The sequence below is a fragment of the Cornus florida genome, unplaced genomic scaffold, assembly GCF_030987335.1.
Source record: "Cornus florida cultivar Cherokee Brave unplaced genomic scaffold, ASM3098733v1 CherokeeBrave_3.0.0_Hap2_Chr09, whole genome shotgun sequence".
Taxonomy (NCBI): Eukaryota; Viridiplantae; Streptophyta; class Magnoliopsida; order Cornales; family Cornaceae; genus Cornus; species Cornus florida.
The window spans coordinates 91,569,350-91,641,438 of NW_026775579.1; the positions used below are offsets into that span (position 1 = coordinate 91,569,350).

General features: G+C 35.2%; 6 protein-coding genes and 2 pseudogenes across 8 annotated transcripts in view; 5 read left to right on the forward strand and 3 right to left on the reverse strand.

The window, feature by feature from the left end:
* LOC132275168 (dual specificity protein phosphatase 1) overlaps window positions 1–2,342 on the reverse strand; it is a 4,933-nt gene extending 2,591 nt beyond the window's left edge. For 2 of the 3 annotated variants that reach the window (XM_059776583.1, XM_059776582.1), the window contains exons 1-2: window positions 2,188–2,341; window positions 1–35 (exon numbers count right to left, since the gene is read on the reverse strand). The exon at window positions 1–35 is cut by the window's left edge and continues 228 nt beyond it. The gene's annotated coding sequence lies outside the window, so the exon portion shown is untranslated. Of the gene's footprint in view, window positions 36–2,187 lie in introns of all 3 variants that reach the window. The other variant, XM_059776581.1, reaches the window with a different exon arrangement.
* A 23,573-nt stretch (window positions 2,343–25,915) lies between these two features.
* Window positions 25,916–26,823, forward strand: LOC132273140 (probable aspartic proteinase GIP2). Its single transcript, XM_059774165.1, has one exon. The coding sequence runs from the start codon at window positions 25,916–25,918 to the stop codon at window positions 26,702–26,704; it is 789 nt and encodes a 262-aa protein (XP_059630148.1). The 3' UTR covers window positions 26,705–26,823.
* A 10,293-nt stretch (window positions 26,824–37,116) lies between these two features.
* Window positions 37,117–38,626, forward strand: LOC132273141 (probable aspartic proteinase GIP2; annotated as a pseudogene).
* A 2,225-nt stretch (window positions 38,627–40,851) lies between these two features.
* Window positions 40,852–42,434, forward strand: LOC132275169 (probable aspartic proteinase GIP2). Its single transcript, XM_059776584.1, has one exon. The coding sequence runs from the start codon at window positions 40,923–40,925 to the stop codon at window positions 42,237–42,239; it is 1,317 nt and encodes a 438-aa protein (XP_059632567.1). The 5' UTR covers window positions 40,852–40,922; the 3' UTR covers window positions 42,240–42,434.
* A 1,699-nt stretch (window positions 42,435–44,133) lies between these two features.
* LOC132275170 (probable aspartic proteinase GIP2) lies at window positions 44,134–45,913 on the forward strand. Its single transcript, XM_059776585.1, has one exon. The coding sequence runs from the start codon at window positions 44,465–44,467 to the stop codon at window positions 45,704–45,706; it is 1,242 nt and encodes a 413-aa protein (XP_059632568.1). The 5' UTR covers window positions 44,134–44,464; the 3' UTR covers window positions 45,707–45,913.
* A 13,383-nt stretch (window positions 45,914–59,296) lies between these two features.
* On the forward strand, window positions 59,297–60,786 carry LOC132275171 (probable aspartic proteinase GIP2). The gene has a single exon (XM_059776586.1). The coding sequence runs from the start codon at window positions 59,353–59,355 to the stop codon at window positions 60,661–60,663; it is 1,311 nt and encodes a 436-aa protein (XP_059632569.1). The 5' UTR covers window positions 59,297–59,352; the 3' UTR covers window positions 60,664–60,786.
* A 2,436-nt stretch (window positions 60,787–63,222) lies between these two features.
* Window positions 63,223–64,647, reverse strand: LOC132273482 (probable aspartic proteinase GIP2; annotated as a pseudogene).
* Window positions 64,648–69,490: 4,843 nt separating this feature from the next.
* Window positions 69,491–70,747, reverse strand: LOC132273142 (probable aspartic proteinase GIP2). Its single transcript, XM_059774166.1, has one exon. The coding sequence runs from the start codon at window positions 70,745–70,747 to the stop codon at window positions 69,491–69,493; it is 1,257 nt and encodes a 418-aa protein (XP_059630149.1).
* Window positions 70,748–72,089: the final 1,342 nt, after the last annotated feature.

The window sequence follows — 72,089 nt, forward strand, 5'->3', positions numbered from 1 at the left end:
TTCTATATCAATTTCACACCACGAGAACAACCATCCTGCACAAGTATCAAAATATAGGTTCCCAGAACATAAGATAAGCTTAGAGTCATAATATCATATACCCAAACATGAAGCACTGGTGTTATACATAATCCAATTTCAACCAACTTCAGGGATTTACTTAAGTAGTGATTTCAATAACTGAAATTGATATAGATGGCCAGTTAAAGGTTCTTTCCTCTTTGGAAATGGTTTTACAAGTAAATTCAGCTATGCATGGTTTTCACTAATGAAGTTATGAATGAATCTCGAATCCCGTGAACCCCAAACAAACATTGTCACCGTCTTGAAGAACTAACTTCGAATGCAATGCTGAAGGAAATCAATGGTTCCTTTGAATCAAATCACAATTAAGTGTCAGAAAATAGTGTCAAGCATAAAGCCCCAGAAACATGTCAAGACTTCTAATTCTCCTTCATATAGCCCAATTTTTTTGAATGTGGCCAATTTTGCCGTCTTATATCATCCATATATTTTTAAGGAGAAATGACATACTTTTGAATGTGTCCAAGTGTTACATGTGAATCAAATTTCACATCGGAGATTATGCAAACAGTGTGTCAAAACAATCTTTAACAAAACGACAGAGAGTAAGATACTTCAAAAATACAGTACAGGAGCAGATTAGAGGCATGGGAAACTCCAGTATAACAAAGAATTAGTAAGCAACTGCTTCCAATTCATTCAAAGTACCATCAAAGAACCCCTTTAAGTCGACTGTGGATGAAGCCTATAAAGAGAGTTGATTTTCTGAATGATTAGAGAAAAACTTGCCAAATTTATTAGAGTTTCTTTTTAGTTTCCACAAAAAATCATGAGCAATCTTCCAATGGTGGACATAGTCTCCCAAGAGGACCTTTGTAGAAAATAAAACACCTAAACATAGCCATCTATATGTGGTTTAGTGTGCTACATTTACATTTAGCATGCTCATTAGTTTTCCCTATTCACACCCTATCACTCTACGTTTAAATTAATATAAAAAAGAGAGAGAGAGAGAGAGAGAAAATTAGGTACTGCTTGGTTCAGTTTTCTAAAAACAATTCTTAAGAACTCAGAAAACAGACCTTATTTTAACATAGTTTTAGAAACTGTCAACCAAACAAATTTTTGTGCAATTTTTTATCTTTAGCTCCCAGAAATATAAAAATTGAACCAAACAAGCGCTAAACACATCGCTATTGGATGGTGAGACCAATTATAATCACAAATAGAAGAAACTACTCCAATTTAAAGGCAAAAGCATGTGGCATAACAAAAAAAATTTACCCATTTGGAGTAACGCAAAAGTCAATGTAAAGTGACCAGAGTGCAGAGAAAGAGCTAGAAAAAGCAAATAGAAATTTAAGAATATAATAGCTTTTGGAATGCCTCACACATACATAATTTAATGACACGAAAACATTCTTCATCCGAAGAAGCTAATAAGGGGGCATCTAGGGTGTAAGGTGGAAATCACACTTTCACATTTTGTTCTAGCCTTTTAGGTTCTCACACAACTTCCTCACATAATATGAGGATCCAATGTTTGCCAAAACAAAATAGAAATGTAATAATTCAATGGCCTCATCATTAGTGTTTTTAAATAAAATTACAAAATCAATGCAAAAGGGTGAAAGAAAAAAGAAACAAAAGACCAAAAAAAAAAAAAAAAAAAACGTAAATCAATTGAAATGCAAAATGGAGCAACAGATTATGGATAATACTGATACAAGAGAAAAGCACTACAGTGATTTACCAATATACTAATGAATTAAAAGTGCAACAGCGGTATATATCTCCAGATGGTATAAACCCTTTTCTGCAAATATAGGGTTGCTGGTTTGATTTTAGTCAAATCTATACATCTATACACACACTGACACACATATGCATATTAACTATGCAATATGCCGAAGTTAACATTCTTTACGAAAATGTAAAACCTCGGTAATTCAAGAAAACGAGTTCCAACAAACAAAACAGGATTACAGCAAATAAACCTAGAAAGATTTGAAGTAATATCAAATAGAAATTCCAATTGGAAGGTAAAAGTAAGCAGATGAGAATTAATACAGAAATAATATTTACTAAAAACAGATTTGAGATCAGATTACTTAGATTGTTGGGCAGAAACTGAATATTTCACAAAGTAAGAAGAAGACTCACCACAACAATCTCACAATATAACAAAGATTGTAGATGCATATATGAACGACGACTATAATAAGAGTCCTCCTTGTATCGCTAGTATTCGATAATATCTAGATATACGTGCGTTCTCGCATAAGGAGAAGCACAGATCGTTAAAAAACCACACCCAAAAAAATAAAGGGTTAAATGTAAAAAATCACAGTAATATAGGTTTTGTGGACAAATAATTTCTCCTCTTTAAAATATGTATCTTAGTATATAAATTTGTTTTAAAAAAAGGTCTAAATAAATTCCTCTGACACATTTTTTAACAAAAACATGACATAAAATAAATTTAAGGGTAAAGTGCAAATAACCCCTGTACTATTGACAAATTGCAACTAATCCCCCTAAACTATGAATTTGTTACATTTCAGTCCATTCCGGTGACCGACTTAACCGGAAAAATAAAAAGTCTGAATTGCCCTTATGATTATTCACTACTGTATAAGGTATATAAATATATATGCGTTTATATATATATATATATTTCTGGTTTTAAACTGAATTTATATATATGTGTTTATATATATATATATAACATTGGAGATTGAAGAGAGAGAGAAGCATCAGGCTGGAGATTGAATCATGAAGAAAATGAAGGAAAAAGATGGTGGCGGCGGCGGCGATTATGGTGACAAAAGAGGAGGTAAGTCAGCGATTATGGTGACGATGCGGAGTCGACGCGTCAAAACCCAAAATCATCCTCGTCGCCGCTGGGATCTCGCTGCCGTCATCTCCTGCGCCTGCCCCGCCACCGTCTCTTGCGGTGACAGCTGGAACGAGCTCGGATGGTGGAGAGGACCGGCGAGCAAGGTGGGCTGAACGGCAATGGGCTGGTTCGGCCATGGTTAACTCGCGGCGATGGGCTGGTTGCGGCTTAGCTGCATAGCGGCCGAGCTTCGCCTCATCCGCCAACCTCCCTGTTCCGATCGGGACGGTCACCCATTTCTCGTTTTCATCGACCCCAAATTACTCCGCAATCATTCTCCACAAGTGCTTCCACTTGAACAGATCGCCGTTGCTGCAATTGAAAGCTTCGTTGCTCGCATACGGATCCATCGCCGCCCATACTAGTGCTCCGCTATCAGACCGGAATCCGACGCCACCGAGTAGCAGTTCCATGCCGCTTTCGTTCCCGAGGGAGAACCAGAGATTGTGATTGAAGGGGGTGATGGCAGTGGGTTAGTGGGGGTTTGGTTTCACGGTGTGTGATGGGTTTGATGGAGAGAAGGTTGGGCTGTGGTTGGTGATGACGGGTGATGGTGGTGGCGGGATTGGGGTGGTGGTTGTGGGTTTGTGTACTGGTTCGATTGGGTTTGGTGGTGTGCCGTTGAGATGCCGATGGAGGTGGTAGTGATGGTGGTGGGTTTGATTTCGTTTAATGGTGTGTTTTGGCATGAGTTCATGAGGGTTTCGTGGTGGTTATGTTGGTGGTTGCGGACGGTGGTGGTGGTTATGTTGGTGGTTGCAGAAGGTGGTGGTGGTCGTAGACGACGGTGGTGGTGGTTATAGGATAATTTGGTATTTTCATATATAGAAGGGCATTATTGTCCAAAAAACTTAGTTTGTCTGTCGCGTGTGAATCACGCGCTCATTTTTGGACGGCCGGTCACCGGATGGGGTGATCTGCAACTTTTTTGTATAATTTGAAGGGTTTTTTGCATTTTTGATAGTTCAGGGGGTTAGTTGCAAATTTCCCCATAGTTCAGGGGGGTTATTTGCACTTTACCCTAAATTTAAAATCCCAATTTACCTTTATCTTCCTATTACACCCTTTTCTAAGGGACTCCCAGTAGCCACATCACTGCCACAACAATTGGTGGCGGCCGCAAGAATTCTGATCGGCAGCGATGCAGGACGGAACGGTGGGCAAAGACTGCGGTGCTCTGATTTTACTGGTGGTGGTAGAGGACTGAAACGGTTGACGGCGATGGTGGCGACTGTAAGAGTCACGGTTTCGGCGAAACAGTGGTATATGTATAGGTGTATACACCGGTATCCCAACGTGGGTCGGTGCTGGATTTCGGTGGTGGATGACGACCGGGAAGGAAGTGGGTCAGAGGCTCCGACGAGTTACAGAGAAAACTCGTTTTATCAATACCATGAACTCCAGTGTGGAGCTATGAGTTGAGCTACGGAGAAGACTAGTGTGAGTGATATTGAGGGCGACGCATGAACGTGATGCGCCCCTGCTGTTGGTGCGAGTAGATCTGACGCGCCTTTGGTATTGTTGCGTGGAGATCGTGTTGTCCATGCTGTAACTCCGACGGCAACCTGGGTCTCATTCTCCGACGGCAGCGACGAGATTGGTTCATGACGACGACAAATTAATGAATGAAGTAGTATCATAAATTGATCAAAAAAAAAAAAAAAAATCAATGGAATTAACCATATACTATATGTTATACAAATAAATAAAATTGACCACATGGCCCGGGTTTCAATCAAGGCACGTCGTCTTTGACCAACCACGATACGATTGCTGTAATAAATGCCACGCTGCAAACTACCTAGTAGTGGCAAGTAATTATTGGAGAATTTTTGGTGCCAACTTGATGGTGAAATGTGGGGGTATCAATTGGAACACAATCTACTCGAGTTTGATATAGCTTTATCGAAACTTGGGTTTAGCTCTTCGCTGCTGCTTCGGGATACAAGTTGTTCCCAGAACAGATTTTTTTAAATTTAAGGGTGAACGTGGAAGTTAAGTTCAAGATTAATGGCTCATTTTGTTTACAAGCATGCTGCCTATGATTCAGTTTTAGCCTTTCAAAATGTAACATGTACCAACCTATTACTACTAATAGCTTTGAATTTGATGTGATTTACTATGTAATGTATGTGATCCTTAATTTTCAAAGAATATTGTTACCACCAGTTGTTTGAAAATGCATTGGTCTTTTTTGTCTAATCTTTATTCCGGTACAGGGCGGAGCAGATTAGAAACATGGTGCCAACACCAGGATAACCATGAATTAGTAAACAACTGCTTAAAATGTATTCTTATCCATTCTACCCCGAAAAAAACAAAAAATAAATAAAAATCATCAAATAGACAATAGCCACAAAACTTGGCTTCCCTAAAGGGGAGGTTAGGCCGGGGTCGAGTCACCAAAAATCATGAGTAATCTTTTTTTTTTTTTTTTTTTGGAATTTTAAGCAAATATTATAAATATAAGAAATGTTTACATACGAAGGCCAATTGGCCAAGCAGCCCCTTTGGGGAGAACAAGCCCAATTTGGACCAATACACAGTGTAGCCCAGGCCCATCCTACTGCCTACCCATACATTGAAGCCAAAAACCCATACTGTTTAAGCCTAGAAACAAATAGCCATAATTAACGGTTGTTAATGCCCGTTAATGGTGGTTATTTGCCAAAGCACTCCGGTGACTCTAGGGCAATGATTCCGGCGACTGAGCCGGAGCTTTCTTCAATCTGGTGGACGCGGCGGAGGACGACAACATGAGGGGGATAGGTTCCATTCTGAAAGAATTCTTCTCGCTGTGGAACAATCTTGCAGAAAGCCAAGCTTTAGAATTGCAGTGATGGTGGAACAAATCCGAGCGAGGACGACCCTCTGAGAAGCTCTCTTCTTCGTGAAGATTCTTTCATTCCTTTCTTCCCAAATATGGTACACAGTGGAAGAGAAACATACCTTCCTAAGCAGGTTTGGGACCGATTTTGCTTTTCATCTTTCACTGATGTAAAAAATTAATTCCTCCCAATTTGTGATAGTTGTATAGAATTGACTTTTCTCCTTGATAAATCGCCAAATTGGAGAAGTGAAACAACATTTAAAGAATAGATGTTCATGTGATTCAAGCTGATTTTGATAAAGAGCACAAGCGTTGGTATGTTTTCTCATTGATCTGCTATCCAATGTAGGCAACCTTGATTGCACAGCCAGCCATAGGTTTAGCTTCATTCTAGGTATGATTGGTGAGGACCATACCAGATTGTGCCAATGGACTTTAGGATATTGCCCTTGAAGGAAGGAAGTTGTGTGACTTAGGCTGAACATACCTATTGAGGAAGCTGTCCATCTCTTCTTATCTCTCCTAGCTAGGAGTGGAGGTTGGAGTTGCAGCAATTCAGGGATGGAGGTTATGATGTCTGGTGGAAAAGACCAAGTTGAACCAACAATAAAGTTGTCCATTGTGGTTTCATGACTTAAGCCTGCTTGTGTGAGAATTGTTGTGGGAAATCTGGAACAAAGTGGTCCTCCTGGAGCCCAATTATCCAACCAAAAGGAAGTGTCTGTCCCATTGCCAATAGAGTGCTTTAAGAGAAGTCTAGCCGGATGTCTTAGTTGCAGCATCTTCCTCCAGCTCCAAGAGCAAGAGTGAGGAATATTGAGCTCCCATAGATTCCTACTCTTTATGAGATGAGTGTGACACCATTGAATCCAAAGTCTGCCATTAGTATCTGTTTGTAAATCCCAAATGAACCTCATAATTCCAGCCTTGTTTGCCAATTCCAAGTTTGGAATCCCCAACCCTCCAGCTTCTTTTGGTCTGCAAACCTTCCCCCATGACACTTTAGCTCCAGTTAATCTCATTTCAGGGCCAGACCAAAGAAATGATCTTAAAATCTTGTTAAGTTCATTGATCACTGCTTTAGGGAGGATGAAAATGCTTGACCAATATATTTGTGTTGAGACTAGGACAGCCTTGATGAGCTGTAATCTGCTTGCATAAGAAAGTGACCTAGAGGACCAATGTGATACCCTTTTAGTGATTTTCTCAATTAAGAGGCTGCAGTGGGATGACTTTAGGCAAGTGGAAATCAAAGGTACTCCTAAGTACTTGACTGGGAGAGAGCTTGCTTCAATTCCTAGCAATGAAATAATGTTGTTCTGAGTGAGAAGGTCCACCCCAGAAAAGAAAATTGTGCTTTTGGATGTATTAATGTCAAGACCAGACATTGTACTGAAGTAGTCCATTGCTGACTTGATCACTGACACTGATGTAATGTCTCCATGGCAAAAGAGAAGCAGGTCATCAGCATATGATAGGTGAGTAATCTTTAGTTTTCCACATCTCTAGTGGTATCTGAAAGCCTCAACCCTGCTTATAAAGATGTTAATGATAGAGGACAGTGCATTCATCACAATAACAAAAAGAAAGGGGGAAATAGGGTCTCCCTGTCTTAACCCTCTCCTCCCCTTGAAGTAGCCCTTGAATTCACCATTAATTGCAATAGTGAAAGAGGGTGAGGAAATGCAGGCATGTATGAGAGAGATGAATTTACTTGGGAAGTGGTGCAGTGTTAGGCAACTCAAAATGAAATCCCATTTGACAGAGTCAAATGCTTTCATAAGGTCCACCTTAATGGCACATTTGGCTGGTCCATTATGCCTGTGGTAGCCCCTAAGTAGTTCATGAGCCAAGAGGATAGGATCAGTGATCTTTCTTCCTTGGATAAAAGCTGATTGAGAGCTGTCAATGATGTGTGGTAAGGTGGATTGGAGCTTGGTTGCAAGCAGCTTTGCAATGCATTTATACACTGTATTACAGCAAGAGATTGGCCTGTAATCATGTATAGATGATGGATTTTGACATTTTGGGACAAGTGAGATGTATGTATTGTTTGCTTCTGAGAGTAGCTTTCCATTGGTGAAGAATTCAGTGATAGCTCTAGTTACTGATCTCCCCACAATTCCCCAACTCTTTTGGAAGAAAGCGGCATTGTATCCATCTGGGCCAGGAGCTTTGTCCCTATTGAGCTTGAACATGCATGTTTGTATTTCCAAAGGGGAAGGGATTTCATCAAGTATTTGCTGCAGATGTGATGGAACTTGGACATTAAAAAATACCTGCAGTTCAGAGGTGAGATGAGTTGATGGAGGGGAAGAGCCTAGTAGCCTCTGGAAATGACCCACAATTTCTGTAATGATCTCTTCTTTGTAATCTTCCAACAGTGAAACTCCACCTTTGTCTTTGTTTCACCCTAAAATATTACTATTCAAAAATTATTTTCTTTATTTTTCGGTATTTGGGAGACTCCAAGTTTAGTAAATTATTTTTTATGTAAATCATTTTACCCCAAATAATTTATAAAATAAATTTCTGTAAGTTATTTTTCACAAGTTACATTGAATTATCTAACCATTCATATTCTTTTTGAATCCATATGTTTTTCTAAAACTAATATTTTTTAGTCCTCCCAATTTAAAATTTTAATCTTCGATCTTCTATGTTTGTATACATAGAGTGAGAGGAAAGAGAAAGAGAGACAAATTTGGGTTTGGTTGAGGAACAAATTTGAGTCCAAAGCATGTTTTTCGTATAGAGAGAGTGAAGCAAAAAAATAACTAAAGAATGAAAGAGAGAAATAATTTAGTGTAGAACTAGATAAAGTATTTCACTCTATAACACTTTTTCGAAACACCACCCAAATAAAGCGCTATGTACAAGAAAAATAAATTGGATAATGTGTTTCCCAAATGCTCATACGTACCTACTAACTACCTACTAACGTATTTGATGGATTCCATCCATTCCCAGTAGCCCAAGTGAGTACGTTGTACTCCTTAACTTAATTATTTCCATGTTCAATATCACAAATTTAATCGAATACAGAGCTATTGTCCCATACGTGAACTCCTATATTTTAAAATAAGATATTAGAAAAAAAAAAATTAAATTTCTAATATTTCTCATTAGAAAACTAATATTTTAAAATATATAGTCAGTCCCAATATATATATATATATATATATATATATATATATAGTTAATACCCAAGTCCCTGATGCCGTTCCCCGTGATGATGGATAGGGGAATGAATAAGATAAAAGAGTTAAAAGATAAAGAAATCAGCAGATATATTCCAGGAGTGGTCTATGGATACCGAGCAGAACTATTTGAGGGGAATTGTCATGCAACGGTCTAATTTTTGAAAATTGAATTAGAATATGAAAAGTAAAATGAATACAAATGATTGTGTGTTAATTCTACTCTACTTTAAATTTTTAGGTCCTATTATAATCATTCAGCTTATTATAATTTAAAATTAGATCTATATTTGAATAGAAAGTAAAATGAGTATATATAAGATGCGTTTGGCTCCATGAAGCCTAAATATTTTTTCACTAAAATGTTTAATAATGAAAAAAATAAATTTGAGTATATTTTAAATGTTTATTTTAAATTAGAATTGAATAGAATAAAATAATTACATATATAAAATAACTTTTAATTTTTGAAATTGGGGATAGCTTTAATTATCTTTGTTCTTTTAAATCAAAAGGTTAAATCTAGCTAGCTGAGTTCATTTGACAGGCATAACACTTTGCACGCCGAAAGGCTCGAATTTCAAAACGTTATTTCACGAAACGTTTTGTCCAGATCTTATCTTCGTACTAGTATAATATAATTAAGGGTAAATGCATTAAACCCCCCTGTATTATTAGGGTATGTGCAAAAAATCCCCTGAACTATAAAAGTTACAAAAAAAATCCCTGAACTATTGGAGTATGTGCAAAAAATCCCCCTGAATTATATATATTTTTGCAGTTTACCCCATCCGCACGAATTAATTGACTGAAAGGGACGATGAAGCCGAGGAATATGTGGCTGGGATCGGAGTGGTAGATGTCGTCTGAGGAGTGTTTGGATAAGCCAAGGAATCTGTTGTTGGGATCAGTGGGTCTCCTGTCATAGCTCCATCATAGTCGTTGTACCACCCGCCAGATCCGTCGGCCATATATATCACACTTCTCTGCATCGTTGCGTCAGCCCATCGTCGTCACCGCCTTATCCGCTATTCAGCTCACCTTGCTCGTCGGTCCATTCCAAGCTCGCCGGCCCATTCCGCCATCTCTATAACCGAGCACACCGCTGTCCGTGTTTCGAGCACACAGTCGTCCACAGTTCACCGTCGAGCCCCCTTGAGCTCGCCATCGCCTCCACAGTTCACGGCAGAGTTAACTGAGCTCTCACCATAGCCGAGTCCTCCACGCACAATCCGTTATCATCCGAGACCGAGCCATCCAGCCGACCTCGGATTTCTTTAGTCTCTTCTCTTTTTCTCTCTAGCTCTCTGTTTTGGGTTGTATTGGGTGAAAAATATCTTTTGGCGGGAAAAAAAAAAAAAAATGTAAAAAGTGTATAAGTTAAAACGACACAGTGTGTTATAAGGATAAACTGGTCTTTCAAAATTTTCGGTGCCGGAAGCTGATGTCATGGGGGTAAATTGCAACAAAATCATAATTCAGGGGGGTAAATTACAACAAAATCATAGTTCAGGGGAGTTTTTTGTAGTTCAGGGGGGTTTCTTGCAAATGACCAATAGTTCTAGGGGGTAAATTGCAACAAAATCATAGTTCAGGGGAGTTTTTTGTAGTTCAGGAGGGTTTCTTGCAAATGACCAATAGTTTAAGGGGGTTTAATGCATTTTACACTATAATTAATTATATATGCAATGAATCTCTGCCATGACAAATTGACAGACAATGGGCAAGTACTTCCCAATTAATGACTAAAGTATCGCATTGAGAACCAAAAAGTTAAATAAAAGTATGCGTTATATATAAAAAAATAATTATGGACCACGTGGTTTCAAGGCACATCGTCTAACTAAAAAATGGAAAGCTTGCACGTGGAATACCTCGAATTTCATAATTAATGTGATTTTACACAATTAAAGTAGGTCCAGATATGTTATCTTCGTACCATAATGGAAGCAAGTTTTTCTGAATTAATGAATGAAGTATTATATTGTTGGATAACAAAAATGTACAAAAATCAATGGATGTTTATGTTATAAAAATAAAATGGACCATATGGCGAGGTACATCATCTTTGACTAACCAACCACAATGGCTGAAACTACTAGCATAAATAGAAACACTTGGCTTTGTCAATTTTATGCTCTCAATCTGTTTTTCAATTGTGATAATCTCGGATTTTTGAATGCGGGTTGGCCAGGCCCACGCCCGAATACCCGAGGATATTAAAACAAATTGATGATAAACGAACACAGAGTACAAAAGAATAAAGAAGAATAAATAAAATGCTGACAAAAAACTAAAATGATAATCTAATAATAAACCTCAGAATATATTTCCATTAATTAATAAACTCTTCTGATACAACTGATCCTCCAAAATACAACTCGGGAATTCATATTGTGTGGACCCCTAGAAAATCCAAACTAAACAAATGACAGCAATAACTGTCTAAATCAGGAAACTGAATCATAAAGGAACTCCTATGTAGCATCGGAAGAATAAAGTAGACTGATCCCTGCTCAGCACGAACAACCTCTACTCCTGACGAATACCTGAAAAATAATAGTGGGTCAGGCCCACAAACAAGTTCTACTCTACTACAGTCCAAGCAGAGATCCGATACACGTATACATCCTAGTCAATCCAATAGTAACTAGTAGTCCATATATATATATATACACACACACTAAAGGAATCTCACTAGACTATAGGGTTGTCTCAACCTGAATAGTAGGCAACATACAAAATGCACATATAGTGGGCATGAATACCTAGACCTACCAGGGTACACAACTACACTATATCTAGCTACACATCCCTGGTGATATACGCACCCTAACCACTGATCTTGAGACTCAAGCTCATATCATGGCACCATACTTATATATATATAATCTAGTAACCATTCTATTCAGTATAAATTAATCCTCCATAAATCATTTAACTTATTCAGCTGACCTGACTTGAATATAAGTAGGACTTAACATTTTAGTTAATCCATTCCCTTATATAATAAATTAATCCTCCATAAGTCATTCAACTTGTTCAGCTGACCTGACTTGAATATAAGTAGGACTTAACATTTTAGTTAATCCATTCCCTTATATAAAATAGGTACGACTTAACTGATAAGTTAATCCGTCCCTAAAATGCCACCGTCCCATATCGGTGCATTAAACCACACAATCTAACAATTAATGTAACGATTAAGGAAATACATCAAACAATCTAGAAATAACTATGATAATATGATATCAAGTTATCACAAAATAGGAATGACTTATTATTTATTTAAACTTCCTATATCATATGTCCTACATAAACTGAATCTTATACATATGATGATATTTTATTATACCGTCAAATAAGCATTCTCCATATCCAATTCATCCTACACATTTAATCTCAATTGCTAAAACATATTAAAAGATTAAATTCATTCGTTTGTTTAAAACATTTAACTAGTAAGCATCATTATGATTGAGTCTATTTAAATTTATTTAAACTCAAACCTAGTTCCTATTTAAGGTTCAGAAATTCTAGGCATGTTTCTACGTTCCATCATTCTACAGATATGAAAAATACATAATTTAAATATGTAAAAATTCACACCGGAAATCAAATCAAAATCATGCATTTATCAATTTATAACACAAGAACAGATATGAACCAAATTCAAAAAACCTATGTTCTAATCCAATTAAACATGCATAATTATTTAATTTTATGTGTTTAATAAATTCTGAAATTTCCTAGGCATGTACAGAAACACGAATCAAAGGGAAAGAGATAAAAGAAGAACTTGCCTTAAACTTTCGGATCGAAAGTTAAACTTCTTCTTCCTTGATTTTCTCTCTACAGGGTTTTTTTTTCCTCATTCCCTCTTTAACTCTCTCTCTCTTTAAAATATATCACGTGAATATTTCTAACCCCCTTTTACAACCTATAGCTATATATTTATAGGCTAAATAAAATAACCCTAACCCTTTTCCCAATCCATGACAACTTAAAAAAAAAAAAAAATTAAAATATTAAAAAGGTAAGTAAAATATGTTACGTATATAATTTATGTATATGTTTATTAAATAAATAAATTATACACATTCCATTATGTATTAATGGATTATCCAATAATACTTAAGTTACCATAATATTATAAAGTAACTTAAAACATAATACGTATCAAATCTATGTATATTTTTATTATTTAAATATAAAACATATACATCAGATTAAATATTACTACCTAAGTTACCATAAAAGTAATTAATAACTTACTTTCCCTTTTTTATATATTAAAAAGGTAAGTAAAATAAGTTACGTATATAATTTATGTATATGTTTATTAAATAAATAAATTATACACATTCCATTATTTATTAATAAATTATCCAATAATACTTAAGTTACCATAATATTATAAAGTAACTTAAAACATAGAACGTATCAAATCTAAGTATATTTTTATTATTTAAATATAAAACATATACATCAGATTAAATATTACTACCCAAGTTACTATAAAAGTAATTAATAAATTATTTTCCTTTTTATATATGTATATAATATATATATATATATATATATATATATATATATATATATATATATATATATATATACATACACAACTATCCATGGGTAATAACCCATACACATCCAACCTCCTATCTAAGTAGTCCATGGGACCCAATTGGTTGGCCCATTATTACTAACCATAACTATAAAAGAAAAATAAAATAAAATAATAAAAGAAAAGAAAACATTTAATTTACAATTAATCAAAACACCATTTAAGCACATAATCTAATTAAACAATTAACACATAGACAAATACAAATAATACATAGACACATAATCAAATAATCAAGTAATACCTAATTCAATAAAATACATAAGCAATTAGTCAAATAATCAATTAAATAATTAAAAATATAATTAAAACAAATAAATAAATACCGAGACTATCCTTTTAAAATTAGGGTATTACATCAATGGCTTCTTTCTTCCATCATTTCCTCTTCTTGGTTCTCCTTGTTGTTGCTTCATTTTCTTTCTCATTCTCACGTGGGGCGTCACCGTCCCCAAAGCCCCGCCAGAGCCTAATATTTCCCATAAAGAAAGACAAAAGTGACCCTCCAGTACTTCACTTCGGTCGACATAGGAACTCCCCACAACTTGGTGGACAGAGTGATTGATCTTGGAGGCCGATTTGTGTGGTTAAACTGTGATATTTTGCACACAACATTCGGGAGGCCAATTCAGTGTGGCACCTCAAAATGTAAAGCCGCGAAGGGCTCTGTCTGTTTGTATTGCGGTGGACCACCCAGCACCTCGTGCACAAAAAACACTAGTTGCGGTGTCTACCTTTACAATCCCATCTTTAGCTTGCTCCAGTCTCATTGGTATCGCGAGGATGTGATGTCTGTGTATCACACGGATGGTAAGTTTTATTTGCTCCAATCTAATGTGCCTAGCTTCCTTTTCTCGTGTGTAGATTCAGATTCGACTCTCTTTAGAGGCCTTACTCAGACTGTTGGGATTTATATGCCCTGGCATAGCAAATTCCTATCTGGATTATAGTGACATATGTTCCTGACGTTTCTGAAATATTTATGCTATATACAATTGGTGAATTCAATGTATTATGTTTCGATTCATTATAGAATTGAAAGTATCCACTCGATTACAAGGGATATTTATATATGTATGTGATGGCGATCAATACATGATTATAAATAGTAATCATAAATTATTTATAGTCGGTAATTATGGATTGACTCATAATTAATTAAGACTTAAATTGAATCCGCGTTAGGTTGAGATATATTGTGGGAGCCGTCGTATACAATTGCTCCCTATCACCGTCATGACATTTGACTCTTAAGTATGAGAAAAATATAAACTCTTTTATTAATTAATAATTATTTTGATTTATTCGGCGGATTCTTCGGGATCCTTAGATCTACACTTTGGGTAGTTATATAATTAATAGTTAGAGGATTATATTTTCAATATTTGCATCATTACTACTTGTATTTATTTTGTATTGATTATGGTTGATCACAAAGTAAATTCGAAGGTCTTCGTGTGTTTTTAGACAAAATGATTTATTATATATTTATTTATTTAAATTATTATTTTTGTCAAACAAATATTTTATTGTGATCGAGCCAGAAATAATCAAAGGTACCAAAATAAATATATTAATTAAGTAGTCGGATTGATGGCTTTATTTATCCGATAACTAATTATGCATAGAGGGGTCAAAGTGCAATATTGACTTAGAGGTTATTTATTATTTAATTGGAGTTCAATTAATTTCTTTTAGTGGAGTAGAAATTAATTTATGAATTGATTGAATTGGGTCCATGAATCGGGCCAATTATTAATTCATTGTAGCCAATAAAATAACAAGCCTAAATGATTCTCACTCATAGCCCAACTTGATATTGGAATCATATTAGATTTGAGACATGTGAATTAGAGATTGAGAAGGATTTGTTATTTGATTTTCTTCATCTTTATGTTGTCTATAAATATACATGGTCTATGTATATTTTAGGGGTGATTTTTTGGGAAGAAGGAAATAGGAACTTATTTTCTCTCTCTAAAAAATTAGGGTTTATGTTCTCATCTAATGGAGGCTCCCACAAGCCTAATTTTTCAAGGTCATTCATGGAGGCATATGAGTGATTCCTAAAGGCAAAACAATTAACAAAAAGATGAAGATTCTAGGAGAATGCATCTTGCTAAGGGATCTACAATAAGTGAGAACATTCACTTTAGATGAAAGATTTAAAGGTTTACTCAGACCTTTGATGTAAGTATTCAATCTAGTTTTATTGAATGAGACATTATATTTTATTTTTACATAAAACTTGTCTCTATGTGATGAATCAAGATCTATGAATCAAAATCTCTCGAAAAGTTTTTAAAACTTGCACGTTTCCCAACAGTGGTATCAGAGCATGGTTTGATTCATTACTAGAGATCATGTTTTTATCAAAATTCATCATTCATGGATCCAAAATCATATTCATATATATTTTTATTGATGTATGTTAATATATGATTTAATATATTGATATATGTTGATGCATAATGATGTATGTATAATTGTGAATGAATGATGATGTGTGTTTGGGCCATGGATGAAGCTTATAGATTATTTGAATGTAATTTTATCTTTGGATGAATATAATTAAGGCTTTGATTTAGCCGTTTGAAAGTTCAATGATGTAATTTAATTTTTTCCATTGTATTTCAAATTGTAAATATTTTTAAAGCCGTGTAATCTTCGTCAAATGATGCTATGAAGCTTCAAGAAAGTCCAAGAGGGTTAAATTAGGCTTCAGGAATTTTCTGGAATTTTTCTGAAATTTTTCCGAATTTTTCTGGAATTTTTTAGGGCTTTATTTAATTTTTTCTGATTTTTCTGCAATTTACGGCGATTTTCCGGTCGCCAGAGCTTCGCCGGCGACAAGTACAGCGCTGGAGGAAGGCTATGGGATCCAGTGTGGCGCGGCACACCTTAGTACCATGCATCCGGATCAGTAGCCATTGATCAAGGGATGCGGCGGGAAGCTATCCGGTGTAACGCAGAGACAGTGCGCACCATGAGCACCAATAGCCAGGCGTTTGAGGAACATGCGCTTGGTCAAGCCGGAGCCAAAAGGCGCATGCCGGCGCGTACGCGCCGGTTATTCCCAGACACGCGTACAAGCGCGTGAGACTTGCTGCAAGGCCCCACCTGCGCGTGGGGGCGCGTGACAGGCGCTAGGAACCTTCCTAAGCGCGTGCTGGCGCGTCCGATTAATTTTAAGGCATCCAATTGTGTCAGGTGGCACGTGGGGTCAGGTTACAGCCTCCTGCGGGTGTTTGCAAGCCGATGGAAGACCCTTGCGCAATTCTTAGAGCAATTAAATGTTAAAAGTTGATTCCATTGGCCATTTTATTTGCTTTATCTGTTATTTGTTTATTTATCTGATGCATGGATTAGATAATTGTTAATTAATTATTATTCATGCATTGAATCCATGATATTTAATTAAATGACTTGATTTATATTAATTAAATTATGAAGATAAATTGGATTTGATTGCTAATTAATTTGAGGGCATTTATTGGGAAACGAAAAATTATTTTTTTGTAAATTATTTTTAAAGTGTGCCTCAAATTAAATATTAGTGAATCGTTTAAAGTCCAAATATTTTCTAAATTTAATTGGATTAAAATCAAGACGTTTTGCATGCATTATATCATGTAAATGAATAAAATGAAATCCTTAATTATAAATGATTAAAAATTGAGTGGGAGCGGGAATTTTTATACATTGTCCCATGGCCTTCGTTATTAAAACCATTGTAATTAGATCTTCAAAAATAAGGCCCCACGCATGATTTGAAGAGTCTTAATATTACAAGAATGGTTGTCTCATGAAAATAAGAATATTAAATGTTCATTGTAATTAGATCTTTAAAAATAAGGCCCTACGCATGATTTAAAGAGTCTAGATTATAATGACAAGATATTTAATATTTTATTTTTCATTAGAACTTTAATAACGTTATACACTCAATCTAAAATCAATAGTGTAATACCCCTAATTTTAAAAGGATAGTCTCGGCATTTTTAATATTTATTGTATTGCATTTTTCTTTATTTTATTGTCTTAATCGCATTTTTAGTTGTTTTATTGTTTTTCATTTGTTTAAATTGGTTGTATGTGCATTATTTGGTTTAATTAATTGCTTAATGGTTTATTTGTTTAATCAGTCATGTTACTTAATATGTTTTTGGTAACTATTTATATAATTTTATTTATTTATTTAATTGTGTTTATTTAATTGTTTAATCATTTTTATTTAATGGAAATTTAAATTTAAGGGAATTTAGTTTTCTGCTTTTTACGTGAATTTAGGGTTGCAATTTACATGGGTGGCCGACGTAGGTATTTATCTTAGGTCGGTTTATGGGCCGAGATGGGCTCTGGCTTTAAGGTTACATGGATTAGGGTTTAATCACTAAGCCTATAAGTATGTGTGTCACAGTGGTTTAGGGTTTTAGAATAATTAAATGTAATTTCTGTAAAAACAATAGAGACCGTGGGATACAGAGGGAGAATAGAGAGAGATAGGAGAGGAAGGATAGGTAGAAGCAAGGTAGAAGGAACGTGGGTTTGTGGAACAGCAATGGGGAATTGAACGGGCAATACAGAACTGGGAATTTAGAGTTTCAAGTCTGAAACTCAAAGGCAAGTTCTTATCTTCCTCCTTCCATTTGGCTTGTGTTCTATGCACCTAGACAGTCTCTAAGAGATTAATTGGCCTTAAACTGAACCATGCATGTTTTATATATATGTTTTACTTGATTGTTTTATCTGTGAAAAATTTATTTACAAAACAATTATAGCACGTATGTTTTCTTAACTCTGTTTTGGCATAACGTCTCACTGTTCTAATTTTTATTTTGAATCTTACTGAAATCAACCAAGGTCTGATTGGATACTAGATGTAATTTAAGACTTCAAATTTAAATTGGAGGAAGAACAGAGGGGTTGGGATAAAACTGATGTCGTAATTTAGTTTCAGTGTTATTCTTCAACAAAGCTAGTTTAATTGGCTTGATTAAACTCTGTAATTGTTTTCAAAATTATTGTAAACAATCTTGGGGAATGCTTCTAGACTAAATTAAGAGTCCTAAGATTAGTTTTTAGAGACCAACAGAGTAGTAGGAATTGATCAGAGAAGGAGCGGACGGACTGAAACGAAGCAACGGGGACAGAGGCTCTCAAAGGAGGTGAGAGCCGGCTCCATGGATGTGGGAGCCGGCTCCCACAACAAGTAGAGCCGGCTCTAGGAAGTCCTAGAGCCGGCTCTAGGCTGGAAAAAGAGCCTGCTCCAAATTTTGGTGCAGGCTCCCTTTTTATTTTTGATTTATTTTAAGTTTTTTTTTTTAATTTTCTACGTACTATGTTCATTGTTGGAGCATGGAGACTATTTGAGTGAATTTTGAACTTTACAGAGGGATTAAGGAATGAATTTTGAGTGTTATTAAGACCCTAAATTGATTAAAGTTTAATTCTAAATTGTCAGGACAAACAGTGTAAAAATTAAGGCATTTCCTATGTTGTTAACAAATGGAAGTTGAATTAATTGTTGAATAAAATTTCAGCAATTTGATGGAATATAATGTATTTATAAAACTTGTTTTAGAATGCATTCAAGTGCATGATAAGGTCATTTAATTATAAATTTTGATCTATGCATGCTTAGGAGGCTAGTTGCTGAATTTGTTAAATCGTCTCCTGCAACTATATGGTTAAATGCTTGGATTTAAATTGCTGAAGTTCTAAATATTTTTCTGCAATTATTTGGATGGTGGTTTTTGGGTCTGTAAATTATTGAACTGTTATATATGTTGTAATTTACCTGGATATGGAGGATTGTATGTACCGGTATAGGACGGTGACATACTAGGGACGGTTTAGCTCAAAACGCATAAACCTAACCTAATGGATTAATAGAATGGATTGGAATATATCGAATCCTAATTGTGACTAAGTCAGATCAGCTGTAACCAAGTTGGATGACTTCCTGGATTAACGGATGGTAGTTAAGTCGTATCAATTGAATAAGTTGAGTGACTAACTAGTTTGTTTATTGTATGTCAGTTTAATAAATAGTTGAACTGCTTACCCTGGTTTTGGACGGACTTTATATATATGTTTATGGTACCACAAGTTGAGCTTGAGTCTCAGACTCGTTGGTTAGGGTGCGTATATGCAGTGGATGCGTAGCTGGTTATAATAGGTTGAGGTGTACCCTATTAGATTTAGGTACTCATGCCCACCTTTGGGTGCGTATTCGCATGTTGCTTTCTATTCAGGTTGAAACCCCTATTATAGACTAGTGAATGTCCCTTAGTGTGGATATATTTATACGTATGGACTAGATAGATATTATGAGGTGTCTACGGTGTATCTGCGTATCGGGTCACTGTATGGATTGCAGTTAGATTAGAACTTGCTCGTGGGTCTGACCCACTCCTTTATTACTCTTTTCAGGTACAGGACGGTTCCAGCCTTAGAGCTTGATCGTGTTTGTCGAGGACAGTCTCACTTTCATCGGATTACGTAGGACTTCCCCCGATGTTTCTAGTATTATCTATTTTCAGTTTCAGTCTCAGTTGAATTTTTAGTTAGGGGTCCATCAGTGGATTCCCAAGTTGTAACTTTGAAGTTTTGGAGGATTGGAGTTTCAATTTTCAGTTACACATGGAGGATTTTAGTATTATTGTTTCTTTCAGTTTTATTCTATCTTTATTGTTCTTTTTGTCATCTGTGTTCGTTTTAAAATACTTTAATTGTTTGATATCCCTCGGGTTTGGGCTCGGACCTGATCAACCCGCGTCTCGGATCCGAGGGGTATCACAAATAGTGTTAGCTCCCCAACGGAGTGGTCTACACTAGGTGATTTTAGAAAAGCTAAACATAATCGGGAATCATTTCATATAGATAGACAAGGCATTGTCTTAAGAGATATGGAGATGATGGGATTTGTCCGCCAATAGCAATAATGAACTTTGCCAACCGAATAAGTTATTGGCGTATTGGTTATCCGATTTTTCATGCAGTGGTTAAGGGACCCACATACTATTTTAATGGAAGTGCTCGCTAATAGTAAATGAATCTCAACAATAGTAATAATGAACTCCTCCAACATGATAAGTTATTGATATATTGATTGGTTGATTTATTATGCTACAGAGTTGAGGGACCCGCATTAATTAAAAGGGATTGTTCACCAATAATGATAATGATCTCTTATTCGATTGAGATTTATTATATTATGTGGTTAACAAACTCATTTTAATTTTAAATATGCATGACGGTATTAATAATTCACCTTGCATATTGTATGAATGCATTTATACTCAGATTAATTATGTCTAATCCAGTTTATCTGCTTGCTTACATATTCAATGTAACTGGACCTCATTAATATTGACTGGGAAAGAAACTTAGATATTTTATTCACAACGTAAGGGTACAAATGTATTTACTACTCCTAAACCTAATCTTTTTACTTTAAGATACCCAAGAGAACATTAATGCTTTGAATAGGTGAAATAAGGCAAATGAGATGACTTGGTGCAATATTCTAGAGTTTACCTCGAATACGCTCCAAAGCTAACATTTACATTATTTTATTTTCTTCAAGTATCATGTTAAATATCAATAAGATATTTTGGTGAGATTAGATAGAGAGTATGCCAAAGTACTATGTCAGACTTGAATAGCATCAAGATAGCCTAAGGAACTCTAGTATGAAATCGAATTTTGGAAAATGATTGTTTATTATTTAAAAATTAGCTGGAGATCAATAGGGCTGATTTGGGTGGTAAGTTTCAAGTTGACATGATTATTGCCTTGTTACCAAACTCGTTCGACTCTGTTAGAGTGAACTAAATAAGGAATCAGTTTGAGTTCACACTCGCTGATATTCTTATAGAATTGGTAACAGATGAAGGGATAATTAAGAGTATGGGTGTTCCTATCAATCTAACCTAGTCTATACCATCTTCTTCTAGGCCCAAGTGGACGGGTAAAGCAAAGAAGAAGGATGATAATAGGACTAGGCTAGCACAAAACATGGGTATCCAAAAGGTTAAAGGGAATAAGGCAGTGTATGTTGAGGGCAAATTAAATTGTTTCTTTTGCTGCTAACGAAGACACTAAAGGACGAACTGTCTAAGCAATGACGTGGTATAGGAAAATATATATTTAATCATTGAGTCATGTTATGTGGTTGTATCTATTAATTCCTGATGGATAGATTCTGGAGCCACTAAATATTTTTGCAATTCGTTGCAAGGATTTCAGGAATCCAGAAGCCTCGATGATATGGAATATATTTGTACTTGACCTGATGTCAAGGTTATAGCTAAGTCAGTGGGAGTATTACATATGAAATTGGAGAATGTGAGGATATTAGTATTAGAGAACTATTTTTATGCACAGAAGTTAGACGCTATCTTATTCTTGTTTTACTTGTGGTTTATAAAAACTGTGTTGTTATTTTGTAAAACTGGTTTTATAAAATTGAATAGATATGCGATTGATTCTGGTGCATTGAAAGATGGTTAATATACTATAATCATAAACTCTTAAGATTTGCAGGATGTAGAAACTAATGTTGCATCTTCTAAATTGAATGTTAAGAGAAAAATTGTTATTCCTGATTCATTGTATTTTTAGTGTCTATTTTTGGGTTGTAATCAGTCAAAATGAGATTCAAAGATTGGTCAAAGAAGGTTAATTACCTAGTGAGGCAAAGGAGCCTAAACCAAACTTGTGAACCCTGTTTTGAAGGATAGATAATTCTAAGGGCTTAATCAGCCAGATGAAATAGACATAAAGGATAATTGGAGTCGGTACACACTGACACGTGTGGTCTTATGAACATCCAAGCAAGATTACTCACGTTTTGGATAAGTTTATCTGATGCAACACAAGTCTTAAACTCTTGGTATATTTTGAGAAGGTCAAGACTGATGTGGAGTACATATTAGGTAAACTTATCAAGACACTTTGATCTGATCGAGGATATGAGTATTTCTTGGGATAGTGTAAAGACTATATGGTCAATGAGGGTGTTATGTACCAGTTTTCCGCAATTGACGCTAAATGCATTTAGGTGTCAAATAGGAATAACATAATTCTACTTAACATGGTTAGATCTATGATCAGTTATGCCACATTATCTCTTTCATTTAAGAGTTTAGTGTTAATGACATCAATGCGCATTATGAACTGCATTCCATCTTAGTCTGTCTCAAGGATACCGTTAAGTTGTGTTTTTGACTAAATCTTAGTTTGAATTACATGCACATATGGGGTAGTCTTGCACATGTGCGCTTGATATGGACAAGTAAGTTGGAAACAGATCATACGCATGATAGATTTGATAGCTACTCTAAAAGTCACTAGGACGGATTATTTTATGATCTCAATGATAAAAGTTGATTGTTTACACTCACTGTTTATCTATAGGAGAATCATATTATGAATCACATACCTAGTAGCATAGTGTTAGATAATATGGAATGAGTACCAGATGTACCACATATGAACACACTTAGTATAGAGATTTAGAATTATAGATGAATTCCCTATTGATGCGTCAGCATCATCTAGTACACAGATTCCTGCATCGGTACATTGATGTAGTGGGAGGATTATTATCCAATCCGACAGAATCATGTTTTTAGGTAAGACCATTATGGACATCCCTGTTAAACATAAGTTGGACCCAGTAAGCTACACGAAAGCGTGAACCGATATGGATACAGATCGTTTTGGCAAGTTACTATGAAATCAGAGTTGGAATCTATGTATTCTAATAAATTTTGGGATCTTGTAGAACTTTCTAGTAGGGTGATTCCTATGGAAGGCAAGTTAATCTACAATAAGATACCAGAAGATTTCTTAGTGAATTAATCATGAGTATACAAGGGAATGTCATTATTTTTCTGATTCTATATATATTGATGACATCCTACTCATTTAGTATGATGTGGAAGTTTTGTCATCAGTAAAGAGGCTGTTGTTTAATTACTTTTAAATGAAGGATTTTCAAGATGTAAGCTATATTCCTAGGATCAAGCTTGAGCAAAATCAAGTTAAAAAGGAAAATAGGCTTATCTTAATAATCCTACATTGATAAAGTTTTGACTAGGTTTGGTATGCATAACTCAAAGAATGAGTTCTTACTTTATTGATATGGATGGCTCTCTCTAGTAAGTAGTTTTTCAAGACTATCAAAGGAGATTGAGCAAATGAGACTGGAACTATATGCTTTGGCATATGGAAGTCTTATATATGCCATAGTCTATACCAAATAGGACATCCGCTACATAGTAGGGATAGTCAGAAGATATCAATCCAATCCTGGACTTGATAACTGGTCTGTTGTGAAAAATATCATTAAGTACCTAAGGAGGACCAATGATATCATACTCATTTATGGATGTGATGATATGGTCCTAGTCAGGTATGCTAGTTCTGATTTTCAATCAGAAGTAGATACAATGAGGTTCATGACTTAGTGTATGTTCACTCAATGGAAGGGAAATCAGTTAGTAGATTGTTAAGCAGATTTCAACTGCTGACTTAAACCTGCAGGTGGAGTACATTACAGCCTTAAAGGCGGCAATGGAAGCCTTTTTGGTTTGATCTCACTGATTTAGAGGTTGTGGAACATACTACCCTACCTATCGAGCTATATTGCGACAATAGTGCAGAAGTAGTCCAAACCAATGACCCAAGGTTCCATAGAGGAACAAGATACACTGAGAGGAAGTATCATGTTCTACATGATATTGTCCGGCAAGAAAATGTACTCGTGGCTGGAACATTGCATTGGAACACAACTTTGTTGATCCATTAACAAGGGTGTCATTGATCAATAATTTTGATCGTCATCTGGATAACATTGGAGTTAGATGTAATTGGAATTGGCTATGAGGGCAAGTGGGAGCTGTTGGGATTTATATGCCCTGGCATAGCAAATTCCTATCTGGATTATAGTGACATATGTTCCTGACGTTTCTGAAATATTTATGCTATATACAATTGGTGAATTCAATGTATTATGTTTCGATTCATTATAGAATTGAAAGTGTCCACTTGATTACAAGAGATATTTATATATGTATGTGATGGCGATTAATACATGATTATAAATAGTAATCATAAATTATTCATAGTCGGTAATTATGGATGGACTCATAATTAATTAAGACTTAAACTGAATCCGCGTTAGGTTGAGATATATTGTGGGAGCCGTCGTATGCAATTGCTCCCTATCACCGTCATGACATTTGACTCTTAAGTATGAGAAAAATATAAACTCTTTTATTAATTAATAATTATTTTGATTTGTTCGGCGGATTCTTCGGGATCCTTAGATCTACGCTTTGGGTAGTTATGTAATTAATAGTTAGAGGATTATATTTTCAATATTTGCATCATTGCTACTTGTATTTATTTTGTATTGACTATGGTTGATCACAAAGTAAATTCGAAGGTTTTCGTGTGTTTTTAGACAAAATGATTTATTATATATTTATTTATTTAAATTATTATTTTTGTCAAACAAATATTTTATTGTGATCGAGCCAGAAATAATCAAAGGTATCAAAATAAATATATTAATTAAGTAGTCGGATTGATGGCTTTATTTATCCGATAACTAATTATGCATAGAGGGGTCAAAGTGCAATATTGACTTAGAGGTTATTTATTATTTAATTGGAGTTCAATTAATTTCTTTTAGTGGAGTATAAATTAATTTATGAATTGATTGAATTGGGTCCATGGACCGGGTCAATTATTAATTCATTGTAGCCAATAAAATAATAAGTCCAAATGATTCTCACTCATAGCCCAACTTGATATTGGAATCATATTAGATTTGAGACATGTGAATTAGAGATTGAGAATGATTTGTTGTTTCATTTTCTTTATCTTTATGTTGCCTATAAATATACATGATCTATGTATATTTTAGGGGTGATTTTTTTGGGAAGAAGAACTCTCTAGAAAATTAGGGTTTATGTTCCCATCTAATGGAGGCTCGCACAAGCCTAATTTTCCAAGGTCATTCATGGAGGCATATGAGTGATTCCTAAAGGCAGAACAATTAACAAGAAGATGGAGATTTTAGGAGAAGACATCTTACTAAGGGATCTACAATAAGCGAGAACATTCACTTTAGAGGAAAGATTTAAAGGTTTATTCAGACCTTTGATGTAAGTATTCAATCTAGTTTTATTGAATGAGACATCATATTTTATTTTTATATAAAACTTGTTTGTATGTGATGAATCAAGATCTATGAATCAAAATTTCTAGAACAGTTTTTAAAACTTACACGTTTCCCAACAGAGACTACCAAGGGGATGGTAGGTTTCGCAAGGTCTAATACTGCCTTACCTACGCAGCTAGCATTGGCATCCAAATTGCCTAATAAATTCGCTGTTTGTATTCCTTCTTCAACTGAAAATGGATTTGGGACAATTTTCATTGGTGGAGGACCTTACTATATGCCTCCTTATCCCAATGACATGTCTCATTCACTCATCACCACTCCTCTCATCACTATTCCCGTCAGCAGACCTCCCGTTCTTACACGATCAGGAGGTCCTTCTGCTGAGTATTTCATTGGTGTGAAATCTATTCGGGTGGATGGTAAGCTTGTGCCTCTCAACGCTTCCTTACTAGCCATTGACAAAAATGGAATTGGCGGGACAACGCTTAGTACCGTAGCCCCTCATCCCCTTTTGGCTACTTCAATCTATGAGGCTGTTATCAATGCTTTTGTGAAGGCGGCTGCGTCTAGGAAGATGAAGAGAGTGAAATCTGTAGCACCATTCGGAGCGTGTTTCAGCTCCAAGACTGTCCTGGTTAGCACCAACACTGGACCGCCTGTGCTAACTATAGATCTAGTGCTGCAAAGCAAGACAAAGTATTGGAGAATTTATGGTGCCAACTCGATGGTGAAAGTTGGGAAGGATGTATTATGCTTGGGATTTGAGGATGGAGGATCAAACCCAATCACTTCAATCGTGTTGGGTGGCCATCTATTGGAAAACTATCTACTGGAGTTTGATCTAGCTTCCTCAAAGCTTCGGTTTAGCTCTTCACTGCTGCTCAAGAATACAACTTGTTCCCAGTCCAGAATCTTTTAAATTAAGAGTTTTTTTTTTTATTTTTTAAATCGAATAAGGATATGCTGGTTTAGTTCAAGATTAATGCTCATTTTATTTAAAAGCATGCTGCGTTTTTTGTTTTGTCCTTTCAAAATGTAAGGTTATGCTACCAAGTACCAATCTATATTTTAAAAACTTACAATTTGATAGTCTTCATTTATATATGGAATATGATACTTTTGGAAGAATGTAACTATATATATATGTATATATATTCTTTTAAAATGCATGTCTTTCTTGTCCAATAACGTAAAACACAAACTTCACATGCATATTCCTGTTGACATATAATTTATTCACGTGAATAAATTATTATAAGAGGTCATATGTGATGAGAGTACATGTTGAATAATTCTTTCTAACAGTTCAAACTTATAAAATAACTAGTGGTTAATTAAACTAAAGTTAACAATCGATTTCACAAGAATAAAATGGTAATGTGAATCACTGGACATTAATATCATGCTCGTTGACAATATCATATAGAAATTTGTGATGAACAATATTTGAAAGAAATTCAACCTACATAATGGTATGTTTTCTGTTTGATAGTTTTAATTTCAATAACATCTTATATTTCTATTAATGAGAAAAATGAGTTATCTTAGTCGTGTTCACATGAAATTTCATAAAACCGCGTGCACCTATATACTAACAAATAAATGACCAAAACTAACAAAAGTGATCATTTCCTCCCATTCTCGTACATTTTCTTAAAAAAATGTACATTAAAAATTATAAAAAAAATTAAATTTAGATATTAATCTCCATTGAGTATTAAAATTGTATATTATATATGTTAATATTTTTTACTATAAATAAAAAATTTATAACTATTCATTATATAAAATTACTAAAGTACTTCTCTGTTTCGATTATTATAATTGTGTTTTGTTAAATCTTGTAAGATTTATTTAATTAATATATATTTTAAAAATATACATATTTCATCAAGTTAACAATGATATATTTTTACCAAAATGGAATGGAAGTATTCAAAAAATATTTTATAAATTAAAATTATTTACAATTTGAAACAATTAATGTTTCTAATATTAGTTTTCCATAAACAATTGATAATGTAAACCATTGAAACAATTGTTAATGTAAACAATTGCTCTCAACTTGTTGGATGGAGTCATTGATCTTTCTGGCCTATTGGCATGGCTTAACTGTGATGAATATATATATAAGTCATCCTCCTATCGCCCAATTCGGTGTGGTTCTTCAAAACCCGCGCGCAGTCCCTGGTGCACCAACCACCGTCTCACGTTATAACCCCATCCTCAAGAGGTGCGCAAGGACGATAGGCTTGGTGAGGATGTCATGTCTGTGGATACAACGGATGGTAAGTTTTATTTGCTGCAGGCCAATGTGCTTCATTCATTTCCCCTTCTCGTGTGCACCTACATCTCTCTTGCAAGGCCTTGGTAGTGGTATCAATGGGGTGCTAGGCTTTGCAAGGACTCAAACTGCCCCGATTTATACTCAAGGAGATCCTTTCGATGAGTATGTCAAGCATAATTTATTTGCTTCTTTGAGAGCACATTTTATACATATGAGTACTGATCTTAGGATCGATGGAGTCCTTTATCTGATTGGAATTCAAGCATGATTATCGATTCAGTTAATTAATTCCGTTCAGAAGTAGGATTTTTCTTCTTTGATCTACAAATTGTTGAAAAGAGGATTTGATCATGCTACGAATAGAACAGAATATTCGAAAGTGTTCGTGTTCTACCAGCCATTCGTCTACAAAAATTTACTAAGACTAAAGTCGAGAGCGTTTAAACGAGGAACTGTAAAGTTAAAGATTTTCAACAACTAGTCCTTGGTAAAATGAAAAGAGTACAAGTAAACTTTACTTGTATTTTAGTTATTGCTTGTGTATTTATTTTTAATTTTATTTTGATAAATTACTATAAGTAAAAATCACAAATTGATTGTATTTCTCAAAGCCATTTCGTGCATGTAATGCAACTCATAAACTCTCCTAATTTTTTTTTCTCTTTTTTGTGCGTTTTAAAGACACTAGAAAATCACTATTAAGGGGGGTTAATGAACTCCTCCTCATTCCCCAGATCCCTGCTTTTCTTCTACTTTCTAAACCAAACGCAAGTTAAAGGTTCAATCTTCTCCTCGTCTTTCTTTTCCTTGCATTTTCATCCACCACCGAATCAAATTGTTGGAGTATTAGATAAATTAGAATACAATCAAAATCAAAAGGTCAGGTACCAGAAACTTCACGTGTTCCTATAAACATGTAATTTATTTACGTGAATAAATTATTTTAAGAGGTTAACTTTTTGGCATGCTAGACCAATCTTAGTTCTAGAGGGTTTGGCAGCACACTTGGACGCGGAGTGCTTCGAATTGCAGAGCGTGATTCCACAAAAGTTGGTCCACATCTTATATATATATATATATATATATATATATATATATATATATATATATCTTTATATTATAATATAGTAATGAATTTATTATATAAGGCATCTCTGCCACGACAATAAGCAAGTATCAATTTAATGAACCAGGTATTAATTATATATTAATCAAAAAAAAAAATCAATGGAAGTAAGAGCATGTTTGGAGGATGTTCTACCATGTTCTATTCTCTTCCTTACTGTGCAAATTGTTGAGGCCCAAAACTTGTTTGGCATGGTTTGCATTGTTTTCAACAGTGCAAGAACATTTTGCAAGAATGGGCCAATTGTTGGAACAAAAAATCAGTGTTCTTGCCTTGTTCCCAAATTGTATCGGCCCATTTTAATACGGCAAGAACAAGCACCAAACTTGTTCCATTTTGACAATTGCTATAAAGATATCGCAGAACACTTTCTAGGGTTCACGCAGCAAGGCGATTCAGAGGCGATTCACAGTGGTCTTCTTGTCACTGCAGTGAGGTTGAAATCGACGACACTGAATCAGATCTGAAGGTCGTCTTCTTGGAACGAAAGAGTTCATCGGCTTCTTCTTCTTGTTTTTGTTGTGCTCTGTCTAACATTTTTGACGTTGTTTGAAGATCGGGCTTCAAATCGACCATGTTTGTATGAAGATCTGACCTCTCTCTGTCTCACCTATACTGTAACGACCATAGCTGATGCCAAAATTTTAAAAAAAATTCGGCAGAACCTCCCCTAAAAATGGGCTTTCAACAACCTGTCCCAATACACAAAACACATAAAATCATCCAGCATCCCATTCATCCGTTCATTATACATCAACATAGTTTCTCTCATGGTGGAACATCCACACACCAATTAATCTAAATTAACATAATTACAGTCCCAAAATACATGGTTAAGATTTAAAGTTCCTGTCTTACAACGTTACATGACACAATTGCATGGAAACATATACCATAATTCCATTAGTTTCATTTACATCAAACAAAAGATAAGTTCGTTCTTAAGTTACAAGACCATGAATACTAACTTAGTTACATCTCCACAACTATGAATATACATAAAACGGTCAAAATACAAAATAGCAAATAACCTTCTAACAACTTTCCAGCTTGAGGTGGATTGTCGTCCACCGGTTCATTTCCAAGACCTGAAAAAAATAATATAAATAGTAGGGTGAGTATAAAGCTAAGTAGGTGACACTTAATACACAATTCTTGTGTCCTTGTAAATCCAAAAAAAGCATAGGCCAATGGGAAATAGGGATCATGCAATATAGGGAATTAAAATAATATACACGTCAATTCCAATTATAAACCATGCAGTGCAATGAAATGCAATGCATGCTAATGTCACTCCCCATTTTCATTCACAAAACCATCACTTTCAAATGTTAATACAGCCCGCCCTTTGGTAACCCCGCCGCGACACGAGAGGAGGATTGACTATCGTCCCTAGACCTTTGGTAACCCCGCAGCGTCATCGAGGGGCCCAAATAGCTCAACCACGCTAGGGCGACTCCCTAGTCCCCTCTAGGCTATATTAACCTCTGGCCCGTTGGTAACCCCGCAGCGACCGGGTTTATCAAAACTATTTGACAAAACTCTTCTCCCAAAATTTCCCCCATTTTCATTTCAAGACAAATTCTACCATTTCATGCATCCCAATGACATGTGCATGGATGTACATATAATCTCAATATTATGACAATGGGAAATTTGGCACAATCTAAATAAACATGTTCTCATTTGTCATTTTCAGCATGTTAACACATAGTGGGCATGATAAAGCAACATCTAAACATATTTTACATATGAAACAAGTCATAATCAAGCTCTTGAAAATTCTCTAGACATCATTCATACAATCATAGATACAATTAACTCTCAATTAAAAATGTTTGACACAACAAGGAGGTGTAATTCACAATAGAACAAGAAAGAAGTGGATTAAGATGCCCCTACCTCAAAATGAGCAAAATCCCTAGAAACAGGTTTTTAAATTTGAGCTCCCAAAGAGGACCAAAAGGTAGAATTTCTGGTACTAGCACGTAGAGCTCGTCGTGCTCGTCGTTTTGCCTCAAACGGCTCTCAAATCCACCAAGGATTGAGAGAGCAATCAAGATTTGAAATTGTAGAAGAAAAAGAAAAAAAGAAAAAAGAAAATAAAAAGGAACAGAGAGGCTGCGGGAGAAAAGAAAACAGAGAACAAGAAAAAATGAAAAAAAAAAAACGTGGCCTTATGACCACTTTACAAAAGCTGTGAGTCCCACCTTTTTTTTTTTTTTTTTTCTTTATAACTTACAGACATTACATTCTCCCCAACTTTAAAAGATTTCGTCCCCGAAATTAAGACATACCTGGAGAAGAAAACAACTCTGGATACTTGGAGCGAACCTCCTGTTCGAGCTCCCAAGTAGCCTCCTTGACTCCGTGGTGTCTCCAAAGGACTTTCACCATTGGTATCGTCTTGTTCCTCGACACCTTTTGTTGTGTGTCAAGAATCTGAATTGGTCCTTCCTCGTAGCAAACATCTTCATCAATGTCTACATCAACCCAACTCAAAATTTGAGATGGATCTGGCTCGTACTTCCGTAACATTGATACATGGAAAACATTGTGGACCCTATCCCACTGTGGTGGCAAAGTAAGTCTGTAGGCAACCTCTCCTACATGGTCCAAAATCTAAAATGGTCCAATGAATCGTGGCGACAACTTGCCACTTTTCTCGAATCTCATCAATCCCTTCCGTGGAGAAACCCGAAGAAAAACGTGGTCTCCCACCTCAAAGGATAACGACCGTCTCCGCTTATCCGCATAACTCTTCTGTCGGCTCTGAGCTGTAAGTAACATCTGTCTTATCAACTTAATCTTCTCAGTAGTCTCGAGTACAATGTCAGGTCCTAAGGCGGCTGTCTCGCCTACCTCAGTCCAACAAACAGGAGACCTACTAGGGTCTACCATACAACGCCTCAAATGGAGCCATCTGAATGCTCGCCTGATAACTATTGTTGTAGGCAAATTCAATAAGTGGAAGGTGATCCTCCCAACTACCACCCAAGTCAAGCACACATGCCTGGAGCATATCCTCTAAAATCTGGATAGTACGCTCCGACTAACCGTCAGTCTGTGGATGGAATGCCGTACTCAGATGCAACGCTAAGCCAAACGCTGCTTGAAGTCCTTCCCAGAACTTCGAAGTGAACTTAGCATCCCTATCTGACACAATGGTTACTGGAACTCCATGTAAACTTACAATCTCTTTCACATAAAGAACACCAAGCTTCTCTGCATCATCTGTTGCCTTAATAGGCCAAAAGTGAGTCGTCTTGGTCAATCTGTCAATGATGACCCATACGGACTCATTGCCCCTTCGTGACCTTAGAAGACCTGTCACAAAACCTTATCTTCAGATGTAGTCCATGGTTTGAGGAAATCATCCAATATGTTTATATTAACAAGAGAATGATTTGTCATAAAAAACCAAGAAACAAAAGTATAACCATTTTGCGTTCTTGTAGAAAGTCATAAAATTGAGTTTTAAAAAGCTGTAATTGATTTTAGTCAAAAGCTTTAAAATACCAATTTCGGAATTCTTTATATTGATCCTGTTGAAATTCAGTATTAATGGCAATTCTATCTGGGACAAAATCTATTAAAACTAATATTCATGAGGGTCATTTATGTCTGTAGGATCATCAAATTGATCCTTGACAGATTCATTTCCGATTCCCATTTCTGATGGAGTTGGGCTGAATTCAATTCCAAATTGGCGACGAGACATACCTATTGGTGCTTTCTCGTAGACTTCTCTTGGAATTTGATTCTGAGATTGCTATATTCCTTTCAGCTTGAGGTGATTGGAACCAACTACTTCAGGGAGATCTTCCTTTCTGTAATCCGACGATACCGAATGGCGAGAAGGAGGACAAGAAACATGATAAGGAAGATGACTTCCTTTAGATGATGTAGATCTGGGTAGATCTAATGATTTTCTGAAATTTAGAAAAACATCACCATCCTGGTCCCGAATAACACAGTCCAAGCTATGGTTAGCAATGGGCTTGGCTGGTACTGCATTAGAAATTGTCCAATGTTCAGGAAATGTTATTTCACTCCAAGGAATCATCTTTTTTGTGGCAACATTTGATGTGAACATATTGGTATCCCATAACGCTGTTACTCCTTTAGAGTCCTTGCGTATGGCATTTGGACACAAAGTATAAAGTACTTTGTAATGGATGCGATAAATAACACTTATCACTTCCGATCCAGGTAAATAATCATACCCATAGGTCTGAACATGAAGACTAACTGCTTCATGGATATTTTTAGCTGTTAGAGATAAATTCAGACTAGGATAGACATTAAAATAAACCGGTCCATGACATAGACTGGTTTCCAATGCACCCATCAAAGAAGGGTGAAATTTCAGACATCGAGCATCCCGAAGGGTTGCTTGAATACAAGCATCCATACCTAGCAAGGTTAAAGGTTTAAAAGCAATTTGAATTAAACCTATATGGATGTACTTATATTTGTGCATGTGCCTCTGAAGGTCACGGGAAGACAACAATCTAATCATTGTGTCTTGAGTACTTAATTGCATAGTCTGTTCCATGGTCTTGACAGTCCATAGATCAGTGAGATTAAGCATTCCGATTTTGTAAATGCTCTTAGCACTTACTGGAGGAATAGTCCATCTGTTCAATTTATTTTGAACATTGGTCCATTCCACTAATTCAATATTTTTTATCAATTCTGAATCCTGATTTTCCTGTACTCCTGAAGAGGAGAAAGATGGTTTTAACATGTCTATTAAATATTGTTAATGCTTTAAGGACTGCATAGTATAAATATTATAATATTATATAGTGAACAGTAAGTTACTATTCTGTCATCATTCTGCTTAAGAGAGATTTTATTCCTCGTGTGTCAACGATTTACTGGAAACAATACCCTGTGCAGCAATTTAATGCAAAAAGCGGGTTAAACATTCCAACGCGACTTTTGGACGACCCATAATTGAATCTGGTTTAAATATAAGTTAGACAGAAAAGTAGTCGTGTTGTTCATTACATAAGTATAATAATAATCATGCTACCAGTACCTAATAAGCATTAACAATAGAAAATTAAGCCAACATTGGCTCTGATACCAAAAGAGTTGAAGGATCGTACAACACAGAACAATACAACAATAAACAATACAACAATAATATATGACAAAATATATGACAAGAATAAGTACAACAATAAGAAACTTAAACAGACTTACAGAAAACATTCTTTATTGAACTTCCAAACGAGTACAGAGAAATATTACAAGAGGAGGAAAAGAAAATTGAAAGATACATTGAAGGGAAACTTTCTATTTATACAGAAAATGGACTTGAAATTAACATTTTGAAGTCCGCATAGTGCATGGGATCGTGTACTTGAATAATGCAGTCGGTCGGCCCCTCACTAAGTGCTGTCTCCTTATCTGATGGAAAGTAGACATCTTTGAAAATTTTCAAATGTTTATAATGTTGATCTATTGATTTTAAAATCATACTCATGGTTGGAGAGCGCCTTCAGTTGTAGAGAGAAAGGAGAAATATGAACTAAATTTACAGCAAATGAGTTCTTATATGTTTTAACTAAAAAAAAAAAAAAAAAATTGAGTTCTTATATGGAAAGGGGATAAAACGGTCATATGTAAGGGTATTTTTGTCATTTAATGCAAAACTAAAGTGACATGACCCACTAACATGCAATATTTAAATAGTTAAGGGACTAAATTGATCAAAATAATACTTCAGGTATCTTACAACTTTGAAATAGTTCGTAGTGATTTGCACTTTTGCCTTTTAAGATATACCACATAGTCCATATATAGTTATATACATGGACACATCTATACATACAAACTAGACACTACTACGTAAAACTACCCATAAAAGTGACAGTCTATCGTACAGCTCCCTAATATAATATGAAGATGGAATATAATGTATTCACAAAAATAAATGCCAAAATGGGGTAAAGAAAAATAAAACAAAGAGATTCAACACAAATTTAATAAGCTAATTCAAATGCAAATTGGAGCAACATACACCCTCTAATCATAGATAACACAGACCAAAAAAAATGTCAAATTTAGAAAGAATTTTTGAGGCTTCAGGAAGCTCCCTCAAACTAGGCCTATATAATTCATGTTATTTTTCTTCGATAATCAACCATACACAATTAAAGATTATGAATATTTTTTTTCCTTGCCTTTTTTCCTTTCTCTCACACCTAACCTAATATTGTCCTTTTCTTTTCTTTTCCCACTAACTCTACCAAATATATTGTCCTAAGAGCAAGTGCGCGGACTCGCGGAAGCCCAATTTCCGAGAGCAGATAGCCTAAAGGCCACACAGAGGCCTAGCTAAACAAAGGGGGGCTCACCAGCGATCGCGGGCCGGCTCGCCCGCGATCGCTGCTTTATTTTTTTTGTTTTTTCCTAATGCAAAACGGCGCCGTTTTGCATTAGGCCTTTTTTGTTTTTTCCTCCAACGATGTAACTGAACAGTGCCTTAAGGCACTGCTTGGCAGAAATTGTTTTTTTTTTTTTGAAAAAAAACTAAAAATAGGTTATTTAGAGCTCTTTTTTTTGAAAAAATAAAATAAAATAAAATTCATTAAATAAAAAATATATTGTTTAGGCATTGTTTGTCCAAAATTTTTTTTATTGCAAATCATGTTAACAGATCCAAATTCGGCACCAACAGAAGTAGGGAAAGCTTGGATTATTGCACGACAAAATAAGATATTAGCATCTTTGAATTCACGGTCCATCCCAAAGTTCCCATAGGATTTTGTAATCCTTGATCTATTTATTTTCTTATTCCAATTTAAGATATTGTATTGTTTAAATTATTTTTAATTGTTTTGTTTAATTTTTTTTTTTTAATCCATAATGGATAATGTATTGTTTCAAGTTATAATATTAATCGTAGTTTTTTTAATAATTTACAAAAAATATTGTTTGACTGAAAAATATTGTTGTTGAGAAAATATAGCCGTTAAAAAATATAACGGCTAGGAATTTTTTTTTTTTAAAATGATAAATTTACATATATATTTTTTTGGAGAGCGAAAATTCGGTGAGCCTGATGGAGTGTATATTTTTGGAGAGCGAAAGCTGATGACGTGGCTCTTGAAATTGTTAATGTAGCTCTTGAAAAAATTAATGTGACATTTTTAAAGAACCAAAATTCAAAAAGGCTGATGTCAATGGCCTAAGGTAAGCCTACCCATAAAAGTGTAGAGTCTGTTCACGTTATTGTATGCTACCAGACAATAAATGTTGAATGATAATGGACAGAGAAGGTGGTATATATTATTCTTTTCCATTCGATTTAGGAATCTTAAATATTATACAAACATTGCTTTAGTACGTAGGAGAATTGCAAAGTTTCGTTTTTTATCAATATAATACTTCATTCATTATTACTCTTGCGGATACGAGATAAAGTTTGCCTATCCATGCTGACCAGTGAGTTCTAGTGGTTTGATTCTAAAATTTGTAATATCATATGATATCGCTCATATTAATTTCAAATCATATAATAATTTTACCGTTGAGCACAAGAATTATAAGCGGAGTGCCTTGGATTTCAAAACGTGATTCGGCAAAACGTGGGTGCGTGTATTATCTTCAAATATTATATATATACAAGGCATCTCTGGCAAGAATGACGTATTATATTGATAGAATGAAAATTCAATAGAAGTATATGTTATACAAATAAAATGGAACACATGGGGTTTCAAGGCACATCGTCTTTGACCAACCAGAATTGCTGTGATGGATGCCATTCTGAAACTACGTTCTAGTGGCAATTAATTAATGTCTCATCTTCCCAAACCACCCTCACAAGCTACTATAAATTAATTTGATGCAACACTTAAATCTTGTGCTTAATCTGTTTCTGAATTGCAAGCTGTTCCAAATGGCTTCTTCCTTCCATATCTTCCTTTTCTTTCTTCTTGTTGCCTCCTTTTCCCTCTCACATGGGGCGTCCAAAAAGCCCCAAAGCCTAATATTTCCCATCAAGAAAGACAATGTGACCCTCCAATACTCTACTTCCATGGACATGGGTACTCCTCTCAACTTCTGGGATGGAGCCATTGATCTTGGAGGCCAATTGGTATGCCTCAACTGTGACAACTACAACACATCAACCTATCGCCCAATTCGGTGTGGCTCTTCGAAATGCACAGCAGCTAAGGGATCTGGGTGTATGGGCTGCAATGACCACGTAGGCCGGGTTGCACCAACAACACTTGCGGTGGCTCCCCTTACAACCCCTTCAAGAACTTGCTCTATGCTGCTGGACTTGGCGAGGATGTCATGAATGTGTATTCCACCGATGGCAAGTTTTATTTGCTCCAGTCTGATGTCCCTCGTCTCCTTTTCTCATGTGCAGATTCAGGTATCTTGGAAGGCCTTGCTGAGACTACCAAGGGGATGGTAGGCTTTGCAAGGACTCAAACTGCCTTGCCTATGCAGCTAGCATTGGCAAAGAAGTTACCTCATAAATTTGCTCTTTGTATTCCATCTTCAACTCAGAATGGATTTGGTGCTATTTTCATTGGTGGTGGACCTTACTTTATGCCTCCTTATCCCCATGACATGTCTAAGTCACTAATCACCACTCCTCTCCTCATTAACCCGGTGAGCACTGCCCCGATTTATACTGAGGGAGATGCTTCTGATGAGTATTTCATCGGTGTGAGGTCCATTAAAGTCGGTGGTACACTTGTATCTCTCAACTCTTCCTTGCTAGCCATCGACAAAATGGAGTAGGTGGGACAAAGCTTAGTACCACAGCCCCTTATACCATTTTGCATACTTCAATCTACAAGGCTGTTATCAATGCTTTTGTGAAGGCGGCTGCATCGAGGAAGATCAAAAGGGTGACATCTGTGGCACCATTCGGAGCGTGTTTCAGCTCAAAGACCATCATGGCTAGCACCAGGACTGGACCAGCTGTGCCAACTATCGATCTGGTGCTGCAAAGCAAGAGTAAGTATTGGAGAATTTACGGTGCCAACTCGTTGGTGAAAGCTGGGAACGATGTGTTCTGCTTAGGATTTGTGGATGGAGGATCAAATCCAAGGACTTCAATCGTGTTAGGTGGGCATCAATTGGAAAACAATCTAATCGAGTTTGATCTAGCTTCCTCAAAGCTTGGGTTTAGCTCTTCACTGCTTCTCAAGAATACAAGTTGTTCCCAGTCCAGAATTTTTTAAATTAAGGATTTTTTTTTTTTTTTTTTTTTTTTTTTTTTTTCAATAATCGAATAAAGATATGCAAGTTCAGTTCAAGATTAATGTCCATTTTTATTTAAAATCATGCTACGTTTTTAGTTTTGTCCTTTCAAAATGTAACATTATGCTGCCAAGTACCAATATATATATATTAAAAGCTTTCAATTTGATGGGATTTACTTTGGAATATACATGACCGTTTTCAGAGAAAGTTACCTGAGTTTTTGAAAACGCATTGGTCTTTCTTGTCCAATCTTTCAATTCTTAAGTTACAATTATTGGTCAAAAAGTGTTAGGGCTTGACATTTTCAATTAGTGGTCTTCAAAGAGAGATTTTAAATTTAGCGGTGAATTCAGCGGAAGCCACATGTTAATTAGAGGTTATTTATCCTATATCAGATTTGAATGAGAACGTTATGGATTTATATGACTAATAATGCATCACTACTCAATCGTTTAAGACACTACTCAACCACTTAAGATTTTAGGTCAGAACAATATTAAAGTCAAACTCAGTTCTCAAATAGGATAGATGGTCGGACATAAATTAATAGTTTTTTCTTTTTTTCTTATTCATCAATCGAATCAATTTGTTGGAGAAGTAGATAATTAGAATACTATCAAAATTAAAAGGCCAAGGACCCGAAACTTTACATGTTCCTCAATTATTTTAGAATGGCACATGTGACAAGTCTGTGGAAAGATATTATTATAATCCTTTCAAACAGTTTTAAAATATCAAATAATTCACTAGTTGTTAATAAAACAAAAGTGAACTATTAATTTAACAAGAATAAAATAGCAATTTCAATTACTTCTACATATCAACTTTATAATACTGGATATTGATGTCACGTTCGTGTACAATATTATATCAGTTTTGCGATAGAAATTTTGAAGAAAAAAATTCAACTTAATGATATGTTTTTCTATTTGATAGTTTTTCAATAACATCTTATATTTCAATTGGGTTAGGGTAACCAAGACAAAAGGCTCCTATCTGTATTGGTTCAATTTACTTTCAGGACGGCATGGTGGGTTTAACAAAATAATATCAACTTACACATTTTATCAAACACCTCCTGCGCAAAGCAACTTAATTCTCTTTCAATCCTACGCTTTTGAACCATTATTAACAATGGATTTTAAAATAGTACTCATAGTCATATACCCAAATAGAATTGATAAAAGTACTCAGAGAGAGCCAACATACAGATTGAAATAACGATCACAAACACAATATAATGTAAATAATAATAATAATAAGATTGAACAAGTGTACTTTAGGAGATCTTACTGTGTAACAATGGAATTCACCGTAGCGGATATAGTTGCCGTCATCAATGCCTCACTGAAATCAGGGCGCAGACTACGTATGATTATGAGCTCAATGGCTCTGTTTATTATTTTCTGATAAATGTACAAGGTGTAGTGCAAAAAAAAAACACACCTGTTTTATACAGTAAAAAAAAGTACTAATAAAAACCACTTTTCAAATAGAATAAATAATAATATTTTTTTAATTTAAAAACTGAAATACCCAAAATGTCATTAAAGCAAAATAAAAATTACTTATATACATAAATTTTATTAAGAGTATTTTGAGTTTTTTATTAAAAAAAAAATTAATCAAAATTGATGATTATAAATTATTAAATTATAGAGATTTATACGCACGCACATGCTACATATGAGAATCTTTCTTGCACATTTTTTATTTTTATATAGAGGGTGTTTTGTGCTTTTTACATTTTAAAGTATTTTTGTGACTATGTTTGGCTTAATTTATTATTCTATATATGACTCTAAATTTTTACTATTATCAAAATAATAGCATTGACACGATTGTCATGATGAAATCATACTATTATCAGTTGGTTGCATCTCTCTATATCACAAAAAAAATTTATTTGAAATAATGAATACTTCTTCGATTTAAAAAAAAAATTGGCCTGCTTTGGAACCCGACTCATAAGGAACTTTGACTCCCAACAGATTCTAAAGCAGAATACTTTTTTTGAGACAAAATTAGCATGACACTCTTTTTTTAGACAGAATTAATTAATTATTTTTTTTTTTTTTTTTTTTTTTTTGCTAATGCAACGGTAAAATTAGATTAGTAAAAGTATATTGAAATATAAAAACAAACATTTTGTATAAATATTATATCAAATGTTGAATAATTATTCACTCCTCGTGTACACAAGTATACAAACAAACCGCGTAAGACTGAATGCCCATGAAAGTGAGCAGTCAATTCACATGCTCACTGAATGGTTCTGGACAGAATTGTTGGAATGGTAATGGACCACCGGCAGAGAAGGCACATCGTCTTTGACTGACCACAATGGCTGCTGCTACGTATTAGAGGCAATTAATTAATTCCGAAATCTTCCCAAACACCACCCTCACTACCTACTATAAATTCTATCAAACACTTGCCATTTCTGTGTGCTCTGTCTCTCAATTGCAAGATATATTCCAAATGGCTTCTTCCAGCTTCCATCTTTTCCTCTTCTTTGTTTTTGCTTCCTTTTCTTTATCATACGAGGCGTCGTTGTCGAAGCAAAAGCCCCAAAGCCTAATATTTCCCATCAAGAAAGACAATGTGACCCTCCAATACTCTACTTCATTGGACATGGGAACTCCTCTCAACTTCTGGGATGGAGTGATTGACCTCGGAGGCCAATCGGTGTGGCTCAACTGTGACAAATACAACACATCAACCTACCGCCCAATTCGGTGTGGCTCATCGAAATGCAAGGCCGCCAAGGGCTCTGGCTGTAGCGGCTGCAATGCACCACGCAGGCCGGGTTGCACCAACAACACTTGTGGTGGCTCCCCTTACAACCCCTTCGAGAACCTGCTATATGGTGAAGGGCTTATCGAGGATGTCATGAATGTGCATTCCACCGATGGCAAGTTTTATTTGCAACAGTCTGATGTCCCTCATTTCATTTTCTCATGTGCAGATTCGCCATCTATGTTGAAAGGCCTTGCTAAGACTACCAAGGGGATGGTAGGGTTTACAAGGAATCATATTGCCTTACCTATGCAGATAGCATTGGCACACAAATTGCCTCCTAAATTTGCTCTTTGTATTCCATCTTCAACTGAAAATGGTTTTGGGGACATTTTCATTGGCGGTGGACCTTACTTTATGCCTCCTTATCCCAATGATATGTCAAAGTCACTATTCACCACTCCTCTCCTCATCAACCCGGTGAGCACTGCCCCGATTTATACGGAAGGAGAGCCTTCAGACGAGTATTTTATCGGTGTGAGATCCATTAAAGTTGATGGTAAACTTGTCCCTCTCAACGCTTCCCTGCTAGCCATCGACAAAAATGGAGTCGGTGGGACAAAGCTTAGTACCATAGCCCCTTATACCATTTTGCATACTTCAATCTATAAAGCTGTTATCAATGATTTTGTGAACAAGGCTGCAGCTAGGAAGATCAAGAGAGTGACATCTGTGAAACCATTCGGAGCGTGTTTCAGCTCAAAGACCATCATGGCTAGCACCAGGACTGGACCGGCTGTGCCAACTATCGATCTGGTGCTGCAGAGCAAGAGTATATATTGGAGAGTTTATGGTGCCAATTCGATGGTGAAAGCTGGGAAGGATGTGTTATGCTTAGGATTTGTGGACGGAGGATCAAACCCGAGGACTTCAATCGTGTTAGGTGGGCATCAATTGGAAAATAATCTGATCGAGTTTGATCTGGCTTCCTCAAAGCTTGGGTTTAGCTCTTCACTGCTGCTCAAGAACACAAGCTGTTCCCAGTCCAGAATCTTTTAAATTAAGGATTTCTTTTTCCTGTTTTTTTTTTTTTTTTTCCTTCGAATAAGGATATGCAAGGGCAATTCAAGATTAATGCTCATTTTATTTAATAGAATTCTACATTATTTTCAGTTTTAGCCTTTCAAAATGTAACTTTATGCTACCAAGTAGCAATCTAATAAAAGCTTTCAATTTGATGGGATTAATTTACTATGGAATATGACCCTTTTCAAATTAAGAATGTTAACATGAGATATTTGAAAATGCATTGGTCTTTTCTTGTCCAATACTCTTTTAATTCTTAAGCTCAAAAATCTGTCACAAAAAACCGTGAAAAAATAAACCGGTTTTAATTTGTTAGGGGTATGGATAATGTAAAAGAGCAGGAGAGAAAGAAGAGAGTGGTTGGCCTTTGGTCAACTCAGCTACCAAAATTTAAAGCTTAATAAGTTCAAATTTTATAAAGGGTAAATTGCAATAAACCACTCTAAACTATTACCAAAAAACACTTAAAACCCCTTAATGAAGTAGCGTATCCTGAACAATTTAAAAAGTGTAATTTAAGAACAAAATCAAAATTTGCCATCACCGTAGGTGTTAGATTACCAAATTACACTTTAGTAAAATGACCTCGTTTGATTGTAAAAAATCCCCCTGAACTACTACATTTTTTGCAAAAAATCCCTCTAAACTACAAACAGCCCCCTTAAACTAATGATTTATTGTAACTAAAGATATACCCATCACAAAAAACAATTTTACCCATTTTTATTAAATTGGTCATTTCTTATTAAATAATCTTTATTAACATTTCCATATTTAAATATTAAGTATACCATTTATCTTTTTTTTTTCTTTTTTTTTCAAATTTACCTTAATTTTATTATTTATATCAATTTATCATAATAATGGAAAAAAATAAAAATAAGCATTGTAACTTCCATCAAATTTAGCCATTTTCTAAACTGATTAACTTATTGTTAAAAATTTACTATTTAAAGTAAAATTTATTATACCCAGTTTAAAAAAAATAAGAAATTACTTAAATAAAAAAATTCTTTTTTTCATACAGTATATTCATGAAAAATAAAAAAAAAATACTTAAAATTTTTCTACTTAAGATTTTTATTAAAAAATTAATTTCAATAATTAATGGTAAATTTATACACATTTGATGGAAATATGGCATTAAAATAGTATAATTTTGTTTGTATTTGTTTTATAAAGAAAAATATATTAATTGTAATTCAATAAGAAATGACATTATGACCATTTAAGAAAAATGTGTTAATTCATGGGACGTAATGTACAAAATATAGTTTAGGGGCATTATTTGCACTTTACCCTTATATATTCTAATGATAATAAGAGTAACATTATCATTTTCAAAAACCAAACTGAATAGTGATGTCAGGTGTTTTTTTGTGAGAAATGGGATAGTTTAAAGGGTTTATGGTAAAAATTTCTATTCAGGGTAGTTTCTTGGGAGAGAGAGTAAGGATTGGGGATTTTTTTATTTTTGCACTTCCCCCTTTTATAAATTATGAAAAGTAATGATTATTAGAAAAAATATATAAATTGAGTTTTATAAATAAAAAAGAAAAGTACAAATTATTGCTTGCACTCTAGCACTTTTACTATAGTAAAAACCTTTGGAATTCGAAGAAGAACTCAACCAATCGACAACACCATAATTGCAATTATATTTTATTGATTAATTTAAATGGACAGTCTAGACCTCAAACTTTAGAGTTGGAGTTGAATGATTTAGCCAACCAGTAACAATCGTATTTAAAAACCATGGCCCATGGGCATTGGAATATGCTACGAATATCTCTAATCTTCCTTCTATTGCATTTAAATATAGAAAATAAGAGATGCGGAGGAAAGAAAATGCCAACCATAATCTATACATGTGTATCCCATGCTCACAAAACATGAAGATAAACATTGCCCCAATATGTCACTTGGGGACCATCCACTACTAAAATAGCTTTAAAATCTACTCGGCAAAGACTCAGATCGATATATTCAAGAACTTATCATCTTATCCACTCCTGTCTCCTCCTACATATTATTTGTCAAATTTCGCTTGCCGCGGCGTCCCACCGCAACACACACACGCACACAGTAAAAACATTTGTAACAAACGCCAAAAGCAGGTTCCCTTATCAATTCTCTCTCTCTCTCTCTCTCTCTCTCTCTCTAGATCTGTTTTATCTTTCTCTCTCTAGTCTCTTTCCATGGCTTCCTCTCTTCAACACCTCCTCTTTTCCTTCATTTTCATGCTCTCAATCTCTGTTGCTCAGAGACCATCCTTCCCAAATCATGCTATGCTCCTTCCTGTCACCAAACAACTCCCAACGCTTCAATATTTGACTCACATACATTTGGGTACTCCACTTGTTCCCATCACCCTTGTAGTTGATCTTGGCGGTCCATTCCTCTGGGTTGATTCCGCATCGACACACGTGTCATCATCTTACCAGCCCATCAAGTCTGGCTCACTACAATGCTCAATGGCCAACACCAACAACTCTTGTCAAAATTATGGTAATTGCTTGTCTAGATCCAACACATGTACTCTATGCCCAGAAAATTCCATCACAACAAAGGTCACACAAGGAGATCTAGCAGAAGACACCATAGCCGTCAGATCAGAGCTCGGTCAGATCACAGCCGTCCATCACTTCCTGTTCTCATCAGCCCCCACTTTGTTACTCAAGGGACTAGCAAGTGGTGTGAAGGGGGTACTAGGCCTCGGAAGGTCCAGAATTGCACTTCCATCACAACTTGCCAACACAGTCTCCTACCACCGGAAATTCACCGTCTGCCTGTCGTCGTCAGAGGGCGTCATAATCTCCGGTGAGAGCCAATTCGCCACCGACATTTCAAAGTCATTAATGTACACACCACTCATCACCACCGACCAAGGCGGTGGTACGTTAAGAGAGTATTACATTAATGTGAAGTCCATAAAGATAAATGGCAAGCGATTATCGATCGATACATCTTTATTAGGCATTGGAGGGACAACAATTAGTACAATTGTGCCTTACACCACTTTGGAGAGTACCGTCTATGAAACACTTAGCAAAGCTTATATTAAGGTTGCCAATGTCATGAACATGACTAGGGTGGCATCAGTGGCACCGTTTGGGCTCTGCTTCAGCTCGAAAGGGATCGAAAACACCCGGGACGTGCCGGTGATTGATCTGATGTTGCAGAGCGAGATGGTTAAGTGGAGGATACATGGGAGGAACTCAATGGTGAAGGTGAGTGATGAAGTGATGTGCTTGGGGATGTTGGATGGGGGTGTGAAGCCTAGGGCTTCTATTGTTATTGGGGGTTATCAGTTGGAGGATAATCTGCTAGAGTTTAATTTAGCTACTTCTATGCTTGGATTTAGCTCATCATTATTGATGAGGCAAACCAGTTGTTCGAGTCTCAAATTGTATTCCATGTCTAGTCATGAATCAATTTGAGTCGTATATCCTGTACAGTTTTGTTCAAGTTAATAACCAATGTATTAGTGGTGTGGTGTCGTACAATTTTTTTCTCCGACCACAAATCAATTTTGGGTTATTACTTCTGTATTTTTGGTCTTGCTTAAATTAATGTCTTCAACTCAATAGATGAAAACAGAGCATGTTTATTTATTAATCTAAATAAAGCATAATTTTTTTATGTTACCCAATTAAAGCATAACGGCATATGCCTTAGAGCAATTTCAATGGCATGTTATTTTTAAAATATAGCATATGAGTTTAAAATGAGCTCTCCAATGACATGTCCAAATATAATTTTATCAAATGTTGTGTCAAATATAACATAACATATAACTATTGCCAAATATATTATTACTCTCTCCCTTCTCTCTCGCATAGGCTGCCAATTTGGTTTTAGACATATATATATATATGTCAGTTGTGCTTGTTGTGTGTATATATATGTATATGTCTGTTTTGTGTATGTGTATATATATATATATGTCTATGTGTGTATATATATATATATATCTGTTGTGCTTGTATATATATATGTCAATGTTTTTTTTATTCATTTTTAATAAGACAAATAAGCTAAATAAAATATAAATGCACAAAAAAATAAAATAAAAATAAAATAAAAATGGTTGTTGAAAATTGTAGTTGGAAATGGTAGTTGAAAAATAATAATTGTTGTGTCAAAAAATAACATTTTGGATGAAATGCACCATTGGAGCAGAATTACTAAAATATTGCACTGTATTTTCTCTTAAAATATAAATTTAGTATGTAAAAATAACATTTTGTATTGGAGATGATCTTACGAGGAAAGGATAATGCTGACATCTATTTTATTTTAATAAAAGTGACCGTACCACTACAAACAATTTTGGAATTGCTTTAATTTTTATTTGGTGAAAAAAAAGTTAATGTATTATTTTTACATTACGAAGACGATATTCACAATTCACTTGTTTATCTTTGGAATACAATTTTAAATGAAATAATAATTCTAACCTTAACTTTACAAATAAATTATTATTACTTTTTAAATGACTCAACCATTCTTTTAGACTTTCTCATCTCTCGATCTTTAATATTTTAGGTGTCTTTTGACAAGATAATAAAAAAAATAAAAACAGTTAAATAATTTATTTTTTACACGAAAAAAGAAATTTATGTTGAATAAATTACATTTTTTGACAACCGAAAAAAAAAAAAAAAATTGAAGATATTATATCATGTCAAAGATAAAGATTAAAAAAAAAAAAAACAAAATGTATGGATAAATAGGATTAAAAAATATATATTTCTATTGAATAAATTATTTCTTTTTATAAGACTCAAAAATATATATTTATTATTATTAAATAAATTATTTCTTTTGATTGTACTCATAAAAAAAAAAATTAAAAAAAAATTTACCGCTTTTGTCAAGCTTGAAAAATGAAGTTTACCTTGTTTAATTATTTGATTCGATTGACAAAAAAGAAAAAAAGTGATTATTAGATAAATTATTTTTTTTTATTGTCAAAAATAAAATTATTAAAAATAAATTATCTTATTTGAGAGCACCTCCAAAAAGAAAAAAGAAAGAAAGTATAGCAAGGGGAAAAAAATATTAAAGGAAATAAAGAAGGTAAAAATAAATAAATAAATTTAAATAAAGGGTAGTTATGACATTATAAAATAGAATTAATTTCATTTACATCCTGACCTTTGACCATATTCCTCTTACACTTCCTCTAAATTTCAATATTTCACCTACCTCCCTTCACTTGTGTAATTTTACAATCTTGCCCATCAATTATATATTACTAATATTTATAAAAATTTAGAGTTGAGTTGAAAAGACAAAAACACCCTTCTTGCTACTCACAAACAAATATATATACATTACATACACATTCAAATATATACACATTACATACAGATATATACAGATATACAGCAACAGAGAACAATAAACCCAGTTGTTCCAAACTTGTAACAGACCCACGGCGCAACAGAGACAGATCCACGCCGACGACCGGAGAAAGCTCCACACGGACAATGATGCTAGAGGCAGCAGCGATGATAAGGACGACGGGCAACAACGTGGATTCCCACTGGGGTTTCCGGCGGCAGTACAAGCTGAATCGGCAAGCAAATATAACGACTGTTCATTGAACGGCGAGCAAGGACCAGAAATCTGACGACGGCGATATTCGACGACGTGGTGGTGATGGTGATCCAATTTTGGTCACAGTGATTAGAGAACAGTGTCGGGTCTTGGTGATTTGAATAGTTTTATTTGTTTAATTTGATGGGTATATTTGTGGGTATGATTGGTGGGGATTTGGGTTTGCAAGTGGTTGATTGGTGTAGTTGGAGATCTAATCTGGTCTTTGATGGAGGGAATGAAACGGCCGAGTTGGCGAGGCTTATGGCGGACGACGAAGTCAAAGGCAGAGACAGAGGGTAGTGGCTCGCGGTTTGGAGAGAGAAATTTGTGGCGAGAGAGAGGATGGGCCGGCAGAGACTGACGGTCAGCGAGAACAGCGGATTGATGGCGGTGTGAAGGCTCGACGATGACAGCGGATTCCCAACGGACACATACACACAGAGACACATATATACGCACAGACACACATACATTACACAGAAGTATGAAGAAAAATAAAAGATAAGGGTAATTTTGTAACTCTGCAATGGTCAATGAGGTTAAAAATGTCATTTCATCCATTGTGAAGGACAAAATTGACTTTGTACCCATTTATCTTTTTTGACATCAACACTAACAGTTTATTACTTAAAGGCAAGGAAAAAGAAAAAAAAAAAAAAAAAGTAGGTGGAGTGCAATCGGATAAAAGGGACTAATATCTCTTCCCTTTACACTATTCTCAATTTATCATTCTTCCATTCAACTTATAAAAATAAAATATCATCTCATCACTTGGACCAACATAAATATATTTGGTAATTTATTTATTGTCAATATAATAAAAAATATATATTAAAAATTTAGGTTTTAAAAAAATTGACAAATCACAAACTGATACGTAAATAAAAAGCAAAGTCAAAATATTAGGACTATAATTAACCGTTCCATGCTAAATAATTGTTATAATAAAATTTAAAACTTAATACAATAATTTTTTTAATGATTTTTAAAAGTTAATCCGCACTTTCTTAGACCAAAGGTTGGATTTTTTAGAAAATTACATTCCATTAGTTTTTCTCAAAAATATAAATCTATCAATTTTATATTCGTCAAATTATAGGTATACATATAAATTAGAGACTCTGATAGGATTAATTATTAGTGGGGAAATTTAGATCTTAAAGTCATGCAGGGACTGGAATCATAAATACGAGCAACATACAAAAAAAGAAAAAAAAAAAAAAAAAAAGTTTGAGAAAACTTAAATACAATGTCCACAAGCCCCCAACTATCTAGACGGTGTTGAGGTGGTCCCAAGTTGCCAATCTTGACTTCATTTTCTAGCTTTCAAGACAACATTGACATGCCGTATGCCGCATACACTACCAAACACAACACGTTATTAATACACCAACTTGACACAACCATGCACACCCGACATGTCCATCCAGAGCTTCAAACGCACACACATCAACTTAGACTAAAAAAAATATATGAATACAACGTGATACGAATATAATAATATAATAAATTTCAAAATAAACACAAAGGTCGTATACCCATCCACCACTTCAAACACACATCATGTAGTAGAAGTTTATATTGTAGGAGTAGCACTTTTGTTAATCACCAACAGCGTGAAAGAGTGAATGCATGTATCAATGTTATCTAGTTATGCTTTGAAAGATTACATTCAAAAAGTGACAACTTAGAAGTTTTGATCAGTGATATCCTAAAGCTGCAACTAGCACCATCGATATAATTAATTCAAACATTTGAAAACAGATCTTGTTATTTAATTAATACAATAATGCATCACAGCATATGCCTTGGGAAAGTATTATATTGGCATGTTGATTATTTTATATGTAATTTCTTTACAAGTTTATCCGGCATTTCAAATACATATATCAACTTTATTTTTAATAAAAATAAGGCACGGTATAAGTACGAAGATATGATAAATTTTAAAATAAACACCATTGGCAAATGCCCGTCAACCACTTCAAACACACACATCAAGTAGTAGAAGTCTATATTGTAGGAGTAGCACTTTTTCTAATCAGCAACAGAGCGTAAAACAGCGAATGCATATATTATCACTTTATGCTTTGAAAGATTACAAACGGCACATTTTCTGTTCTGGAAATTACGCAGATTTTTCTTACTTTTAAAAATACCTCCCTTTCGTTACTGTCAACGACGAAAATTGATGACATCAGCTATTATTTTTATTAAAATTTCTAAAATACCCTTATCTATATATATATATATATACACACACTTAATATTATAATTGATTAATACTTACGGGATTCAGAGGATTGTGTTCTTTGAAGCTTTCTTCGAGATAAGCCGACTGTTCCTTGGAGAGTCTGAGTTTCTTCCTAGTCAGACCATTTTATGTTTTTTTGGTTCAAGTAAACTATTATTTGAGGTGATTAGGGTTTTGAATCATGATATTGGTATCAATTTGTTTGATATATTATGATCAGCAAACCCTGACAAAATCTCCTTCCACTTGCATAGAATTTGAACAAAGTCTGTCCTTCTTTCAACAACAATGGCGAGTCATTGCCATCGCCGACCCTCATCAGACTAAAATTCTTGTCGAAAATGGAGTCTTTGGTGGTGAATTTCGCCGCCCAAGACAATGCAATGTTCTCATTCTCTCTCCTACCCGTAAAGTAATTGATTGCAAACATAATCAAAAACGAACCACACACAATTTCGACAGTAAACGATCGCGAAACATTGACATTCTTAGGGTTCGAAATCGTTTTCGAATCAGAATTGGAATCAACGAAAGTGGCATTATTTTCATCAGATTTTGTGGATTTTGGGATTGGTTCAACAGGGATGCCTTCGAATTCATCTTCATCTCAGTAATCAAAGGAAGCCGACGAGGGTTTCGGAGGAAGATCAGACGGCTGAGACGAATCGGTCGTTTGTGGGTTTGGTGATGGAGTGTTGGTATCAGGTGGGCCATGGTGGGACTCGGGATCGAACTGAGTGATAATTGGCGGTGGAGGTGATCGGAGAGGGAGATCGGTGAGTTGGAGAGAGTCGTCATCTAGAGTTTCATCATCGTCGGCGCCGAAGCCTTCGAAGTGGGAGTCAGCGACGGCGACGGAGGAGAGAGCGAGGTGGTGGATGAGAGGAGAGAAAATGGAGAGGAGGGCTATAATGTAGCAGAGTGTGTCACCTCTAGGAAGGAACAGAGAGAGGAGAGAAACAAAGAGAAGAGGAAGGTCGCTTCGCCATGAGATTGTGAACTCGTATTTGTTTAGAGAGAGAGAGACACTGAACTTTTAGGCTATGTTTGGTAGGGTGGGTTAATAATTATGTTTGGGGAAAGAAAGGAAAGGAAAGTATTTCGGTAAATTTATTATTATACCCTTTTATAATTTAAAATAAAAATTAATAACTTAAGTATGTAATATTTGTAAAAAAAAAAAATAAAATAAAAGAAAATAAAAGAAAAGAAAAATATTAATATAAATATAATATTTTTAGGGTCATCATTTTAGGGTCCCCGCCTCCATCTCTATTCTCGTTCTCTCTCTGCAACACTCTCTCTCTTTTGCAACTGCAAACCACAAAACTACAACAATCCAAGTTCCAAACCCATATGTTTATCTATCATTTGCAAGAATCAAAGGTTCAAAACCCATATCGGCATATTGTTTCAGATTGTTCCAAAAATCAAAACCCATATCTTTCAGTTTCCCTTGCCCGCTGTTCTAGTTTGGGTTCGCCGTTTCCATCGCCGGTTGTTCCAGTTCGGGTTCGCTGTACGCAAGTTTCAGCCGCTGTAAGCTTCCCCCCTCTCTTTCTCTGTGCAATGGCTAACTTATATGTACGGGTTTTGTTTTGCTAAATCAACCAATTAAGGTCTGTAATTCTTGTTTTGCTTAACTAAATCCTTGATTTTGTGTGGGTAAAATTGGCATCACGATTATCACATGTGCCATTGCCTTCCTTTTCCTTCCGTTTCCGCCCATTTTTGAGAGGTTAACAAATCTACTGTTCAAGCCTTGCCTTAACCCTCCAAACCCTTCCCTCTCCTTTCCTTCCCTTCCACCAATTTTACCCAAACACAATTTTTTTATAACCTTCCATCACCTTCCCTTCCCTTTCCCTTCAAACCCACTCTACCAAACTGAGCCTTAGAGAGAGAAGCGAAGGAGAGGTGATTGATTTTGGAGAAGATGACAAGCTGATGTTATGCCTACCTAATAACTGAGAGGGGTAGCTTAGTAATTTCAGATGGCAATGAGAGGGTATTTCAGTAATTTTGACAGATCCTTTGGTATATTTAACGGTCCGTCACACATAAGGGAGGTCCGTGTAAGATATTTTCAAAAGTAGGGTAGGTCTGCGTAATTTTCGGAACAAAAAAAATGCCGGCCTGTAATTATGACAAACCACAGAGGAGGTCAATGTAAATTATCCTTATTTAATTAATATAGTAATGCGTTACAGCATATGCCTTGGGAAAGTAATATATTGACATGTTGATTATTTTATATGTAATCTCTTTACATGTTAATCTCGAGATCCACTACTAAAATTTACAATAATATAGCTTCTTAACGAGCACAAAGTTTTCAAAAATGAATCCTTGTCATAATAATTTTAAAGCTCAAATTTTTAATTTTTCAAAAAATTCACTTTTGGATGTTGTGGAATCAATTACACTGTACTACATCTTTTTTCTTTCTAAAATAATACTAATCCATAAATCTTCTGTGTGTCTCTAAAGATTTAGAAACTTGGATGAGATCATTAGTTACCTAAGGGCTAGAGATCATAAAGTCATATAAGGAGACCCATAAATAAAGGAAAAATAATTCAGAAAAATTAAAGGCAAATTGTCTAAAACCTCACACCCGATATATATATATATATATATTGAGCTGGCTCAGAGTCACCATAGTTGACTGTCAACCCCCACCAAACAAAACGCGTGACTAATTAAGAACCCAATAGACACCATGTACACTTATAAAAGCGCACACACATTTCAGAAGTTCTGTGCTTAAGCAGAGTTCGGCTTCACCATCTCTCTCTCTCATGGCTTCTACCAGCATTCATTGCATTCTCTAGGAAGTAAAACTGTGTACTGGAGAATCTTTGGTGCGAACACAATGGTGCAAGTAAGTGATAATGTGTTGTGCCTTGGGTTTGTGGATGGTGGTATAAACCCAAGGACCTCAATAGTTATAGGAGGGCACCAAATTGAGGACAACCTTCTACAGTTTGACCTCGCGAAATCGAGGCTTGGATTCAGTTCTTCCCTGCTCTTCCGACAAACAACGTGTGCCAACTTCAACTTTACAACCAGTGCTTAGATCGGTGCTTAATTTCAGTACTTAATCATACCATTATATGTATAGACCGTATACACATGTATGATTATGTAATTTCACGAGATTAATCAGTGGCCATGATTGTCCCAGATGGCCACCAAAGTTTTATTGTATTGCATGTTGTAATAAAATATGGTGCATTTGATCTCTGACATTTTGCGAAAAAATAATAATAATAACATTTATGGTTGAGTGTTTCATCAAGGAAATAATGCATTGACAAAATATTAACTATATATATATATATATGGAAATAATGCATCGACAAAAGATTAGATATAATATATATTAAAAAGAAAATGATAAATGTAGTATATACATAGACACACGATGAAAGGAGAAGAAAAAATAATAGTCTATAAACAAAATAGTCTAATTTCGTTTTACAAAATTAGATTTTAATACTCTATAACAATAGGAGCAATGTATTAATTATAACTATTTTTTTAACCAATCGCATCTGCTTACTTTTGTTTTTTATGGTAGAATTTTGGGTTGAACAAAAATAATATCAACTTACACATTTTATCAAACACCTATTATGCAAACAAATTTATTTCTCGTTCAATTAATATGCTCTACAATTATGTTTAAAATAGTAATCACAATCAAATATCCAGATAGAATTGATCAAAAAACTCAGATATAAGCAACATAAATATTGAAATAAAGATCACAGACAAAAAATAATGTGCAAAAAATAATAAGATTGAAGACCTGTGTTCTGAATGTAAACATGAGTCACGACCCTAACCTTTTCCAGCTTATTAACTGTTGCCATTGCCTTAGCCGACATCGTCAATTGCCTCAATCACCACCACAATGACAGACTAATCTTGTCTGTACCCAGTCTCTTTGTTTATTACTCCGTTCCTTATAAAAAAAGTGTGGAATCGTGACTCTTTAATTTGTGAGAATCATGATTTCTTAAAAGATACTATTTTTGAGACAAAGGGGTATTTATATATATATATATATATATACACACACACACACACACGTATATATAAAGGGACAATATTTGTCTACTCACCCGTGAGTAAGAAACTCATACTCACTATTAATGTGGTGCATTACTAAATTGACAAGTGTCCTTACATTTAAAAAAATAAAAAATAAACAAATCATTGATTTGATACTTTGACATGCTCAATACCAACACACAAAGAAATGTATTCATATACCACTCAAGGCCCTTGTCCATCTTTCTATAAAGTTATTGGAGAAAGAAGACAGCTGAAACTTAAAATTAAATGGGACTCTATTTATGCATGGATGAGGAATGAGACTATTATTGACTAGACATTGAAATATCTTGAGAACTGGAACAATCAAACGTGAAAAAGAGAGAGAGGAAGAGAATTATAATTTGATTCAGATTTATTTGGGTTTAATCAGATAGCTATTTAATTTTTATTTTTTAAAGTATAAATTATTTGGGTTTAATCAGATAGCTATTAAATTTTTTATTTTTTAAAATGTAAGGATACTTGTCAATTTAGTAATGTACCACATACATGGTAAGTATGAGTTTTCTACTTACCGATAAATAGGCAAGTATTGTCCATTTTTTAATATATATATACACGTATATACAAAGTCGTTATACATTTTTAATTATTGTTGTAATTATTTATGCTAAATATAGGGTAACTGTTATAAGTGGGACTTGTCCTACATCGGATTTGGATGAGATTGAAGTGCATATAAATGGGCGAGTGTGCATCACTACTCAATAGTTTAAATTTTTGGATAAATGGGTAAGCGTCCACCCATTATAGTTTGGTATCAGAGCTAGATTGACCCAATTCTTAATCCGATGTCACGTTAAGCGCCCAAACTTGACCCCAAGGGTGGCCCGACCGTAATTGAGAATGTTTTTTTTTTCTTCTATTTGAAACATTAAGCAATTGAAATAAATGTAAATGGTAATTATAGTGTGGGCGATTCGGCCAAGTACTGCCCAAAATAAGGGCAACAAAAAAGCCAATATTAGGCCCAAAGCAAGGAACAACCCAGAAAACCAAAATCAAGCTAATAATTGCAATTACCGGCCATTGTTAGTCAGGAGTTAGCATGCATTGGCGGTAGCGTGTCTAAATGAGTAGGTATCACTATCCAATAGTTTAAATTTTTGAATAAATGAATAAGTACTCACCTGTTATAATAAGTCTCTCATTCATTTATTTATCGTAAATCTTGGAGTTATATTAATTATAATACGTTGTCAAAATCTTAAAATTTTACATGGCATGCAGAAACTGGTTTGTAAAAAATATTAATGGAAAATGATATGTATCATGGAGGATATTTGTGATATATAAATTTTTTGAAAGTTTTTTTTAAAAGATTATTTAATAATTTTTTTTAATGAATTTATTCTAAATTAATTACAATATATTTGAATTTCAATGATTGAACTGTATATTCATTTATTGTGAATAAACTTTAATGGTATTTCGTCTCCTTTTGGAATTAAAAATAAAGAGGTCTAACCAGTTAATTTTTTCATTAACTTTGAGTGGAATGCTTACCGCATAAAATTTTAATGACTGAACTGTCCATAATATTTGTTTGAAGCCTGCAAGTCTAATGAGCAATAAAAGAGTGATAATCTGTGAAGCACGGACACAGATACGGGACAGGGATCGACACGATACGGATACGACGACACGACAAATTTCAAAAAAATAAGACATGGACACGGTGGGAATATGCCTATAAAATTATATATATATATTCAAAATATAATTACTAAAATCTTGTACAGATAAATAAAACAACAACAAAGAACAGAATCAATTTTAATAATTTCATCTTTGTTATAAGAAAAATATAGACAAGACAAAATAGAAAATATATGAAAAATAAAGTTGATCCAAATTCCAAACGAAGATGTGCAGAAGAGACATAGCTATAATGAACTAAATATATATATGAATAAACATATATACTTTCAGTCTTTCACAAAGTTTTGTTCATGTAACTTATATATATATATATATATATATATATCTTGTTCATGAAGAGAGATAATTGAAGAAGAGGAGTTATGAAGCACAGATACGGATACGGGACACGGGTACGATACGACATGGATATGGCGATACGGCAAATTTCAAAAAAATAGGACACGGACACGGCAAGGATACGGCAATAAAATAATAATATAATTTATTGTTATATAAAATAAATTATTCTTTTCTCAATTTCTCATTTATATTCATAAATATAACCTATTTAAAATAGTCCCACCATACATCTCATATTTTTTTATTTATTTTTTATTTTTTAATTTTGAAAGATTAATCAATTAAATATAATAATATAGATAATTATGTGGGTTTTAGCCTAGGCTGAAAATACATGCCCATTACAATAGTCAATAGGCCCAAAAGAAATGATTCAAAAAGTATGACCATAGTAGGCCCAGAGAGACGGCCCATAAGGCAAACTAAGTTTTTAACTCTTGAAGCATCTAAGACCTTCTAGGTCATTCTACAAAAGTTGTACAATTTCTGCCGCAGTGAAGAGAGAGGAGAGAGTTGTGTAATGCCTCATCGAAGAGAGAGAAAGAGAGTTGTGTCTTCTCCTTCTTCTACCTCTTCGCCTTCTTTTTCAATCGCATGCCTTTATCTTCCTTTTCCTCTATGTCTCAAGATCTGCTCCATCTGATCCTCTCTGCCTTTTACATTCTCAAGTCCTCCATCAATGTGCAAGTGATATGAGCCAAGATTGTTATAGAGAATGGATACACACATATATATACATACATATATATCATCTTCTTCTTTCTCTTTCTATTTTTTTTTTTTTTTTTGAAGCTTATCGACGTGTCCTCCTGCGTGTCCCTGAGGTGTCCTGGCCGTGTCTGATCTAAAAAATAATATAAAATAATGGGGATACGTTTTTCACGTGTCGGACACGTGTCCAGAGCTTGGACACGCGCACGCGTGTCCGTATCGGACACATGTCCGACACTGGTACGGTGTTGTATATTGACGTGTCGGTGCTTCATAGAAGATGAGAGACTAAGAGAGGAATGAGAGAAAATAAATTTTGTCTCACAGAAGTGTCAGACCGTGTGTCCGAGCCTCGGATACGTGTGTCCAATAAAAAATAATATTTGAACACTTTACAGAAGTGTCGGATACGTGTTCGAGCCTCGGACACTAGTGTCGGTGTTCGAAAAGTGTCCGACACTGACACGGGACCCCTGAGAGGAGTGTCCGTGCTTCATAGTTGATAATGGCTTGTTGACATTATTTTATAAGTTTAAGTGCAATAAACCTCCTCAAATTACAAAAAAGTCCTCTTAAAATTTTAAAGTGGCAAAAAAATTCCCTAAATTTAAGTGTTTGATTACAACTTATCCATTCCGGCGAGTGACCAATCATTTTTAAAAGCATGACTTGCATAGTTGCATAACTTGCATGTGATATAAAATATTTATAAAAGGATCATACGCCTACAAAATTTAAAAAACCATAATGCCCTTGGCTGATGGTTGGACCCAATATTCACCAAATAAGCCCCAACATTTGGTGGACTAATGCAATAAAATTAAAGGGATTGTGACCTAATTTATATTCTCTCAAAGTGCACAGTAAAGATTTAAGTCCTATAACCCCATAACACAAGCTGATATTCTCTACTTCCCTCCCTAGTCAAATCTAAGATAAATTCCTCTTTTCACGGCCAAAAATGAATCTCACTCTTCAAATCTAAGGTGGGTCTCTCTCGTTACAAAGTTGTCTCCCCATAAATTTACAAAACCTAAGGCGATTTTGTTTTCGAAAAGTACAAAATCTAAGCCTACCTCTACCGCTAAATCATCATCTTGTGCGACAAAATGACAGAGATGATAAAATGATGCCTAAAGTCATTTTGTAAGATAAGACTGACATAGAAATTGAAGAGAGGTCCAAATCACAAATGAGGTGGCGGTAATAATTATTAATATTATTATTATTATTATTATTTTGGTAGTGTCGCCCGTGTGTCATCATTTTTCCCATTCAAAAAGAATGTCATCACTTTATCTGTGTGATTCTATCCCAAGGCTGCTAACTGGCACCAACCGAACTAATCCCCGTCGGGCTCTATATTTTTGAAACATTAATGTTTTAACTTTTAAATTGTTAATACAATTTGATCCAAGACACTTTTAAGGCGTTATGAAAAAATAATTGGCTAATTATCCACGACTACAAGGTACCTCCAAAACGTCGCATCTGTCCTAAAACCATATTATTTTACATAATTAATATTTCCACTGTTTTAAAAAAAATATGTCTTGTTTGGAAAATCGTGGCTCACAAGTACAATAGAGCATAGTAACATGTGAGGGCCAAAAAAGTAATATAATAACAAGTTAATTATTATTTTATACGTGTATGTGTATTTCAATCTTTTTTATTGACAAAGATGTAAAATACTATTCCTCTGTTCCAATTAAACCTCGTCTTTAGAAATTGTGAGTCATTGGTCAAGTTGTCTAAAACCTATGGCAATTGAGACAAATTAATAAGGACAAATAATTCAAATGGTCCCACCCCCAAGGTGTTGAGCCATAGGTCAAGTTGTCTAAAACCTCCACCCGTAAAGGTATTGAGATGGTCCCATGTCCACCAATGCCACTTGACTGTCGTATCCTGCCACACCCAATCATGTGATTAATTAAAAGACGAATAATTACACTTATCTTTCTCGTAATTTGTCGAAATTACAAGAAACTCTAGTTTAAGTCTGAATAAAACACATTTCCCATATAATAAAATTTGATTCTCTTACTTATTAATGTCATGCTCAAAATATACTTAAAATTAAAATTAAAAAAAATACTCTTAAAAAATTTGAAAATGATATTTTATTCATAAGTACGTTGAACTAATATAAAAGTACAATTATTCTAACAGGTATTTAAAATCATGGAAATATCAATATTATTTTAAAAATCATATGGGAAGTCTATTATTTTAAAAAAAAAAAATTTAAGCAATCCACATGGAGTTTGGTGTAATTCTCCTTTCAAGAATGTTAGACACACCACTGTACACTTATAACACCTATAAAAAGACATTCATATAGCAGTTATCCACAAGCAGAGTTCAGCTTCACAACCTCTCATGGCTTCTACTGTTCATTGCATTCTCTTATGCACTCTCCTCTTTGTTGAAGCCGCCTCCTCCGTCGCCAAAACAACTTTTCGGCCTAATGGGCTACTTCTTCCTGTCACCAAAGACTCTTCAACCCGTCAATACCTTACCCACATTAACCAAAGGACTCCTTTTGTACCAGTACGCTTCACCATCGACCTCGGTGGCAAGTTCCTATGGGTAGACTGCAACCAAAGCTATGTCTCTTCCAGTTACCGTCCAGCCCGTTGCAAATCTGCTCAATGCTCACTTGCTGGGGCTTTATATTGTGATGATTTTGTATCTTGCAATCGTGGCCCGGGGTGCATCAACAACACCTGTGGCCACTTTCCATTTAACACGGTGACTCGCGAAGCCATGAACGGTCAGATCGGGACAGACGTCTTGTCCATCCAATCGACGAACGGGAAGAACCCCGGTCCGGTTGTGTCCGTGTCCAAGTTTGTCTTTGCCTGTGCCTCCCAAATAATCTTGGGAGGTCTTGCTAGTGGTGTCAAGGGTATGGTTGGCTTAGGAAGGTCCAAAGTCGCTCTTCCTTCCCAATTCGCCTCATCTTTTAAATTCGACCGGAAATTCGCCATTTGCTTGAGTGCTTCAACAAGTTCTAGCGGTGTTGTATTGTTTGGTGATGGACCATTTGTGTTCCTTCCTCGTATTGATGCATCAAGCTCTCTGACCTACACCACGCTTATCATCAACCCCGTGACTGATGAAGCGGTTGCTGCTAAAGGCGAGCCCTCATTTGAATACTTCATTGGAGTAAAATCTATCAAGATCAATGAAAAAGCCGTCTCTATAAATTCTTCACTGTTGTCCATTAACAGTAAAGGCTATGGTGGAACAAAGATAAGCACTGTCAGTCCTTACACAGTCATGGAGACTTCAATTTACAACGCTGTGGTTAAAGCTCTCATCAACAACCTGTCAAATGTGGCTAGAGTTGCCTCCGTGGCACCTTTCGGGGCATGCTTTAGCTCAAAGAACATTGGTAGCACGCGTGTTGGCCCGGCTGTGCCTCAAATTGATCTCGTGTTGCAGAGTAAAAGTGTGTACTGGAGGATCTTCGGCGCAAACTCGATGGTGCAAGTAAGTAAAGATGTGTTGTGTCTTGGGTTTGTGGATGGTGGCATAAACCCTAAAACTTCAATAGTGATTGGAGGACATCAAATTGAGGACAATCTTTTACAATTCGATCTCGCAAGATCCAGGCTTGGATTCAGCTCTACCCTACTGTTCCGACAAACAACATGTGCCAACTTCAACTTTACAACCAGTGCTTAGATCGATGCTTAATTTCGATCAGAACTTAATCATATTACTATATATGTGGTATATAAACGTATGATCGATTGTGTATTTTTATGAGATTAATAAGTGACAATGATTCCTAGAGATGGCCAGCAATGATTTATTGTATTGCATTTTGCATTAAAATATGGTGCATTTTGATCTCTTGATATTTAGTGATTTAATTAACTAACATGTATGGTTGTATGTTAAATTAATATATCCTCAATTAATTTTCTAACAAAATGTTTAAGTTATTATATGATTATTTAATTTCAAGATCTGAATAAGGAACCATGATTTCTTGACATGGTATCACCACCAATGCTTTATCATAACCAAGAGAAAAGGCTCCTATCTTAGTTCAATTTACTTTCAAGATTAGAATGCCGGTGGGTTCAACAAAAATAATATCAACTTACACATTTTATCAAACACCTATTATGCAAACCAACTTAAATCGCTTTCAATCCCACGCTCTTGAACTATATGTTTAAAAATGAAGTTTAAAATAGTATTCAGAGTCAAATACCCAATTGGAATTCAATAAAAGAACTCAGATAGAAGCAACACACAGACTGAAATAACGATCACAAACACGATATAATGTACGAAAAATAACAAGAATGATGAACTGTAATTCAGGAAATTCTGATTGTGTAAAAATGCCCCTAACCTTTGCCTGCGAAGTCTTAGAAAATATAAATCTATATATTTTATGCTAATCAAACAATGTCTAAGTACATTGCTCTTCTTCCAAGAGGAATTTGAGTGTTTATTGTCATTACTCGAGAGGTTATTTTACTAGTAACCTGTATAATATATATATATATTTAGAAAGTTGAAGTCAATATTATTAATAAGTAAACTGTACAGCCCAAAGTTAGCCCAAAGCTAACCACAGACCAGTGGCCCAAATGAAGCAGCCCAAAAAGACAACAGCCCAAACACATCATCCCAATTACAACCGCTAAAATAAACATGAGGCTAACTGAACCTCAAACCAAAATCGTTACAGGAGTTGCAGACATTTCGGTAATGAAGGAGGACGACTCCATCTTCAAGACGCCTGGTCTGGTGGTTTCGCCAGAGGTCGAATCACTGAGGCTGGAATATCCCATATATTGGTGTCTCAAATTGAGGATGAGAGCCGTTTAGCCCTGATTACATACAAGGTTTGGTGGAGGAATGTATTGGTGTCTAGTTTTTATAAATATCCCATTCTGCATGAATCGAAAATATTTCAAAAAAAAAAAACCAAGTGAAGTGAGAATATTGGACCATATATAACTTTATCATTAAACTGGTAGTTAATTAATAATGTAAAATAGATGTTTGTGTATTTATTTATAAGTAATTAGGATAAGATTAATTATTAGTATCTTTAGGGTTAGTGAATATTGGACCATAAAGTCACATGCAAGGACACTCATTAATAAAGGACAAATTTTCCACAGAAGGTAAAGGCAAAGTTCAAAGCCTCCGTGGAGCAGGCCCCTTGTCGCCATTCTTGACATCTTTACTAAACTTTCAAGACAACATGGGCATAGTGTATGCCGCATACACTACAAAACAAAGCACATTATTACCCACTAATATAAGATTGATTATTGGTAAAATGAGGGAAGTGACAGACCATAAAGTCATGCAAGGACACTCACAAATAAACGAACAAAAAATAATAATAATAAAATAAAATAAAATTTAAATTTAAATTTAAAAAAATTTACCAAAAAAGGTAAAATCGTAGGTGAAAGTCGGTCAAGTAGGTATTTATTTGTTCAATGCACGACACATCAGGTACATTATAACCGTATTTATTATGTACGTGCAAGTGCATGAATAACACGTGCAGGCATGTATGATTGTGATAGCCCTATGAACGGTGCACCGGGCCTACAGAATATATTTCTCCACCGAGCAGTGGCGGAACTAGAAATTTACTTGAGTAGGGGTAAACGTTGACAATAATGTGATTAAAATTTTTGAATCAAAAACATAAATAGTAAAGGAGGGGTTTTTAATGTTTAAAAATTTTGTGACATCCATTGAAGAAGAAAAAAACGTGTTTTTTTTCGAATTTTGAAATTTTTGTTGAACAAATAAGTTAAAAATAAGAGATTTTTTAAAATTTTGATTTTTATTAAGACCTTTTGTGATTTTTTTTAAAATTTCAATGGGGGCAATTTAAGAATTATCAGAATTTATACATATAAAATATATATAACTAAAAACTACAGTTGGGGGCAGTTGTCCCCACTGGTCCTAATGTAGCTACGCCACTGCCGGCCTGGCCCCAAGTCTCCATTCTTACCCCTTTTTAGGGTAGAGATAGAAAGAAGACCCGATTCAGAAAACAGGAAAATAGGAAAATGGGTTAAACTTGCAAATAGATAGGCAATGTCTAACTTAATTTTATATTTTATTTTAGACACTTGTTGTGATTGTACTGGGCTATGTAATTAGAGAGATGAAATTCATCCTCCCAAGACTGGGCTCAACAAAAATGATGTATAATGTAACACACAACCGTATGCATGTAGTAATATATAATTTCACAAAATCAAAAGCACAACATTTTATTACGAAGCCAAAAGGCACAACGTTTTATAACAACACGCAGAATATAATAAAACATTGGTTAAACCATCACAACAAATCATAACCATCTAAACATGGGATGTAAAGTTAAAGTTGGCACATGTTGTTTGTCCGAACAGTAATGATGAACTGAACCCTACCCTAGATGCTGCAAGATCAAACTGTAGAAGATTGTCCTCAATCTGATGTCCTCCAATCACAATCGAAGTGCTTGGCTCTCTTCCACCATCTACAAACCCTAGACACAATACTTCATTGCTGACACGCACCATCGAGTTTGCTCCAAAGATCCTCCAGTACACATTCTTGCTTTGCAACACAAGATCAATGGTTGGCACAGCCGGGCCAGAACGAGTGCTGGAAATGCTCCTCGAGCTAAAACATGCCCCAAAAGGAGCCACAGACGCAACCCTAGTCGCACTCCGGAACTCCTTGATGAAAGCCTCAATAAAGGCTTTGTATATCGAAGTCTGCATGACTGTGTAAGGATGGATAGTGCTGATCTCTGTTCCACTTGATAGCAATGTTGCATTTATAGGGACAACTTTCTGGTTGATTAGGATAGATTTTACTCCAATGAAGTAATGTGAATAAAGTGCCGAGTAGTTGGGGATAAGTGGTGTGTAGAAAAGTGACTTTGAGGCATCAACATTAGGAATGAACACATAAGGTCCATCACCAAACAGTATGACACCCTTAGAAGTTGTTGATGAACTCAAGCAAATGGCGAATTTCCGAGGAAAGCTAAAAGCCGTGGCAAGTTGGGAAGGAAGAGAAACTGTAGTCCTTCCAAGGTTAGCCATACCCTTGACGCTACTAGCAAGACCATGTAAGAGAGTTGTGGAGCTACAAACCATGAGAAACTTGGATATTTTGACAACCCGGCCGGGGTTTTTGCCGTTGGTGGATTGGATGGACACGACATCTGCTCCCAGCTGACCGCTTCCTCCGGTGAGGGTGACGGTGCTGAATGCTCCGACGCCACGTGTTGTTGTTGCACCCTGGCTTGAATGTACACTTTGGACAAACACTAGTCCAAGCAAGTAAGCATTGAGCTGAATTGCAATGGGCTGGACGGTAGGTGGAAGAGATAAATCCTTTTTCACAGTCTACCCATGACAACTGGCCGCCGAGGTCGACCGTTAGCTCACGGGCACCTGAGGGGTCCCTTGGTTGATGTGGGTGAGGTATTGACGAGTTGAAGAATCTTTGGTGACCGGAAGAAGAAGCCCTTTCGGTCGTAAAGAGGTTGTGGCGACGGACAGTGTCGACGCTGCAATGAAAAGAGAGTAGAAGAGAATGAAATGAAAGGAAGAAGCCATGAGAGAGAGATGGTGAAGCTGAATATATGCTATATATGGTAGCTTCTTCGGTTTTTAAAGAGACTTTGATGTGTTATATATATATATATATATTTGTGTTCTTGGTGTCTGTCTTCGTGATGTTTGGTAGTGTTAAATTCAGGTGTTGTCTTAAAAAGTCCAAATAGCGGTCGGACCAACCACAGCTGGTAGGATGATTTTAATATATGTATGATTTTTTGATAAATCTGCCAATAGTTTAATTTCCTTGTATTAGTAGTATAAAGTGGAATTAAGATAATGAAATAACTGGCTATAATTTAATCTCTGGAGAATCTCGTGCCTGTGCTATATTTTCCAAGTATTACATTCTCTCTATCACACTTTTTTAAAACAATAAAGTGTTACATACGAGAAAAATCAATTTAATAATGTCATTTGATCTTATCAAGCTAGATGCCCAAGTGAGTTATACAAATGACCGTATGTATCAATTGCAGTGCTCTTTGATTTAATTATTCCCAAGTTAAATATATCAAATATAAAATATTAGAATAAAAGTTAAAATTCCAATATTTCTCTTTTAAAGCACGGTTAGTAATTAGATCTCTTATACCACTTCCCAAGTTGAAGCCCATGGCCCTGGGAATAGACAAGATAGAACTAGAAGAGTTAAAAAAAAATGATGAAATCAACGAATATGTACATTGATTATTGGATAATTGAAAAAGCTCTTTGAAAAGCAACGGTCTAATTCTTGAAAACGAATGGGTCTTTGGCAATTGTGTAACAGGCTAAGCCCATTGTAATAGGTTTTTCTGTTTGCCCAATGGTCCAGCTATGAACCTTGCTTTCCTTATGGCCCAGTTACACATACTTCTTTGTATTGTTTCAGATTTGCCCAAACTGGTACAAGAGTTCAGCCCAACATGCCATTAATATTTGGGCTACTTCTGTACAAACAACACCATCTTTTTCTGAAAGTCTTATTGGGCCATATGCTCGCTATTATTGGGCTCCTAAGCTTTTTTTCTCCCAAAAATAAAATATTTATATATATATGTGTGTGTGTGTATCTATTATAGTATTATCAATTATGTAATCAATTTTTTTTTTTTTTTTTTTTTTTTTTTTTTTTTAACATTGGCAAGAAAAAGACACTCTTTTCTACCATTATACGTCAGATGTAAGAATTGGTTGCTTCGGGGCCAATGGCTGTATTACCTAAAGACTGGACCAATATAGTTTAATCTGGACCAGAAGTAACCCAAGAGTGTAAATCATCCTCCAAATAACGTATCAATAAACTTGATTGGGTTGGTAGAATTTAGGGGCTAACCCAAAATCAACCCCAGCCCAATCCATAACCAACTCCCAATTTTAAGGGACTGGAGTTCCGTTCGTTAAGTTTTAATAAAAATGGGGTTGACTCTAAATTAATCTACAGGATTTTTCTGAATCAAAATTATAAAGTCCATAAGAAACCTCTCAAAATAATTATTCTACAGACAAACAAATAGAATTACAATTCTCTAATACTCCCATTCACCATGGACAAGTAGAGAAAATATAATATACCATTATGCCACATGGTCTTTGGTATGTTGGCTATTGAAAAAGTGGATAAACTGTTAATCTAATTTTTGTCATCTAATTGATAGAAACTCTTACTCTTAAGTATTTCCGTTAGAAATTTATGTCTAAATAACATGGTCCTGATAAAAAAATATTAATGATTGTATTTAGCTGATTGAATTTTTGTTCTTTCGATGGAGCGGACCAATTGTGGGTTTCAATCAATGTATTAAAAAGAATAAAAACTCTTTCAAACTATACACATTCACTTTAAAAAAATAGATCTAAATAGTATTGTTAATATAATTAGTCAACAAAGTGACCATGCTACTAAAGTCTCTTTTAAATCTTAGCTTATAGAAAGTAAGATAGTCGAACAAGTCTGAAAAATCACTCAGTCAAATCTACTCAAATGAACTCCAGCCTAAACCAATTTTTACAACCTCTTGATCCCATACTTATTGTGCGTGTATGCGGTCCTTTGAACTTTGGAATTAATAATAATAGGGTAAATTACACTTAGACCCCATGTGGTTAGGTCATATTACACCTATATGAATATTTTGATTTTAGATTTTACTTATATATGAATTAGTAATTTAACATTTCACTTGCACCCCAAATATCAATTCAAGACTATACTACCATTTGACCTCATATTAATTATATTTGTGACCAAACTACCCATCCCCCCTCTCTGTGACCTTTCCCCTCTCTCTCTCTCTACCCTCTTTTTCCCCTTTCTCTCTCCCTCTCATCGGAATCAATCGGAGTCAGCGAAACCAAACTCAATTCGGATTACAGGCTTATTGAAACCCAGTTCTTCTCCGGTAAAAAACGACAGAACTGAACTGACCCAGTTCCGGCGAGATCCTAGTGTCGGCGAAACAAAACTCAGTTCCGGCGAGCTCCAAGTAGCAAAACCCATTTTATATCGGCGTGTTCCCAAGCGACGACAAAGCAAAGACAGGCATCTAGTCAGAGCAATCAGCGATGACGGCGTCAGATGTGGCTGTGGGTTGTGGATCTGTGATGCGGCGGGCCGGCGGGTTTGGTATATGGTGTGGGTGATATATATATGTGTGTGTGATTTGGTGGAAAATGGGAAAGAAATCCTAAATTGAAGAAAGAAAACAAGGGTTCAACGCCGCCGGAGGTTTCGACATCATCGTCGTCTTCTCCACTGTCGTCGACGTTTGATTTGACAAATCGTCGTCATCGACAAATCGATCCCATCGTCTCTCCCGCCGCCATCGCGACCACCTCCACCACGACCTCTTTCACTGCCGTCGCGACTGTAGCTACCTCTCTCCACACAAACCCTCACACACAGATACGCGACTGTAGCACGAGATGAGGATTTTTGCCGCCGATTATGACGCTGTCGAGGCTGTAAGCATAATACGATGTGTCGCTGCCGAGATATATTGATTGGGCCACCGTAGAGCTTGTAATCCGACACCTGCCGCCGACATCAACTCGCCTTCGATTCTTTGTCATCGACGTCCATTTCTGCAGTGGGTGGGATAGGATTTTGTGTATTTTTGGGTTTGGTTTTAGGTGGGTGGTGGTGATGAGGTGTTGGGTGGGGGTGCAGTTAGGTTTTGGGTGGGTTGGTGGTGCAGGGAGGTGTTAAGGTGGGACGTTGGTGGAGCTGCCGGTGTTAATGGTGGGAGCTGCCGGTGTTGAATATATATATATATATATATATATATATATATACACACACACACACACACATATAGGTGTTGAATATATATATATATATATATGGGTTTTTTTGTCATTTAAGATTATATATATATATTGTATTAAAAAATTGAGGGTAAAATGGTCTATTCATATGTATCAGAAGTCAAAAAATAAATTGGGGTGTAAGTGAAAGTTAAAACCAAAATCTTCATCTGGTTGAAATATGACCTAACCTCAGGGGGTCTAGGTGTAATTTACCCATAATAATAATATCAATTTGTGTGTATATATATGTATATGTATATATATATGTATGTGTATATCAGGAAGGCTCTCATGCGATCCAAAACAACGGACTTTTCAACTGACCAAAAGTCAATTAAGAAAATTACACTTTTTTACTTTATCAGACCTAACCATAGTTAATTTACCATAATTAGCCAATACCATATATTGCTTAAAGACCTTTTATTGTTTCCAGGATTAAACAATATATACTTTCTGTTTGAGACTCTATTATTAGAGGTTGTGCTTATTCACCAACCCTAAAAAATTGGTATCCTTTGAACCCAAAAAAAAAAGATTATTCACGAAGTGTTGAATAATGGGTCGACGAAAAAAATAAAAAATAAATAAGAGAGCAATAGACTAACAGTCAAGCCATCGAGGTAAAAAATATTTTATAAATAAATAAATCAAAGTGCAAAAAAAAGAGAGGGAAAGTGATAGTGACCTGAATTCGATTTTGGAGAATGAATATAGTAGTTGTGTTGCTGCTGTAATTGTGAAGATGGTGGCTGTGATGACGGTAGTAGTTGAAATTGCAAGAGCAATGGAAGGGATTAAGGAGAGAGGAATTGAATAAATGTATTGGCTAATTATAATAAATTATTTATAAATAGGTCTGATAAAGTAATAAAGTGTAATTTTTCTAATTGATTTTTAGTCTATTAAAAAATTCGTTATTTTGAACCGCACGGGAGCCTTCTTGTATATATATATATATATATATATATTAGTAACTATAATAAGATTAACTACTAATATGGGATTGGTTATTGGTAAAATGAGGATTAGTGACCGACCATAAAGTCATACAAGGACATTCATAAATAAAGAACAAAAATTTCCCAAAAGGGTGGTAAAGTAAAAGTTCAAAGCATCTACCGCCTGGGCCCAAGTCTTGATTCTTGACGCCATTTTTAGACTTCAAGTTCAAGTCAACGATGGCATACCACTGTATGCCGCGTAAAAATTGTTGACAAACAAAAATAATGGTGAATGTAACACAACCATTTGCATGTGCGCGCGTTATCTCATATTAGTTATTAGATTTAAAATTTTTGATTCATAATTTTTGTGAGTTAAAATTATTAAAATAAACATCTAATATAAATATAAATAATATATGTATATAAAAGTAATATGATTAAAAATAATTTTAAATGATTTAAAAATAAAAAATGACAGTGAGTCAAAAATTTTGAATTAAAAAACTAATATGAGAAGGATGGAAAAATATATAATTTCGCAAAATATTAAAAAACCAAAGGCACAACGTTCTATTACGAAACCAAATGGCACAACGTTTTATTACAGCATGCAGTATATAATAAAACATTGGTTACACCATCATAACAAATCATAAGCATCTAAAGATGAGATGTAAAGTTGAAGTTGGCACATGTTGTCTGTCGGAACAGCAATGAAGAACTGAACCCTAGTCTGTTTGCCTTAAGATCAAACTGTAGAAAATTGTCCTCAATCTGATGCCCTCCGAGCACCATCAAAGAGCCAGTCTCTGTACCAGCATCCACAAACCCTAGACACAACACTTCGTTGCTGACCCGCACCATCGAGTTTGCTCCAAAGATCCTCCAGTACACATTCTTGTTCTGCAACACGAGATCAATGTGTGGCACAGCCGGGCCAGCACGGGTGCTGGAAATGCTCTTGGAGCTAAAACATGCCCCGAAAGGAGCCACGGACGCAACCCTAGTGGCGCTCGGGAACTCCTTGATGAAAACCTCAATAAAAGCATTGTATATCGAAGTGTGCATGAGTGTGTAAGGATCGACAGTGCTGATCTGAGTTTGGATCTCATTGTAACCTGATATTAATCCAGGGTCTATAGGGACAACCTTTTGGTTGATTAGGATAGATTTTACTCCAATGACGTAAGGCGCAGAGGTGGGGATAAGTGGGGTGTAGATAAGGGAGTTTGAGACATCAACATTAGGAAGGAACATATAAGGTCCATCACCAAACAATATGACACCCTTAGAAATTGTTGATGAACTCAAACAAATGGCGAATTTCCGAGGAAATCTAAAAGCCGTGGCGAGTTGGTAAGGAAGAGTAACTTTATTCATTCCAAGGCAAGCCATGCCCTTGGAACTACTAGCAAGACCTTGTAAGACAGATGTGGAGGTACAAATAAAGAGAAAGTTTGATAGTGAGACAGCCCGACCGTCGTTGGATTGGATGGACACCACATCTGCTCCCAGCTGACCGCTTCCTCCGGCCAAGCCGTTGACGGTGTTGGTTGGTGCGATGCCACATGTGTTGTTGATGCAGTCTGGCTTGACTGGACAGTTTGGACAAACAGTATCCCAAGCAACTTTGCATTGAGCTGAATTGCAACGAGCTGGACGGTAGGTGGAGGAAACAAAACCTTTTTCACAGTCTGCCCATGACAAATGGCCGCCGAGGTCGACGGTTAAGGTCAAGGGCACCTGAGGAGTCCTTTGGTTGATGCGGGTAAGGTATTGTTGGGTTGAAGCATCTTTGGTGACCGGAAGAAGAAGCCCTTTTGGTCGAAAAGAGGTTGTGGCGACTGACGACAACGTCGACGCTGCAATGAATAGAGAACAGAACAGAATAAAATGAAAGGAAGAAGAAGAAGCCATGATAGGTGGTGGTGGTGAAGTTGAATGCTATGCTACCTTCCGTTTTTAAAGAGATTTTGATGTGTTTTTTTTATCTATGTTTATGTGCATGGTCTCTCTCTTCATTATGTTTGGTAGTGTTAAAATTCACGTGTTGTCTTAAAAAGCCCAAATAGAGGTCAGACATGGCTGCCTGGACCCAGCTTCACACCAACCGCAAGTGGTAGAACCCTATGATGTTTTGGTATAAAGTGTTGTTAGGATGATTTTAATATGATGATTTTGGATAATGTGCCATATGCTTTCCTTTTATCAATATCAAGTGGAATTAAAATAATGCAATAATTGGTTTTAATTATTTAATCTCAGGAGAACCTCATGCCTGTGCTAACATTTTCTATTACTCTCAACTTTCTTATATATTATCTTCAATTAATCTATCACAATTTATCAAATCACCGCCTATATAAAGGGCTATGTACAACAGAAAATTAATTGAATAATGTCATTCGGTCTTATCAAGCTAGATGCGAACTAACGTATTTGATGGGCTCTTTCCATTCCCAATATGGCAAGTGAATTTTAGTGTACCGTATGTCTCACCGTCCTCCTTAATTTAATTATTTCTTTATTAAATATCACATATTTAATCGGATATAAAGTTAATATCCCGTATCATGTGATCAACTTGTATTTCACTTAATGAAATATTATAATAAAAGTTAAATTTCCAATATTTCTCATTTAAAGCATTATAGTAATTAAACAACTCTTATATATATATATATAGTTGATGCCCATGTTGAAATGGTTTCAAGCCCATGTCCCCTGATACCAGTTCCCATGATGGATAGGGGAATGGATAAAGATAGAAGAGTTAAAAAGATTGTCTTTGGTAAGCGTGGTCGATAGATATTGGATAATTAAAAAAGCTCTTGCAAGCAACGAATGGGTCTTTGGTAATTGTGTAACAGACTACGCCCCATTGTTTTAGGTTTTTTTGTTAACCCAATGGGACTGCTATGAACCTGCTTTTCCTATGGGCCAGTTACACATATTTACAGTTCAGCCCAACATGACATTAATGTTTGGGCCACTTCCGTACAAATACCATCATCTTTAACGGAGAGCCTTATTGGGCCATCTGCTCGTTCTTATTAGGCTGCTAAGGCCTAATATCAATGGCAATTTTACAAACACAAAATAATCTATTCACCCTATAAAAGTGTATTCTATTTGTTTTTTTATATATACACTTTTTTGTAATAATAATAATAATAATAATAATAATAATAATAATATATTTTTCAAATAATTACTAAAATAACACATCTTCTAAAAGTCACTTTTTATTATTTATATA

What these genes read in the sequence shown, in the direction of transcription:
- LOC132275171 (XM_059776586.1), top strand. Translation starts at nt 59,353, where the DNA reads ATGGCTTCTACTGTTCATTGCATTCTCTTATGCACTCTCCTCTTTGTT.
- LOC132273142 (XM_059774166.1), bottom strand. Translation starts at nt 70,747, where the DNA reads ATGGCTTCTTCTTCTTCCTTTCATTTTATTCTGTTCTGTTCTCTATTC.
- LOC132275169 (XM_059776584.1), top strand. Translation starts at nt 40,923, where the DNA reads ATGGCTTCTTCCAGCTTCCATCTTTTCCTCTTCTTTGTTTTTGCTTCC.
- LOC132273140 (XM_059774165.1), top strand. Translation starts at nt 25,916, where the DNA reads ATGGTAGGTTTCGCAAGGTCTAATACTGCCTTACCTACGCAGCTAGCA.
- LOC132275170 (XM_059776585.1), top strand. Translation starts at nt 44,465, where the DNA reads ATGGCTTCCTCTCTTCAACACCTCCTCTTTTCCTTCATTTTCATGCTC.